Source organism: Polyergus mexicanus, unplaced genomic scaffold (genome assembly GCF_030449975.1).
Source record: "Polyergus mexicanus isolate NDT 795.1 unplaced genomic scaffold, iyPolMexi1.0 SCAF_10, whole genome shotgun sequence".
Lineage (NCBI taxonomy): Eukaryota > Metazoa > Arthropoda > Insecta > Hymenoptera > Formicidae > Polyergus > Polyergus mexicanus.
The window spans coordinates 4307380-4369780 of NW_027223330.1; the positions used below are offsets into that span (position 1 = coordinate 4307380).

Genomic DNA, 62401 nt, shown 5'->3' on the forward strand with positions numbered 1-62401 from the left:
CCATTGCTGGCTATACATTTTTCCCATCTCTCAATTGTGGACAATTTGTGGATGCTACGCCAAAAAAACTGTTGCTCCTTTGAGGCAAACCAGTCATCGAGCCATTTTCGTACATTTTCGTAAGAAGTGAAGTGCTGCTCAGCAAGTGCGTGTCCCATCGATGCAAATAAGTAGTAATCGGATGGAGCTAAGTCTGGTGAGTAAGCCGCATGCGAAAGTATTTCCCAACTAAACGCCTCAATCGTTTCCTTGACCGGTTTTGCTGTGTGTGATGGTGCATTATCATGAAGCAAATCACTTTGTGTTGCCTTTTTTGATATTCTGGTCGTTTTTCACGCAAAGCTTGATTCAAATCGATCATTTGTTGTCGGTAGCGTCATCCTCATCCAACAGTGTTTGCAATTCGCTATCTTCAAACTTTTTCGGTGGTCTTCCACGTTCTTCGTTTCTCACGTCAAAATCGCCACTTTTGAATTTTTTAAACCACTCAAAGCACTGTGATTTACCAAGAGCATGCTCACCGTAAGCTTCGACAAGTATTCGATGCGATTCTGCAGCAGTTTTCTTCAAATTATAACAGAAAATCAATGCTGTCCGCAAATCGTAGTTTCCAGGCACAAAATTCGACATGTTCAACGCTATTAAAAACTATGCTGTTGTATGAAACTTGTATTGTTGTGAGTTGAAAATCTTTATCAGATGTCAAAACAAGAAAATGGCGCCAATGATGCGGTTTGACGGTAACTACATTGACAGCTAAGACCATCTATGGGTAAATTCCGGTTTCATATTTATATACCTGATAAAGATCGAGAATTTATTTCTCAGATTGGTAACCTTGAAGCCGCAGTATCGCATTGTCACTGCGCAAGGTCTCCAATATCAATTCGGAGTTTGGTCATCATTTCTGCCGACCTTTAATCCCTTTATCACTTTTCCTCTTGCATTACACTCCACGCGTATTCTTATAAAACATAAACATTATTATCTCACACGTATGTATATGCATCCACATATGATTTTGTTTCTTAAAACATCCTGCCCACTCAATCGAATAATCATACATGAGCGATATGAACGTCGTTTGAGATACAAAATCGCTGTGCATGTGTGCGTGCAAATATACGTACGTGAGCATCTGAAACTGAAAAATGTCACAATTCTGATATTCTATACGATTATCATATCCCAGGATTGACTGCACCAATCTTATTCAAACTAGTCGTAATCGAAAGCTTGCATCCGTATTGTATGAAAAAAATGCCGTTAAATTTTTGATTACATAGTTCCTGAGATATTTTAATCAAAAATTTATTAGTAAAACTTCGGATAAGCTACTTGGTAGCACCGCGACCCTTGTACGTAGACGAAACTGTTGACGAGACCATAAATATTTTTTTATGTATTTGGCGTTGCGACGCTACCGCATCGCTTTATACATATAATTATATAAGAACCTTTTATATAATTGTATGTAATTATAAACACACACACACACACACACACACACACACACACACACACACACACACACACACACAAAACACACACACACACACACACACACACACACACACACACACACACACACACACACACACACACACACACATATATATATATATATATATACAGGATGTATATAATTCTACAATATATATTCTATATAATTATATGTATATATTTATACATATAATTATATAGAATATTGTAGAATCTAATTTTTTAGAAAATTATTCTAATTATTTGTCAATTATTTTTATTATATAAATATAAACAGACAGAGTATATAGAAGAAAAAGTAAATACAGGGATATATTTTATATCTCTAATTATATACATATACAGGGTGTTAAAAAAAAACCATTCAATATTTATATGGTAGATAAGACACACCATACTGAGTAACAAAATCTTAGTAAACATAAGTCGAAAGCGTTTCTGAAATATAAACATTTTTGTATATTAGCATCATGATCGACTTACTGACTTCTACGTGTCGTATGTGATGTTTACCTCTGTCTGGAAAATGAGATGCAGAATTTAAGCCGCACGCCAGTCGTCTGCTATCGACTCTCGATTCGTTCCTTGCATTATGGAGAGGTGCTAACGCTACGTGTTTTTCCTTTCTCCTCTCTTCTTCCGCTTTCTTCCCCACTCCCCACTTGGCTTTGTTCGGTCATTACGTGATAGAACCTCAAAGAGTCAAGAGGTCTACATCACGTGTTGAGTTATATCTTGAATTCTAATTAGATTATCTTGAGTTTCAGTTCTAAATTGGATATTTATAATCACTCTTCCCTCTATTAAAAGGAGAAATGAGATTTAACAGTCAAGGAGCGATAAATCAAGGATTTCTTTTCATTTCAAGGAATGCGCCTCTAATCAGATACGTTATCAATAGCATTCGATTTCCTTCTGAGGCGAGCATAAAGGTTTCTGATCAGTACCCTGGTTATTCTCTTTCTCAATTTACGTGAGTACATTCTATTTCTATGAGGCCCTGGTTATTATTCTAGCCCATGGAAACATTTTGAGAATAATATCAGAAGCATATCTCTCTGTCTTTGTCTATGAATAAAGATTTCTCATTAAAGAGCATCACATTCAGAGTTGTAAATCGTGGTACTAGTCTCATTCGGAGATTCTGGTAATTCTCTAACCTTCAGAATCGATTTGCAATTCTCTACTATTTTACTCTCTCTTTGTCGCTGTTCAATTTCGGTTTTCTTATTACTTTACATTCCATTCTCTTTACAGACTATCAATCTTAATTTGATAAAATCAGCTTCATAATAATTCCAATTTGTTACTTTATTTATTTTGGTCTTAGACGTTATTAAATTTATATGTTAATTAGTTGTCACTGACTTTATGTTTCATTTAATGTTTAACATCATCTCTTTATCATAAAAGTAACCTCTTCAGTATTTTTAAGCACTTCCCTTTTTCTTTATTATAGATTCATTTTAAGTGATCCTTTGTAATAGTTTAATTTTATTTAATTAGGATTTTTATTTAGTTTAAAATAAGATAAAATTATAAAGGATATTCATTCTTCTAGTTCTAGTGTTATTACATTTTCAAATCCAATTTTGAATCGTTTATTCTAACAATGAAAACAACTATCCTGCTTCTTTCTTTCCTGTCATACACCTTAATCCTCTTCTCAATAAAATCAAACTTGATTTTTAAACAACTTCAGTGTTTATAAATCGCATTCTGAATGTCCTCATTCAATTTCCATATATACTTCATAACCCTAATAACACACATGTGCGGACATGTGTGTTGTTAGGAAACAGAAGATTTCACCGGCAATCAGTCAGTTATTATCAACCGGCGATTGCGGATCTTTGCGATTTGGTAATTACACAGTTACAAAGTATCATACTGAAAATGTCAGCTTATTACTTTAATGAAGAAATAGCAGATATGCATTTTATGTGTGGTCGTCCTAATAGAAGTGCTTTAGCTGCACGATGTCTTTACGTGGAAAAATTTCCTAACCGAAGAATTCTTTCTTATACACTGTTTCAAAATCTTCATCATTATCTTTGTGAATCAGGTTCATTTAGAACACGTCATCGAGATTCTGGAGGCTAGATATAGGTAGATTTGTATCGACGCCAGAGAATCGCATTTTAAGGAAAAAGAAGAAAATTTCGGAATCAACGTAAAAAGGATATCCGATACCGTAGGAATCGATACTATTCTTATCTGAAGAACTTCATGAACAATTACTCTATCCATACCAACGAGTACAAGCACTCACTCCACCGAATTATCAAGCAAGAATAGAATTTTCACAGTGGTTATTCGTAAAATGTGCTTCGAATCCGAATTTCATATATTTTATATATTGATGAAGCTGCATTTACGCGAAATGGAATTACAAATTTCCATAATGATCACATATGGACAGTAGAAAATCTTCACGCATTTATTCAAACAAACCACCAACACCGATTTTTGTTAAATGTTTGGATGGGCATTATGGGAGATCATCTCGTCAACCCTATAATACTTCCAAATCGGCTATCAAGCGCTGCTTATCTCAATTTCTTGATGAATACATTACCTCAGTTCTTAGAGAATATGCCTTTGGCTAAAAGATAATCAATGTGATACATGCATGATGGGGCTTCAGCTCATTTTATACGTAATGTGAGAGAGTACTTAAACACGGTATTCGATCAAAGGTAGATTGGACGTAGTAGACCAGTTGCATTGCCCTTCGATCCCCTGATTTAAATCCCTTAGACTTTTTATATAGGGATATTTGAAAAGCATAATGTATTCTTCGCCGATAAATGACTTAAAAGAATTACGTGACCGAATCCAGCGTGCTTGTCAAATAGTTCGACAGATACCTGGTATTTTCGAAGGAGTTTGCGATTTTGTAAGAAGATGCCAAGTGTGTTTGAAAATGGAAGGACATGTGGAACACCTTCTGTAAATATCGAGATAAAGATTTAGACAGATTATCTTCTTCTCACGTCGCATGCGACATACCAGAAGCTAATAAGTCAATCATGATGCTAACACAAAAATGTTTATATCTCAGAAATGGTTAAGCTTTCGACTTATGTTTACTAAGATTTTTTTTACTCATGTCAGTATGACGTGTCTTATTTACCATGTAAATATTGAATGATTTTTTTTAACACCCTGTATATACAAAGTGTCCCATTTTAACCTTCACACTGTAATATCTCGAAACCTGTAAGTTTCGAAGAAAACTTTTTAGACAAAAGTTGTTTGATTTTGAGGGGGAAAGAAGATAGTAATATTAGTTAGACCTTGGATGGCGTCGTTAAGATCATATCAAGGTCACATTGAATAATGTATTTTTTCATTAAGTATTTTTTGAGTTATTTTATATCTTAATCTGACATATTTTGATATAAAAAATAAAATATCTCATAAAATATTTAGTTTTCTATAATCATACTGCGATACTTTTATGTACAGAATAATGAGATAAATTAATCGGTATAAAAAACATAAATAATTATTTAAAAAAATACCTTGTAAATAATTACATACTTTTTCCTAAAAATAATTATTTTTTTATATCAATTGATTTGTCTCATTATTCTGTACATAAAAGTTTTACGATAAGATTATTAAAAACTAAATATTTTACGAGATATTTTATTTTTTATATCAAAATGTGTCAGATTAAGATATAAAATAACTCGAAAAATATTTAATAAAAATATATTTTATTATAATGTTTTGAAAAAGTCTCGACAAGGGTCACAAGAATATGTAATAAAAAATAGAAGTTCCAATTTAAAAAATTCAATGTGATCTTAATACGACCTTAACTACAGCCACTCAACTAATATTCTTATCTTCTTTCCCCCTCAAAACTAAACAACTTTTATTTAAAAAGTTTCCTTCTAAAACTTACAGGTTTTCGAGATATTACGGTGTAAAAGTTAAAATGGGACATCCTATATATACAGATTTTCCCAGAATTAAAGACCGACAAATTTCAAGTGGTTATGAAGAACACCAGAACAAGTCAATTTTGTCAATAAACCTGTGTCTGCAAATGAACCGTTTTGGCATTAGAGAATCAAAGATTAACAAGGGAACCTTGTAGGGGAGGGGGAGGTAAATAGATTAAGATATGAATTTAGAAATTTCCAGTAGCAGCCCAAAAACGATTCTAAAGAGTGAAATCATATGTAGAGCGGCTTTCTGCTTTTCTCGATATATCTCGAAAATTATTCGGGTAATTGTTTCGAATAAGGCCTTTTCTGAATTTTGAGAAATATGATCGGATCTCTCGGAAAAACTCTTTGTTGTAACCCCACCAGTGATAATCAGTCGGGGGAGCCCGACTCCCATCAACCCCACCCCCCAAAATTAGGTAATTATGTACTACGTCCACTATGTATAAAGTCCACTCCACAACCAAACCAAATTTTAGTTTTAAATCAGAAATAAGTTTGGATTAGGTTATATCTTTCGGAAGTAGCCCCCCCATAGGGGGAGGGGGCGGGAACCCATTGCATCCACGCATACACTTTCTCATTCACACAACAATCGTGGGGTCGACCTCGCTTTGCTTTGTAAAGTATATGCGTGGACACAGTGGGTTCCGCCCCCCTCCCTACGGGGAGGGGGAAGGCTCCACTTCCGCAAGATTTAACCTAACACAAACCTATTGCTGATTTAAAACTAAAATTTAGTTTGATTGTGAAGTGGACTTTATAGTACATAATTACTTAATTTTCGGTAATTTTGGGGGTTTTTCGTTTTTTTGGAGAGTGGGGGTGATGGGGGTCGGGCTTCCCCGACTGATTATCACTGTTGGGGTCACAACAAAGAGTTTTACCGAGAGATCCGACCATATTTCTCAAAATTCAAAAAGGCCTTATTCGAAACAATTACCATTATTCGAAATATCAAAAAATCTTTTATACAAAAATTTGATCTCTATTTAACCACATTAATAAAATTTTGAAAAAATATTTTTTTTTCACTGATTTTTGCCCTTGTTGATTCTCTAGTGCCAAAACGGTTCATTTGCGGACACAAGTTTATTGAAAAAATTAGTTTGTGTTGATGTCCTTTATAAACATCTGAAGTTTGTCGGTCTAATTTTGGGACATTCTGTATATATAATCATCTTTTTCAAAACAAAAACAAAAAAAAATAAAAAAAGGCGCCAAGTCTACATGCCTGTTCAAAAAGTTGTTGTGCACAAAGATGTGCTGTTTTAATATACATATATTTTATTGTTTAAATGTGCTTTATCAAAAATGATATCAAAAAATTGCGTCAAATAATAAAAATAAATATTATACGCATTATAAAATTTAATTATTTAATTTAATTACCACAATTCTTTTATTATTATGTATTTTATTCGAGTATTTATAAATAATAATACATATGTATAATACTATAATATATTCGAGTATGTACTTTTTTATTATAATTTTGAAAAAAAAACTAAAAATATATATAAATTTTTTTGATAAGAAATTTCTAAAATGTATCAATGAGAGTGACAAAGCTATTTAAAAGAAAAAAAAATTTAATGCAAGAAAAATATGGTGCTGCTATGGCAATTCAATCTAACATTTTGACTGCATAAAGAAGGTAATAAAAAAATAAAAATTTAATGAAAGGAAACTTGGCAGTACTACGATGCAATCAAAACTTAATGTTTTGACTATCATAATAAATATAGTAACGCCAAGTTTTTTTTATTAAACTTTGTTTACTTTTTATTAACCTTATCACTCTTATTGATACATATATGCATATTTTACAAACGTATATTTTTTATAAATATTTTTTCGTCGCGCGGCTAGTGACTGCATATTTGAGCTGTCTCTTTTCACCACGTGTTTATAGTTTATACTCGTACGAATTGATTGATCTGCTTTAATTAATTTTTCAATAATTATTACAGAAATCACAAAATAGTAAAGGACTTTTCTGCTTGATTTCACTTGCTCTATCTGCGATCTCACGAAAGATAATACGGTTATTACCATGTTGTATATGCAAGTACTCGAATAAAATACATAAATCACAGATAAAAGACATATATTGCATTTTATTAAAGATAACAATTTTAATACTGAAACGTATATATATGTATATATATATATATATATATATGTGTGTGTGTGTGTGTGTGTGTGTGTGTGTGTGTGTGTGTGTGTGTGTGTGTGTGTGTGCGTGCGCGCGCATAAATACAATAAAAAGATTAAAGTAATTACGTTAAACAATTAATTTTTATAATACATATAAAATTCGCCCTCATTATTTGGCTTTATTATTTAATATATTTAAATAGGAAAACGAATTTTTAAACAATAAAATATATATTAAAGCAACACTTCTTTGTATACCTTTTGGATTTGGCATCTCCTTTTTACCTTTTTGAAAAAGATATCTAATCAAAACCATAATCAACATTTTGTTCATCAAATTGTTTTTAAAGATTGAAGGTCTTAATAACATACTTAATTTTATCAAATTTCTTCATATGCCACGTCAATATATCATATAACACAACTGTAATACAATAAAATATGTAAAAATAGCTTTTTGTTTTAACTACAAATTTCTCAAAATTGCACGTGAAGATGAGAATCATATGTATATAAAAAATACAAAAATTATAATATAAAAAAATTGTTGGAATTGATTACTCTTTCTTTTCCCTTTTTTTTTGTTGAACTATGTGATTATCATTCGTGATGCTAAAGCATTTAATTTATCAATAATATAATATAGTAATGTATGTGTACATGTGAAAAATTATATATATTTTATAACAAGTTGCATATCACAAAAGAAATATATAACAGTATGTAACTGTGAGAGTAAACCTCTGTGAAATTGGCATCCCATCTTTCAAAAAACTAAATTTTTTTTCTAAGTGCACCCCAAAGTGTTCTAAAATTCCTTATTAATTTTAAAAATAATTCTGGCGAATTAAGCTAAAAAAATCTTTGATGAATCCTAGGGGTGCTAACTTCACAAAATGAAATGACTAAATCAGCGATAACATTTTAAATACTAAAAATAATTAATTTTGCCATTAGGATTTCTTTTAGAACTCTTGAGGTGCTATCCAGAACTTCCAACAGAACTGCTAGAATTTATAAAAATTTTTATTTTTCATTCAAAATATGAAAAATCGCGAAAACTTTTTATATATCGGCCTTAACGCTTCGAGCATTAAGAGTTATTGGTAGAACTCGTGAGGTGCTATCCAGAACTGTCAACAGAACTGCCAGAACTTTTAAAAAATTTTTTAATTTTTCATTCAATATACGAAAAATCGCGCGAAAACTTTTTATATATAGATCTTAACGCTTCGAGCATTTGGTAGAACTCGTGAGGTGCTATTCAGAACTCTTAACAAAACTGTCAGAACTTTTAAAATATTTTTTGGTCGCATTCAATATATGAAAAATTGCAAAAAAAATTTTTTCAGAATGTCGGCAATTTTATCAAAGTTCTGAATAGCACTTCACAAATTCTACCAATAACTATTAATGCTCGGAACGCTAAGACTGATATATAAAAAGTTCTCGCGATTTTTCGTATGTTGAAAAAAAATTTTTTTTTTTAATTTTTTTTAATTTTGACAATTCGGTTGGGAATTCTGGGTAACACCACAAGAGTTCTTAAAGAAATTTTAATGGCAAAATTAATTATTTTTAGTAGTTATACTGCTTTCGCTGATTTAATTATTTTATTTTGTGAAGTTAGCATTCCTAAGATTTATCAATAGTTTTTTTAACTTAATTCGCCAGAACTATTTTTAAAATTAATAAGGAATTTTAGAACTCTTCGGTGTTCACTCAGAATTCTAAAAGAACTTTAGTTTTTTAAAAGATAGGGTGCCAACTTCATAGAGGTTGAGAGTATCTAATCGTGAAAATTGAGATTTCTTGTCTAAATAAATTATCTTAGACTGGATCGAATAAATTTTTCCTTACCTCGTTCATGAATTGCTAAATATAAATGCTCAAACATTACTTGTGATTAAGTCATATGTTTCCGTTTACGATGATCAATCAATGAATATGTTCTATAAATTAGCCAGTTCTCTTCTCAAATCTGGTAATGGTTTATTGCGCGTTGCAAGAATCCGATGTCGCGTCCCGAATGCTCCAACACACCAGCAGTAGTCTCGCAATATTTCTTAATAAAGTAAATGAATTATCATCTGAATCTATCCTCTCTGTCTACTTCTCTGATATATACGTACATACATACATACATATATACATACATGGTCGAACAATTAAGTTTCGAGACTTGCTTGGCAATTCCGAACGTTTAATCCGTTTGTGCTGCCATTTTAGGGGGTTACCCAACTCAACATGTGGTGCAAATTTTAAATTATTTGGTTCAATAATTAATGAGATACAGACACGCAAAGTTTTGTTACAAAATTTTGTTTAAAAATCGGTGTAATGGAAGAAACGCGCCAACATTAAATTCTGCGTTAAATTAGAAAAGTCTCCAGAAACATTACGAATGATTCAACAAGCCTATAGAGAGTCAGCTATGCTAAAGAGTAACGTTTCGAAGATACGGATGACAAAAAAAAACGTGAATCAAATTTTGAAAGAGCTTGCTTCAGAAGACTAGGTTCGCTGAATCACTTGTAACGTTTTTGTGTTGGAGACTTCACTAATTTAATGCAGAATTTAATGTTGGCGCATTATCAAGCAATCCTTCTATTACACCGATTTTTAAACAAAATTTTGTAACACAAAACTTTGCGTAACTGTATCTCATTAACTATTGAACCAAATACTTTAAAACTTGCACCATGTGTTGAGTATTGAGTTAAATAATCCCCTAAAATGGCAGCACAAACGGAACAAACGTTCGGAAATGCCAAACAATTATTGAAACTTAAATGTTCGACCGTGTACGTACGTACGTACGTACATACGTACATACGTACATACATACATACATACGTACATACATACATACATGTGTGTGTGTGCCATGCATGCATGCATGCATGCATGCGCGCGCGTGTGTACTCCCCATTATCTTGCCCTGATTTTTCGCAAACCCGCCTTGAACGAACCATCGGATCACTCGATTATCGAAGCGTACCGGACCGGACCGCATCGCACCGCACCGCATCGCACCGCACCGCACCGCACCGCACCGCACCGCACCGCATCGCACCGCATCGCACCGCATCACCAACACCGCTCTCTCTTTCTCGCTACTGCAAACTGCTTACAGCCCCCTGCTACTCGGCTTACTGCTTACTCTCAGCTACCCCATCATCGGCTACACCCGCGCCACGCCACTCCTTTCCACCGCCTGTGGCACCATAAAATAACAACTTAATTATCATGAAATATATGCGTCGCATCCGTGTATGAGAGTAGTGGTAGTTTCTTTTTTATAGGATTGTAAGGATTATAAGGAAACAAGTCAGAATAAACAGATTGGAATATGAAGGACATATTACAATCAAAATATCGAATTAATAAGTGAAATATATGTAGATTTGATTGTAGTGTAACAGATAATTAGATTGATTTCGCTATCAAGATTCTATATCAAGAGCATAATACGGAATATATTGCATATACACAGCAATGATACAAAATATTAATTTATGAAACACAAACATTTCGCGCACGCTTGTGTGTATGTATGTGATCTTATTCTAATTAAATCCACAATACTTTTCATACAAAAAAATCTATATGAATTATATTTTTATATTATATAAATTCTAAATATTTTTTTATATTTAAAAACATTTGCATAATCATTATATATATTGCTGTGTTGTATATCATAAAATAGTTAATTGTACACACAGATTTTGATTACACAGTTATAAAAGTTACACGCGGTTAAGTCTTTCGCGAAATACTAATTCAATACCTCACAACAAACCACCCTTGAATCCAAGGATGCATAAGCTCCTGTTTCCTAGATTTCCCAAAACTTTCAAGAACTAGCTAATCGTTAGCAAATAGATAGTTTGAACATAATATATAATATATACTGTATAATATATACTGTAATATATACTGTATATATAATATATAATATATACAGTACATATATATTTAATCTTTCTGTATACATCTATATACGCACGCATACACACTCGTACAAGTATATGTATGATATATGTGTGTATGTGTATACATGCGTATATATTAAGCAAAGCATATCGAAATTTCTTTAAGTGACCTTATAAACATTATTTTTTGCTTACATACTGTTTGTACAAAAAAAGTAAAGTTAGTATTGTACATACTGAATAAAAAAAATATATATATATATTTTTGTGTACTTGTACATCAGCTAAAAAATTTATTCCTAGCACCAAAAAAAATTTCTATTATTTTTTGTTTTAGCCAAACATATTTGGTAACTGACCTAAAATAAGAATTTTTGTAATTATTTTTCTCACTAGTACAGCTGAATAAATATTTACACAACTATAATTTGAAAATATTTGAAAAAGATTTACATTCTAGTAAAAACTATTTTGTGATACACATTGTATGATTTAGCATTTATATACAGAAATTTTCTTGATGAATAATAACCTAGATGGATCAAGTATATTACACATTATAATTCATAAAGGAAAAGCAAGAAATACGTAGACATATATGTTTTCTGCAATCCATTGCGCTTTATTACAAATGAATCTACGATATGCAGATTTACATGAACGATTGCCTATCAACGCAAAACTTACTTCTAGAAATATATTGTCGTGCGTGAGAATAAACCTAAAAATTTGAATTGATTCTCAAGTATTAAAATGTTTCCCTTGAATTTAGTGTGCACACCTAAAGACATTGTTGACAAAAACATTCTTAAGCAATGAGAACATTATAAAGCATATTTTTCTTAGACTTTATAAATTGTTGCAATATTCAAGTTTTAAAAACTATATTATGTGCATTGTTTGTTTTATATATCTGTCTCTTTGAGTATATATAGACTATCCTCTTATCCATTATTTTCAATAATATTATTTATTTCATCAATAAAAAAAAGTAAAAGGGCACAAATTTCATAAATTATATACTGAATATTATCATATTTTGAAACTAATTGATTATCCAATAAAACAAGATGGTAATTCAATAGTTTAGACGATATTAAATTAATATATCTCTAAAATACCATCATTAATTTGATTTAAAATTAATATCTATGTAATAGTTTTATTCACCACTTTCCAAACTTTAAATTTCACTCAAAAGGAGATTTGTTTATAAGATACAATAGTTACAATACATATCTGAAGAGTTTTCAAGTGAACTTTATTTGCAATGTTTGTCAACATTGTTTAGAAGTGTGTACCAGGCTTTACTAGCAAAACGCTATATAATAGAGAATATTTGAGATTTAGAAAATAGAAGAATAGATCATAATAAAGATTGTTTCCATTTTGCAATATTAATCTCTGTCGATGAAAAATAAACGTAAATGCTACATGTAGCTTTGTAGGTTTCACGACAAACGTAGCACATAAATTTAACATCATAAAATTTATCAATTAAAATTTGTTGAATTACAGAATACGATCCAAAATTAAATCATCACCCGCATGAGTCAACTTGATTAAGTGAGTTTATGATAGTTGCGTAACAAAAACTTCATAACGCGAATAAGAGGAAAGCATGTGAGAAAAAAAATACACGTGTTATAGGACAGAAACTAAACGCGTCTCCACAAAAACCAAGGAAATATGCAATATTAATTGAAATATATATATACACACATATATATATATATAATATATATATGTATATAACATGTATGTATTTAAATGATAGAAGAACATGAAGCGTGCGAGTGTTGCTATAATAGGTGATAGAATACCTTTTGCAATCTCAACACAGATTATTCGGCTCTCGTTGGATGCGCGCGCACTCATTGTTATCCTCTTATATGCTCTTGGACAAGCTCAGTCCCTGGAAATAAATAAAAATTGTTCAATCATAACGAATAATCCCATAGTTTATTGCTGTTCGAAAATTTCATCATTTCTCATTTTAAAAACAATATTTATCGAGTAATTCTTACCTAGATTTGGAACGACTGTCCTTTTGCCTGTCCTGCGACTTGCTACGTGAGCGTGATTTTCCGCGCGAGCTTTTACTATCAGAACGAGAACGACTGCGACTGCGACTATAGGAGCGCCTGCGATCTCTATCGCGACTACGCGATCTACTGCGGGATCGAGATCGAGAACGTCTACGATCCCTACTTCTGCTACGTGATCTACAAAAGTATTCAAATATTAGAACTTGTCTATATACAAGAAAATAGCTGTATATTAGAATTTATAATTATATAATTTGTATAATTTGTTCTGTCTCTATCTGTATTAGCTTAATATTAATAAAATGACAAAAAAATGAGAACATTATTATAAAGTACATTTTTCATCTTTATAATTTGTTACAATAAGCTTTCAAAAAATTGTGTTGTGTGGCGGTGTCTTTGTATGTATATTTGTTTTATTTATCTGTCTTTTAACTTATATAAAGACTATCTTCTTACCCATCATTATCAATAATATTGTTTTTTTATAATATTAAATGATATAATTTTTTTATCAATAAAAAAGTAAAAGTTTCAAAAATTTTATAAATTAAGACTGAATATTATTCATTTAAAATTAATTGATTATCCAATAAGATATTATTATCCGATAAGATTTAATCAATATTGATATTTTATATATCTCTAAAATAAAATCATTAATTTGACTCAAAACTGATATCTATGTAATACAGTTTTATCCATCATTTTCTAAACTTCAAATCTCACTCAGAAAGAGTTTTGTTTATGAGATGCGATAGTTATAGTATGTATGTAAAATAGAGTGTCTACTTAAATTTTGTAAAAAAATCCCTTGAAAATTCTCAGATTATCTAGTTTTGTTCAAAATTCCAAGTAAAGAAAATATTTCAAAGATTTTTTTAGTGCAATTTCCTAAAATAAGTTTATTATTGTATTATTGTGTTTTCCAAAGCTTTTTACTCATACGGAAAAAAAAACACAAAACCATTTAAGTTTCAAGTGCTAAATTTATAAATGTACTAAAAAAAGGCCGAATAGTTTTCTAACAATTTTTAACTTGCATAACATTTTCTTTTTTTATCACAAAAAATTAAAATAAAGAACATATACTACATATTCAATATTTTGTTAAGACATTGAATATATAAACAGAGATAGAAATATATTTATAATATATTTTAAACACATAATTCACAATTTGACTTATTGGTGGATTGCAAAATTGCTTACAGTATAAGAACAAAATTATTAAAGAAAAAAATTTTTTGAAAATTCCTTTAGTCCCAATAAAAATCCGTAACAATTTTCTAATTTCTCGAGGTACAAAACAATTCCTTGGAAATTCTAGGTTTTCCATGCTTTTCCAGGGAGCAGATACCCTGTTATAATGTGTATTTAAAATGACTTATGACGTATGATGTATAACTTACCTTCCACGACGGCGACTTCCGCGGCTTCGATGAGGAGACGTCGGACGTCCATAACGCGCCATTTGAACTCGGAGTTCCCTACCATCCAACAGCCTTCCATCCATAGCATCTAGTGCATCTTCCGCATCACGCTTATCGTAGAATCTATCAAAAGATATATTTAAAGCATATGTGAGATTCATGTTTTTTAAACATTTTTAGAATTTCTTCTTCTAATATAACTAAATCCGTTGGTACAGTTCCTGGTGAAAAAATTTTACAATCTCTATAAAAAATTAAAATTTTCAATAACAAATCACAATCTTCTACAAATTTATTAAAATTATAGAAAATCATAGTAAGTTGTAGTAAGATGTAGTGAATTGTAAAATATATTTACAAATTTTTACAGGTTTTCACAACTTTTTACGAATACTTTTATGAGCAATGTAAAAAGTTATAGAAGTTGTAAGTGCGCTTTTTATTATTAAGTCACTATTATCGCTACTTTATGTTAATAAATATAATTTAATTATAATAAAATTTGCGCACAAATTACCATGTTGACCCTTAATCACCTTTCCTCACCTTTGTATGATTCATAACAGTCTTTATTGTTTGATTTTAATTTTAAAAATTGTAAGAGTTGTAGATATAATAACTAAACTATATATAATATAATTGTAGAAAATCACAACTTTCTATGTAAATTTATGAAGAAATACAAACATGGCCCAAATCATCTAATTGGGCGAAAAAATTACGTAGAAATAATTTAAAGTTATAGTTACATAATAAAAAATTATAGTTTTTTCGTGTAAAAAGTTATAAAATTATTTCTATCGGGATTTGTTTAATTTCAAACACCTTATTTTAACTGTTATGTGATCTCTGTAACGGAGCGACCAAATTCTAAAGTCACACAGTATAGTGGGAACTGCTGTGCTCTCATGTCATGACGTCAGCATAATTATCAACCGCGTTCGTATATTTAAGATCCTAGCGACTGTTAAATATATATTCGACATATATGATATATTTACGGTGTATCAATCATTGTAACATCTAAGCTCACCTGACAAATGCGAAGCCGCGACTTTCGCGCGTGAAGCGATCGCGGGGGATGTAAATATCGCCGACTTCACCACAACGCTCAAACACGCGCCTAAGATCTTCCGGCGTTGTCCTGTATGTAAGATTGTCGACTTTCAGAGAGACCATCCCATCGATGCGGGGTGGCGGTCTTCCATAACTCATCTTCCTTTCACGAATTTACTCCTCGTGATCAGATAGACAAGATTTTCGATTGACGAATTTATTACGAATCAATTTTGTTCTATCCGAACGACGATGCTCCAAAGACCAGCAACAAGAAGATGGCGACTTCTTCGGTTACTCTTGAGCTGCGTTCCCAGTTCCGAGTTCCGATATTACTGAAAACATATAGTTTACGTCACGTATACTATAGATTTTCAATACTGGCAATGAATATCGGAACGAAATCTTTGGTCGCGTTCGGCAAAGAAAACCGTTCAGTAGCAATCGAATGATTGGCTCTTATTTTTAGGCCGATATTATATTTGTCGTACGACGAACTTTTTAAACATATTGATTGGCTGCAAAATAGAAACTTTCTAGAGACTCCAGAAAGTTTCTATTTTGCAGCCAATCAATGCGCTTAAAAAGTTCGTCGTACGACAAATGTAATACCGGCCTTAGAACCAACCACTGAACTCTATACATATAGAAATACGTTTACGCTAGGTTTAAATCATTGCGCAGGAATCTGAACGAGATAGATTCCGGGGGCGATGCGTGGCGCCGGGCGTAGAGTCGCAGGCTGGTAATCGAAAAATTCCAGGTTCGATTCCGCTCGGGTCCCATCCTTCCATATGACCCAAAAAGAGGTTTTCACACATTATCCTATATAATGCCTATATTGGTTTATCATATATTATCCTATCCAATACCTATATTAGTTTATTATATATTAATCTATTTAATACCTATTTGTTTCCTACCTACGCTTGAATAACATTTCGATTTGTCTCGACGAATTGGAGTCTTGCTTTGACGCGCATGCGCAGTGTTCTCGTTCTCGTAAACTAAGTTGAGATGGCTCTCTGGCAGCATGAACGGAGATGTACTCTGTTCCTTGCCAAAAAATAGAAGAAGAAGAAGAAGAAGAGATGATGAGTGATGACATGAATTCGATCGAGATAAAAAAAAATATGTTCTGATATACATTATTAATACTGAAAATTGATATTTATTTACATTATATACAATAGATATTATTATTATTATTATTATTAAACAAAATATATAAAAAACATCATTATATTATCCTCTAGCAGAATATTAGAATCCAATCAAAGATTAAGGGATATAATTTCCATAATTTTTTTTCTGCATGTTTATAACATATTGCTCCTTTAAATCATTTCCTATTTTTAACAATAGTTTTTCTAACTGTCATTTTGTCATTTGTAAATCCCTTTTTGTGTCTTATTTATTTGAATATTTTAACCATCCAAAATCTCTTGCTGTATTTCTATTTTAATTTTATTTTAATTTACACTGCCAGAATAGTAATGTTTTATAATATATTTTTGATTAATAATAATAATAATAATAACACACAAACACACCTATTATATAATAAAATTAATGAAATAAATAATACTTAATACTAATTAAGGCCGGGTTCACACTTTTAAAAAAACAGAATATACTACTTATTTTCAGCGCGAGTTCTGATTGGCTTCTGCTTTTCTGCTAAGGTGTAAATTTTTCCTAAAAATCTACAATAAGTATAGTAAGTCTTTAGTCTTAAGAAATTGACAATGCGGCGTCTACAATAGAGATTTTAAGCTCTAAGCCTTATGAAATTGACCAATCACAGTCAACTATGAGAAGAATATACTCGATTGTGATTGGTCAATTTCTTATAGCTTAGGGTTTAAAATCTCTATTGTAGACGCCGCTTTAGTCAATTGCTTAAGGCTTAGGGCTTACTACACCAATTATAAATCCAGACTAAACGCTCGACGCTTGATGCTGCCAGAGAGAAGCCTTCTCTCTGATGCTGCCATGTAAGGCACCTTTATATGAAAGAGCCAACGATATATGTACATAGACCTAGAGTCCTATATAATCAGAAAGGTAACAATAGCGTCTCGCTTGTTGATTGGCTGACCGTCATGGGCATGTTCCACTTAACGACCGCAACGCTCTTGGTATTATTTCATCTTTGTTGTTCACCAAAAATTAAACAAAGATACATGATGCTCGCGAGCGTTGCGATCGTTAAGGCCATATTACACTACAAGTTGCATGCTCAGTTAAGCGGGGAGCACACATTTTTACATAGGCGCGTAATCATAAGCATAAGGAATTTGATTGGTCAATTTCTTTGCATAAGGAAATGGACCAATTAATTTCCTTATGTTTATGATTATGCGCTTATGTAAAAGTGTATACTCCGCGCTTAAGTCAGGAGCATCCCGAAACCCATAATGCATTGCAAAGAATCGACGTGTACGCAGTCGCTATTGAAAAGAGATGCTAAATATTGAAAAGAACAAACAAATAAGATAGACTTATTATTGGCTCTCGCGGCCTTTTGCAATGCATCAAGAGTTTTTGGATGACATACACAATTTCAACGGTATGACATAGGCCGGTATTCATAGTCGGGTTTTTATTTCAAGACCGTCTTAAATAATGTCTTAAGATGCTAATATGGCTCTGTAATTGGTTTAAAATATTTTGTCCCTATCCATATAGAAAATCACCAATGAGATGCCAGGAAAAGAGACAAACATAAGCCTCTCATTTAGTACCTCTCTTTCTACAGCAGGCGCATATTTGTCTATCTCGCAATGCTCTTTCCAATCTATATATCTATGGTAGAAAACTATTAGAATATCCTTAGGACTAGAGCAGAATAGCTGACTTGACAATGTTTTATGACTTTAATACTGTAGTACAGTATTGTGCGTTACTTCAAGACAAAGACTTAAGTCATAAAACATTGTCAAGTCAGTTATTCTGCTCAAGCCCTTATTATTTATATACAGATGTTTTGTTGTATACCTGTGTTTTTCATGCTGTCCGTAAACAATTAAAAATTGTACTGTATTCTTTCGCACTTAAAATTTCACGTACATGTCACGGCATTGTCATACAAAATACTCAAAACGACTCCCCCCTCCCTTGCCATTCCATTAGGGTGCATTAGTTGTTTTTTTTTCAAGGCAAATATGAGCCAACAAACGTTTTAATTAGTTTTTCCGTGACCAACAAACGATTGCGCATCGATAGAACTAAGTTTGAAACAAAAATAATATCTTTCCGGTTAACTTCTCATACAAAATTTTGTTTTCGTATTTTAAAAAAAAATATTAACCAACAAACGTTGTAATTAGGGCAACAATCACCAATAAACGATTCGTAAAAAAAAATTATAGAAGTGAATGTTGACCGGCCAACTTTATGACCGCCGTAGAGTTAGCAGAGAAATTAAATATTTTCTAATTATTTTATATTATATAATTTAGGAATCGTTTGGGGAAGTTTAGGAAAATCATTTTAACATTTAGGAAACAATATTTTTTTTGTAATAATAAAAATTTATCGAGCGTCAAGTTAGCAGATCTTAATTATGTTTAATAAATATTATGAATGGAATCGATTAGAAATCATTTGGGAATAACATATTCATTAATATTTTTATTTGGGAAAGTCGCATTTTTGTAATTTAAATAAATTTGTATTCAAAAAAATGCATTATGCGTTATGCACGCGGCATAAAGGATTCAACCAATCAGAGTCTTTTATTTCTAAAATGAAAGACTTAATAAAATATTTTCATGTGCGCTGGTCCTTAAGAGCAAGCAAAATACTTAGAATAATAGAGCTATAATGTTTTTTTTCTATGTGTGCGTGTACGTGTGAACATTTGTTTAAATAAAAATCTTTATTGTGCATAATGGAAGAAAATAAAATCATTTAAAGAACAAAGATGTATATCGTGCACTTACTATCCTCAGCATGTCTTACATTCTTATTTTCCGTAATTCTCAATGTTCCACTGCCTTGTCTAATTTTTCGATTCATTGCAACTTAGATTTCAAACACGTAGCACGTGGTCCTGAAATTTATTCTTAATTTATTATAAATTCTGTTTTCTATTAAAATGTTACAAAAATATGTATTTGAAATTTCTTACCAATGTTACAGGCATGAAGCCATTAAGTATTATAGGTATGTTTATAAAAAAATTATAAAAATTCAGTAAAATAATAAAATCTACGTCGTCAATTCCGAGAACGTCATATGTAATATAATGTTATAGAGTTGAATCTTGTTCATTTTGCTCGCTCTTAAGGACCAGCGCACATGAAAATATTTTATTGAGACTTTCATTTTAGAAATAAAAGACTCTGATTGGTTGAATCCTTTATGCCGCGTGCATAACGCATAATGCATTTTTTTGAATACACAAATTTATTTAAATTACAAAAATGCAACTTTCCCAAATAAAAATATTAATGAATATGTTATTCCCAAATGATTTCTAATCGATCCCGTTCATAATATTTATTAAACATAATTAAGATCTGCTAACTTGACGCTCGATAAATTTTTGTTATTACAAAAAAAATATTGTTTCCTAAATGTTAAAATGATTTTCCTAAACTTCCCCAAACAATTCCTAAATTATATAATATAAAATAATTAGAAAATATTTAATTCCTCTGCTAACTTTACGGCGGTACTTTATGGAGCTATCATCGAGACTGAGAATTCATTCCTCAGTGTAAGGGCTCGTTCCCACTGAGCGCGTCACGCGTCGCGTTACAAGATAGCCAATCAGAACGTCTGTTTTATTGCATCATCTCCGACGCGACCTTCTTGCGCGACGCGTCGATTTGGTTCGTTTGGTTGCTCGACATTCTCGCGTTTGCCATTGTTGGTCACCATGTCCACCGACACAGAACTGACATTTGTGAGTGATATGATAATGATATGCAACAGCATAGTGCTTGGCATAGAAAATAATTGTTTTTCGGATTCTCATTCACTGTGGGCTTCCATAATTCTACAAATACAAACCCAACAAATGACATACAAATAAAAATAAACAACAGATTGACTTGCTGTGATATAATTAGTAATGGAGAAAAAGTAACTTTAAAAATTTTGATAATAACATAATTTCATACATACATACTATACTCACTCTGTTTCAATCGTATGTCTCCGATATTTAATACACTGTTTTAGGTCATATATACTGTTTTACAGAAAACAGATAATCAGATTTGTACTATATTTTAATTTAAAGGTTATGTTCACATTTATTGCAACCAATAACCTGGCGAACTAGTACATTCTGCGCATGCGTTGACTTGCCGCGACGCGTTTAGTGTGAATAACAAAAAACGCCATGTCTTGAACTGCCGTCGCGTCGCGTCGTGACGCGACGCGAGACGCGCTCAGTGGGAACGAGCCCTAATCCTGAAATCTGAGTTTCACATTTTCACCGCGCGAGGTCTCCAATGTCAATTCGGAGTTTGCCTGTCATTTTTGTCGGCCCTTAAAAAGTGGGTAAAGATGCACGTAAAAAAGGACATACTCTATGCCCCTTGCGTTCTCTCTTGCTCGCACAGAGCATAGCGCTCTCTTTCGTCATGCTACGTGCGAGCGAGTGAGAACCCAAGGGGCACGAAACAGAGTATGTCCTTTTCTACGTGCACCTCGGCTCTCACTCCTCAACCTCGGTCTAGATATACTATGGCTGCGGTCGAGAAGACGCTAGAAATGCTTCGAAGCATTTGATTGAATCAGGACACAAAGAATAAAGATTTCTTTATTTTTATTGGTTAATCCAATGCTGCGAAGCATTTCTAGTGTCTTCCCGACCGCAACCTATGCCTATGTATAGGACTCTAGTCATAACTGATTCTCCACCAAATAATCTAAAATAATTCAAAGAAGCTAGTAGATTATGGAGCGTATCACATGTATTTATTGCATGAAATAAGACTTTTGTTAAAGTGTTAGAGAATTGATTATGGAGAATCAATTGTTAAATCCACTCGAAAAGCCGCCGCCGTATTCCATCGCAACGGCTCCGGCAGGTGTGTTTTCATTTTTAGGTTAGATTGCCTCTTACAAAAATATTTTTCTTTTTATTGCATCTTGAGAAGACACAGCTTTCCGTAGTAATATACAAATAATTATTAATCTTATTTTTTTGAGTTATTTTTGGAAAGTTATGATTGAAAATGCTACATAACATATAATAAATGACTGGGGCTAACTATAAATAAGTCAAAAAAAAGATTGTTACAAACATGTAAGCTCTTTCTGAAATTATAAAAAGTAATATTTATTTAAGGAAGAAAAAGAGTAATATGAAAGCATGTTTATTTGCAAAGCATTATTATTAAGTTTATTTCACATATAGTTTATTATCAATTTTTATTATTAGTGAATGTACCATATCAACCACCCCCTGGATACTATCCTAATAATACTGATACTGGCTGTCAAGAAAATTACATCCCATCATATGGTTCTGTGCATTCTATGGCAATCATTGTTCCAGAAATTATTCTAGTTGGCGGCTGCCCTGCATGCAGAGTATGCATTGATTTTTTATTATTTGAATGTTATTATATTTGTCTACACTTGCTATCAAGCCAAAAAATTGATATTCAACTGACATAACAGGTAGGTGTGATGGAAGACGATTATACATGTTTTGGCCTACTATGTGCGATTCTCTTTTTTCCTTTTGGAATTATTTGCTGTATGCTACTAAAGACAAAACGCTGCTCGAATTGTGGAGCTTATTTTGGTTGACTAAAAATAAAGGAAAATGTATACTTGTATACAAAGAATAATTTCATCTCAAGTACATTTAAAGCAAACAGGAGATGTTTAAAAAACAATTAATATTGAGTGATAAATATTTAATGTTAAAATAGAATAGATTTTTAGGTTTGTAGTAAAATTAATATATTTGTGTAAGAGATATTTTAAATGAATAAAAAAGTTAAAAATAATTCAATTTTATGAACATTAATGATTATGTGAAACAGCGATTTCCAAATATTTTTCGTTTTAAATACTAGTTTTATATGAACAAAATTTTGGATATTATATGTATCTTGTTAGGTATGTACTTATTATTTAGTCTTGATTTACTAATTATTTATTTTTATTCTATATAACAATATACTTTTTTATTAAATTGAAAAACTGAATTGGAATAATATAGTCATATCTATGTATGCATATAGATATATCAATATGTAAATAGAAAAAGTTTCAGTAATATTATGAAATAAATAGCTTTGTAAAACTAACATTTATATATAATTTTACAAGCACATATACATATGTGTTAATTCGTAATTTTTAATAATTTAATTATTACCTGCATATTCCCTAATAGAAAGATTTTACAAAAATCATAATAAAATTATACTGAAATAGTCCTGAATCACATGCTAAAATTTTAAATAATCGATCCTTTTTAATTGCCATTTTATTAACATTTCAATAAAAATGCAGAAAAATGTATTAAAAATTTTTTTCAACAAATGTCAATAAAATTGTATTTATTCAATAAAATAAAATAAAGTTAAAATTTTCACGCGTTTTATTGTTTTAATATCATTGATAAGGACCCGAAATGTGTCGCAAAAAACGTGTGATTATTTATTATATTATTATTATTATATAGGGTGTCCCATTTTAATGTCCCACCCCAAATAACTTTTTTATTTTTGATTGTAGAAAAAAATGTTTCAAACAAAAGTTGGATGATTTCGAGGGGGCCACATGATAAAAATATGGACTTGACCTTGAATGATCTTTTCAAGGTGAGATTAATGTGATCGATATTTTCTTAAATGGAACCCCTCATTTTTTATTGCACATTTATATTTTTATAGCTTATCTCGAGAGCTTTTCAAAACAATGTAATAAAGTATTTTTTCATTAAGTACTTTTTGAGTTATTTTATATCTTATCTGACATATTTTGATATAAAAAATAAAATATCTCATTAAATATTTAGTTTTCGATAATCTTACCATAATACTTTTATGTACAGAATAATGAGACAAATCAATTAGTGCAAAAAAAACAAATAATTATTTTAAAAAATACATTGTAAATAATTTTCTTAAAAACAATTATTTTTTTACACTAATTGATTTGTCTCATTATTCTGTACATAAAAGTATTACGGTAAGGTTATAATTAAATATTTTAAGAGATATTTTATTTTTTATATCAAAATATGTCAGATTAAGATAAAAATAACTAAAAAAATATTCAATGAAAAAATACTTTATTATAGTGTTTTGGAAAGCTCTCGAGATAAGCTACAAGAATGTGTAATGAAAAATAAGGGGTTCCATTTAAGAAATTAAAGGTGTCCTTGACTTGACCTTAATGATGCCATCCAAGGTCAAACCAATGACACCATCTTATGTTCCCCTCAAAACCATATAATTTTTGTTCAAAACGTTTTTCTCTAAAATGCTGTTTTTGAAAGAAAAGAGGTGTACGGGTAGTCTAGGACACCCTGTACAAATATAAAATTCTCCAAAAATAGGCGCCCGTTAGTCTTGTTGCATTACTGTTTTCTGCCACGAGAAGCCAGGAAGCATTTTCAGGTTGTATCTCGACCGTAAAGCGATACGTTAGAGGAACAAGGACAGCGCGCGATTATCGTTCCTTATCTAGATTTATCTCTCAACGATCGCATCCGTGTGCTCGACGTATCGGTGTGTGCTTCATGGATACTACACACATACGAGACAAAGCGGCGCCACATCTCTCTTTGTCAAGCAATCAGTGTACTACCACTATCGAAAAGATCGAAAAGTGGATGTAGCATGGATATGAACCAAATGACCGACAGTATCGAAAAGTGGATGTAGCACGGACATGAACCATATGGAGATTTGACCGACAGTACCGAAAAGTGGATGTGGGTACGTGTTTCCAATTCCTGAAAGTGAATGCACGGTGCTGCTCTACGGCCTAGAAAAAGCGTCCCACGAAAATCGCCGGCATTGCCTCTCTCAGGCTTCTCTCTGGTTTTACTCTTGAGCCTCCATCTCGCACACACACATATGCACGAAAATTTTATTTTGCAAAATATTTTTTACAAAGCTTCTAAACTCTCTTCTCTAATTTTACTTATACTCTTTGATGAAATGCCGAGTGCGGAGTACACTGATTAGGCACGCGTAAATAACAAATCTTTTATATTAAGTAAATGTTGATGGCACGGACCGATAACAAAATTGTAATTTTATAATTTTTTTTCACTTTTCATATAAAATGTTAAACCCCGCACTTTGTTATTATGTACACTTTAATTGTGGAAAAGGATTTGATATCTATAATCAACAAAAATATTTTGCATGACTAATATTCGCGTTTTTATCAGTAAAACAGACCTTTATGAATCTCCTTAACTTAAAGAATGTGAGAAGACAGGACAGAAAGAGAAGATAGAAAGTGTTAGAAGAGGATGGACAAAGACTGATAATACTAAGAATAGAAGAAGAAAACGGCAGAGGAAGGATATAGAAATGCTTATTTTTATATTTATTATTTTTATTATTATTTTATTGTCAATTTTATTTTATTTTATTTTAGCATGTGTGTCTATTTAGCTCCAGTTCTAGTTTCAGTTACAGTCTTAATGTAGTGTATATTTTATTTTATTTGTATTTTATTGCAGTTCAGATTCAGTTTCAATTTCAATTTGAATTTTGATTTTAGTTTTAGTTTTAATCGAGTTTCAGTTTCAGTTGTATTGTATTAAATTGAAATTTAGATTTAAATGTAAGATCAGAGTGGATGGGAAGTTCGTCCTAAGCCGAAAGGCAAGGACTAAATATATATATATATATATATACAGGGTTGAGAACGTTACTCTATAAAAGTAACGCGTTACCGATTTTAAAAAGTAACGCGTTACCGTTCCCGTTACTTAAAAAGTAACGATTCGTTACTTTTTAAGAACCAAAAAGTAACGGATAATTCGTAATCGTTACTGTAAAAATGTAACGACGTTACCGTTACCGTTACAAACAGAAAAAAGTAACAATCGTTACCGAAAAAAAGTAACGGTAACGACGTTACAAGTAACGCGTTACTTCCCAACCCTATATATATATATATATATATATAGCAGAGCATTTTTTCCCCCCTCTCTATATGTATTAATTATAAAAAGTATAATACTATCTTCGCCTATGGTAAAAAAAAAGTTTAAGCAATATTACTTTTTTACAAAAAAATTTTTTTTATTTTTCTGTAAGAAAGTTCATTCTTATATACTTTATCTTTTATATATATATATTTTCTTTTTATCTGAATTTATTTAATTTCTTATCACTTTTATTTTATTCTACTTCAGATCCATTGATACGACATATGCTGGATTTCAAGCCCTATAAATAAAAATGCACAATATATTTGACATTAATGTATGATTAAAAAATAATATGTATATATATTTTATATTTACGCAGTCCCAAGCATAAAAATGCACAGATGTAAGCTTTTCTAATGGATCAGTCATGTGAACATTTAAACATTGCGATTGATCGACAAAAGGTCCACGAGAGGCAGCCATATCAAAAATAATTTTTTGTGGCATTTCCCAAGCTGTTTTATAAAGGAGTTTTAATTCGTCTGGTATACCTTCGATATCCTATGGACAGATATGAGAGAAGTTTATTTTCCAATATATCGATTTTTTTAAAGACATTTATATAGCTTAGGATTATTTTGTGTGCAAGATAATTAAATTAAATAATAGCTATTTACTTGTATAGATCCATCATTATTAATGATTTTGTTACACATATTTTGATCCAAAAGATTTTTTTCAATTAGATCTCGCAACAAACGTGGTTTCACAATTCGGAATTGTTTAGATAATGCATGTATCATATATATATTACTTTTATATGGCTCAACTGATATATTATTTTCTAACATTTGTGCCATAAAGGCATCTGACATTTGTGCTATTAATAAAGAATTGCGCACACCATGTACTTCAATCTTTTTTTTTAATGTGCTCCAGTCCCATAAATTTGTTGGTTGTACAGTCCACATATCGTACTGCAATATCTATGAAAAAAATAAAATTGCATGATTTATATTTCAATAACCTTCATATGTAAAGTTAGTAACTGAAGAAACAATATTTTTATTGATTGAATACTTACACCTTGACTAACCGGACTAAGTTCATATGATTCATATGGACCTTTCTCAACTTCTATTTCACAACTAGCTTCTAGAGCACCATAATAGAGGGTCTCAAAAATTTGAATATTAAGTTCATGAGCTTCTTTGCTTTGAAATGGGTATCTCATTAAGATAAATGCATCTGCTAATCCTTGTATACCAATACCTGTTTTAAAAACAAATTTTTGAAAAATCATATACATAATATGTAAATTATACACGAATATTTACCAATAGATCTATGTCTCTCACAAGACAATTTTATTTCCGGAAGAGGATACAAATTAGCATCAATCATTTTATCCAAATTGTAAGTGACGATTTTCACAATTTCTTTAAGCTTATTAAAATCAAAAGTTTTCTTAATAGAATCTACAAACATATTGACAGCGATTGAAGCTGTATTACACATAGCTATCTCATTAGAACTTGAATACTGAATAATCTCAGTGGAGAAACTACTACATTTAATGGTACCCAGATTCTCATGATTTGTTTTACGATTACAATGATCTTTATAAACTATATATGGTGTGCCTGTTTCAAATTGTGTCTGAATGATGAGATTCCACAAAACTCTAGCTTTGATCTGTTTCCGAAAGCGTCTTTCTCGTTCATATCTATAAATATACATTTCATAAATCATAAACATTATATAATTTAATTTTAAGTACTATTCAGAATATTATATATAATTATTTACTCTGTATATAACATTTCAAATTCATCACCATATTCTTCAATTAAGGCAGGACATTCATGTGGACACATCAAACTCCAAACTTCATTATTAAAAACACGTTCCATGAATAAATCTGGAATCCACAATGCATAAAGCATATCTTTAGCCCTCAATTTTTCTTCACCTATAATAATTATTTAAAACATATTTATATTATATATATATAAGTATACATATATGTGTGTGCATGTGTCAAGAAAGTATACTAAGAGAAAACAACAAAAAATAATAACCAATACTCCTTTTGAGATCCAAAAACTCAAAGATATCGGCATGCCATGGTTCTAAATATACAGTAATTTGTTCTGTATTTTTGCTACTCCTAGAAACAGTTGCAATAGATGTATTGTATGCTTTCAACATAGGTACCAATCCATTTGACACACCTCCTGTGCCTCTGATAGGTGTATTTTTTGCCCGAATGCAATTTACATTAAATCCTATTTCACCATTATAATAACAAAGAAGAGCAGATCTTTCCAATGTATCCAATATTCCATCTATACTATCCCCAGACATTGTCAATAGAAATGAGCTATAAGAATATCATATTCATTAACATACATTACATATTTAATATACCTGCTTCTTAAAAAAAAAAAAAAAAAAAAAAAAAAAAAAAAAAAAAAAAAAAAAAAATCACCTAGCCATTTGTTGCTTAATGGTACATGCAGTATCTAATGTCTGTGCAGGATATACAAAATATTGTTCTGATAAAAAATTATATGTTTCAATAGCCTTATCAATATCTTCAACATGAATAGCTACAGCAATTCGCATCAGCATATGCTGCGGTCTTTCAACAACCTTTCCATTCAGTTTTAATAAGTGATTAGTTTCCAACATTTTAAATGTAGTATAACTATAATTGAAATCTCTGTCATATATTATTGCAGAATTCAATTTGTCTGCATTGCTTTCAATAATTTTATAATATTTTTTACTGATTATAGGTAAACATTTGTTTGTGGAGATTTTTGCATAGTATAAATCAGCTATCACTTCTGCATAATATAACAAATATTAATAAGTTATATAGCAGCAAACAATATATGCAGTATCAATGTATTTCTTACCACTAAAAATTTGTTTTGTCTCTTTATGCAGATTCGATATGGCAATTCTAGCTGCTAACATTGCATAATCTGGATGTTGATTAATCATACTTGCTGCAATTTCAGATGCTAAATTGTCCAATTCAACTGTTGTTACTCCAGAATACAAATCAGTTATAACACGAAGTGCAATCGCAGACTGTAAATAATATAAAAATTATAATAAATTTTTTAGATTGATTTAGCATATATTATAATAAAGTTATCAATCCTACAAACTCTGTTTCAAGAAAATATTACATTAATATAATAAATAAACAAAAGTTATATCAGATTTTCTTATTTTATTTGTAACATAAATAAATACTTACTGGATCCACATAATTCATATCCAAATCGTAACATAATGCCTCGATTCTTGCAGTTATTTCATCGAAATGAACAGGTTCTTTACGTCCATCTAATAATAAATAAAAGAAATGTTTAAAGGCAGAAAATCAGTGAATGACAAGAATTCGTTATATCATAATGTGTACAAATGTATTTTTAAATTACCGCGTTTTAATACATGCATGTTTCTTTTTTACTTTCAAAACAACTTTTGTCAGTACTTTGACACAATTCTCGCTCAATTCTACGTAATTCGACACAGATATCAACTGATCGTTATGAAAATTTTACCCGCGAAATGGAAGTGGAGAGCACGTTCTTAGGATCTTAAGGTATCTTTACATGACGGTGTCAAGAGCATATATGTAATAAAGGTTCGTTCCCACTGAGCGCGTTACGCGTCGCGTCATAACGCGACGCGACGGCAGTTCAAGAGATGGAGTTTTTTGTTATTCACACTTGCGCAACGCGTTGCGGCAAATCGATGAATGCGCAGAATGTACTAGTTCGTCACGTTATTGGTTGCAAACATAGAGCTATATTAAGCCCGTATCAGACTACGCATTGAAGATTGAGATTGAAGATTGAAGTTTGACCAATCAGGACAAAGAAATTTTGTTCTAATTAGTCAAATTCCAATCTTTAATTTCAATCTTCAATTTTCAATGCGTAGTCTGATACGGGCTTTACACGGCACTCTTAATCGGGTTTAATACATCCGTAGTTGTGAAACTGATCAATCACAGCTATTCCTCTGAAGAATGGAATACCTATGATTGGTCAACCTTAGAATTACGGATGTTATTAGTCCAGTTCTCATACAGCATCAAAAGACTGCAGAAATGTTGCATAGACCTTACATTGTAATATTGCATAGAAGTTGCGAAATGTTTCTGCAATATTACTGCAAGCCTGCGGCAATGTTGAAATGTCCGCCCTTGGAAATATCACAATGTAAGATTACAGTAATGTTACGGCGCAATATATTTGTAATAATGAAATGCGTTGTTACAAATATGCAGAACGCTTCAAATTTAATACATAAACTTTGAGAATATACAGGATGTCCCCAATTTAAATGGCAAAACTTCAGGAGCGTGTAGGGGACCGAAAAGCTAAGACAGAAAGTCCTTTAGAGGTTTCGCTCGTTTTTGCTCCATTCTGGAGAAAATCACAAAAAAAGAAACAAAACAAGTTCTCGTTTTTTTACTTATTTATTTACATTGTATTTATGTTATCATCTATTTAATGCAGATATATATTGTTCAAAATGTTGCCCTCTTGCAGCAATGCAAGCATTATCTCATTATTAATTGCAGCTAGACATTGTTCTAGTGATATTTGGTACACTGTATCTATGATTCGGTTTCTTAATTGCTCTCTTGGATTGATTGGCACCGTAAAGGATAACATATCAAGTGTTTACATATGTAAGGAACCTTGAAGCAGAAAGTTTATTCGGTGCCAATCAACTCAAGAGAGCAACTGACAATAAGAGATTGAATTTTTGCGATTTTCTCTAAAATAGAGCAAAAACGAGCAAAGCTTTAAAGAACTTTTTGTCTTAGTTTTTTGGTTTCTTATACGCTCTTGAAGTTTTGCCATTTAAATTGGGGACACCCTGTATAATATATCTATTAGCGTTTTCGAATGAACGGATTAATCCAATCCGGATCAATTAATCACTATATTTTACTATGATTTCAAGTATTTTATTGGCAGAAACGATGCAATGACGTCATTAATCGTTCTCGGATGTCCGGTTTCACCTCCCGATAGCTATCCTCCAGATAAAAATGTCCGTCGGATGATCCGATTCGTCGATTCTGGGAGATAAGCTGCCGGATAAAGTTATCAAGAGGTGAAGAAACCGAGCAGGAATGATTAAACCTGTTACATTTGAAAACGCCATATAAGGCAAACGCTCGGTCTAGATATACTATGTCTATGGCCTATACTCTAGTACTTTCTACAATATTTTCCATGAGACTCACCATCTTTGTATCACGTGATACACGACAATGCGTGTACTGTGCCGCTGACAATGAACCGCAGCGGTGACTGTGATAAGTGATTCGCGTAAACCCATTCTTAGATCGCTCGATCCGAGTATATAGTGGCAGTGGAGAAAGATAGCACATTGGCCGCTGATAGAAGGAGCATCTCTTGATGATTCGCGCTTTACGTGAGCCTCAGGCAAGCCGGAGTAGCTCGCAATTATGTTCGATGTACCGCAGAAGTTCTATGAGCTGTGTCGCCTTTGTTTATCCCCGGACGGTGTCAAATGTTCCATATTCGAGGAGGAGGGCATTCAGCGAAGTTTCGCCGAAAAGATATTAGCGTGCTTGTCAATCACGGTAAGTGTCACAATTGACAATTGTTAAACTTTTCTTGGGACGGGAGGGAGGAGGGAGAGACTCGTCATTCGTGATGCGTCTCTCTGTCTGCGTCTTTTCCATCGTCGATGTGCTCGCTCTTTCTTTCTCACACACTCTCGTGCGCTCTACTCTGTGTCTACTCCTTTCTATTTCTCTTTAGCCCGCACGTTTTCGCGCTCGCGATCCCACTCACACCCGTGATCATGTCAATGCGGATACGCGTGTATGTGTGCACGGTACATGCGTGCGTGCGCGTGCCACGGGAGAAAGTTTGGCAAGAGATGTATTCGCGAGATAAGCCGACAAGCGGAGAGCAACGGTATTTAAAATGGCAGTGATAAGCCCTGTGCGCGAATGAGAAGTGGAACTCGCTCGTCGGAGTCGTTGAGAGGGGGAGACAGTGGCACCTTATTTGGGTGTCCTGTTATCATGTTTCACACGCGAATTTCGTTGTCACATCGCTGTGTCTATCCGTGCTACTCATATTTAACATTTTTCTCATTTATTAGAGATATCAATTCATCAAGGCAAATTAGAAGAAGCACATGGCACAAAAGTTTTATTATGTATATATATGTGTATATATATACATATATATAAATTATATTGTGTATTTATTTATTTATATATATATATATATATATATATATATATATATAGTATATGCTGCAATGTTGCAATATTGCCGTAATGTTCTGTACTATGTGAAATATATATTGATTATGTATATTATTATATACTATAATATATTGTGTTCTATATTATTATGCATTATATCTCACATAGCACAAAACATTGTAGCAATATTGCTGTAATGTTCTGTACTATGTAAGATATTATATATTGTGTATATATATATATATATATATATATATATATATATATATATATATATCTTATATATAAATGATATCGTACATATATATTTATGAGAAAGATTCAATATTATTACATAAGCAAATGGTCTCTCTCTCTCTCTCTCTCTCTCTCTCTCTCTGAAAAAATTCACTCTATATTGAAAATATACTTTCTATCCGATATTTTATTTAGTAGAACATATAAGATTTCAAAGATTTGTGCATCAATCAGATTCCTTTATCATGTTCTATATAATTGTCATTAACAGATTTTTATTTAACTATAAAATAACTATAAATAGTTTTATTATAAAATTTTATTATAGAATTATATATATATATATATATATATATATATATATATATATATATATATGTTATTTGACTTATATATAATATTGACTAATTTAACATATAATATATTTTTGATAAGGTAAAAGATGGCGATACCTTACCGTCAATTATCTGCCATCGGTGTGTATATAAATTGGATGTACTGCACAACTTTCGAGAAGTGTCGCAAAAGTCTGACATTATACTTAAACAGTACCTGGATTATGCCAAGCAATTGTCATCTTCTGATGAGCAGGTATCTGGAAATAAATAACAAATTATACATTTTTTAAATAAATTGAAACTATATTAAGAGAAAAACAAAAAGGATGGTAGTTAATGTTTGTATTTTATTTTTTTTGCCTAGAAAGAGACTCTCTCCACTGCCAAAATAATAGGCGAAAGCCCTCTACAATCGTTCCTCGAGTTAAATAGGACATTATTCAATGAGGAGTCTAATTCTGAGCCGGCCAGCATTAATCAAAACATAATACCTCAAACTTTAACGCATCATCTACAGTTGCAAAACAGTGATATGCCAGAACATGAAAATATTAAGTGCGAACCAGAGGATGACACATGTTCTAACAGCTCTGATCCTGAACGACTAGAAATTGAGGATCGTGATGAGCAGGAAATTGAAAGCGAAGAAAATGGTTATGACATGACTGTTAATAAGAGAATTAAAATTGAGGACAATTATGATGGCTCCGAACCCAACACAGCAAATTGTAGTCCAGTTAATAGAATGGATACCCCAGAGAGCAATTGTTCCGATAGTAACATTGACCATGAAACGACGAAGCTGTGGCAAGCTTTAGCTAGGTAAGTAAACCAAATTTGTTTGTTTAGCAAATGTTTGCTTAATATCTATAGCTAACTGAATTCTACGATATATTATGTACAATTTTATAAATAAAATAGGATACTATATATTTAATCTTCAGAATTTTAATAGAAAAAAATTATGTTATAACTATAAATAATTAAGATATGAATAATATTCTTAATATATTGCATTATCATAATTTCACATTCTTATATTAGTATTATATGCGAAATAACGAAATAAATTATTTGAGAATGTTAAACTATTAAAAAATTTAATTTTAGCAGTTTTTACCAAAATTGGATATATGACTATTACTATTTTTTGTGTTATCAAATTTACTTTTGTTTATTTCAATTTATTTCAATAGTTATAATTTATTTTATATTAATTCAATTATTCAGATTTTTAATCCAATTATTGTTTAATTGCAAATTATAAATTATTAGTTAATGATAGGTGTCGTAATTTATGCAATAAGTAAATGGCAAAGTTACATAATTATATGTATTATTTGTCTATTTATATTTGTTAATGTAGTAATAGAAGTTTGGAAATCACACGAACAAATGGTGATAAGTTAAATAATGGATTTACCGGCGAAGCCACAAATCTGCTACGTTCTTTGATTAACAATAGGCAGATTGGTATTACCGCTATTGATTCAGATAAAATATCTCCGCAAATCAAATTCTATAGGGATACGCAGGGTACAACTATTGAACATACGCTAACCGATTTCCCTGTGCTTGGTAATCGTACGAATATAGCAACTTTAGAAAATAAGGTAAGTGAGATTTGGTCTAAAAAACTTTTTAGAAAATTTTATAAGATTATAAGTAAGGAAATTCGCAAATTTCTGGATTCGTTTGTGCGTGCTTATCTTCTAAACAGACAAAACTTTTTTTCGATATACTTTGCGAAATACGAACATCTGTCTGTCTATTAAATAGAGAGAAAAAACCGGCAGGTATGAGACGGGATGACCTCGGGCCATTGGATGGACCATTGATCAATCCAGAATATCTTTTAGGATTTTCTCTCTATTCAAAACATTTATTTTCAGGTAGAATTCCGTGAAGATAATAGATAAACCGGGAATTTCTTTAGGATTTTTTCTCTATTAATCGAAATGCAATATATGTAGGCAAGATATAATATAAGATAAATATATGTTATATATGTATGTTTAAATTTCTTTATATACTTTTAATATTATTATAGGTTTTTTTTTTAAATAATTACGTTGGATATAATAATAAAACAAGCTCTTTTTTCAAAAAACCAAACTTATAAAAAAATATCTCTAAAAATATTATGTTAATATTATTAAAAGTAAAAATATAGGAAAGGAATACTCTTTCTAATTAATTTATAAATTATTAAATTTTGATATTTTAATAATATACTTTTGAAATGTTTTACAAAATATATTTTTATTTTGAAATGGATCTGCAATGGAAATTGTTAATTGTGCATTTTTTTTTTTTTTTAAATATTTCTTTGTCTTGATAACAGGTGATAAAATGTAAATATGAGAAATATACCTATATATTTTAAAAAAATGACGGTTTTTGTCAACAAAAAGGCACCTTCAAATCATCATTTACTGAAGTGTTTGCTTCCTCTTAAAATATTTTTACAATTTAAAAACAGTTGTTTTTTATTTAAATCTTATTAATGATGCCTTTATAGATTTTAATTAAATATTTCTTCATTATATCTTTACATTTTTATGCCAATTTTTATTAATTTGATATTTGAAAACTTAAGAAACATCATTTTTGGTCGCCATTATATATAGAATTTTAAATAATTAATTAAATCAGGGTGCATACTTCTCGAAAAAACATGGAAAACTTGGAATTTTCAGGGATTTTCTTGTACCTGGAAAAATTAGGGAATTTTTATGGAATTTTATTAAAATTCAGGGAATTAAAAAAGATTCTCTCTTTAATAATTTAGCTTTCATATTGTAAGTAGTTAGCAAGTCATGTCTGTGTAAATTATGTACTTAAAATATATTATAAATATATATCTATCTCTATTTATATATTTAATGTCTTGACAAAATATTGAATATATATTACATATTCTTTATTATAATTTTTAATGATAAAAAAAAATGAAAATGTTATGTAAGCGAAAAATGTTTATCTTACAAAAGCTATTCAACTTTTTGCAGTACATTTACATATCTAGCTCTTGAAACTTATGTGATTCTGTGTTTTTCCTTTGTATGAGTGAAAAACATGGAAAAACCAAACAATAAAAAAATTTATTTTAGAAAAATGCACATCAAAAAATTTAAAATATTTTCTTTACTTGGAATTTTGAACAAAAATATCGGGAAGATCAGGGAATTTTTTTACAAAATTGAAGTGGACACTCTGTAATTATAAATTGTTAATAAAACATTATTGCACAAAAACGTGCATTCTATTACTAGCAGACTTATATAGGAATTGAATAAATTGGTAATATCGGTGCTATTGAATCTCGTTATATTTCCTATTACTAATTTATGCAGTCTTGGAGCAGTCTTCCTATTTTATAGAGTACTTTTTTACATCCAATATATATGTATATAAACAATATTTCTTAAATAATAAAAAATAAATAAATAAATATTTATACTAATCTTATTTAATAAGTTACATTGGGTCTAAATTTAATACTATTAAAATATTAATCTCGGAATTTAATATTATTTCTAATATAGAAAATATACCATAAAACTGGCCTTATTTGCAAAAAAATGTATATTGATTCTTTTGGAATATTATCTTATTAATTATGATCAATTATAAAAGTTACTTGTAAACATTTGAAACGCATATTTTGAAAAAATTTAGAAGTAAAAAAACGTAAATGACATCCAGTTTCTCTGTATAGAGTGCCTCAATAGATAGTAACCCATCTAGCCCTGCCAGTATCGGTCGTAAGGAAATGACGATAGCGACGAAAGGTCGGAGAAAGCAAAGTTATCCCAGTAAGGCTCCAGCGAGTCCGGATATTGTCGCCAATTACCAACATGAACCCAACAATGAAGAGCAGGCTCATGATTTTACTACATGGTCGAACAAGATAAAAGGAAAGGTATCTCTTCGTACATAAATGCTGTTTATAATGTGTATAATATGTTAGTAAATTACGCCTGATGAAATATCACTAAATCAATATTTTAGATGGATGATCAAAAACAATTCGATCAGCAAAGTGGCAACATTGCAAAGAAGGTCGACATGTCTTGCACAAATTGTGGCACTATGACAACAACCATCTGGAGAAGGAACATGAAGGGCGAGATGGTGTGCAATGCTTGCGGACTGTATTACAAACTTCATGGTGTTAATCGCCCAGTTACTATGCGAAGAGATACTATACATACGCGCAGACGTAGACCCAAAGGCGAGAAACCAACGAGACATAGAAGTAAGAGACTTAATGATCTATTTTTTTTTTTATTTTTATCTCCAGGGAATCTTTTAATGATGAAGATACTAACAGGCAACACTCTATTTATTGAAATATGTCTTATTGAAATAAATTTTTATTGTCTTTTAAGCTAACAATAAGTCATATTTAACGTAAAGAGATTAAAGATTAAAAAAGTAAATAAATATATCTTCTTAAAGAAACGTAACAATAAAGAGTTTACAAAAAAAGGTAAAAAAGTGTCAAGTCCACATTGTTTAAAAAGTTGATATAAAGCAATGTTTTTTTAAATATATATTTTCTTGTTTTAAATTTATTATTTAATTCCTTGATTATACAGGATGAGTTACCTAAGACCGGCTACCTGAATAACTCCTACAGTTTTGGAGATAGGAAAAAATGTTTGAAGTAAAAGTAGTGTGAGGCGAGGAGATGTTAGGAGATTTAAAGGTCATCTTCACATTTTTAAATAAGACCATGCATTTCCGAACACCTACGATTAAAGCCTTTTCCAAGACAGTTTCAATGGTTATAGATATGAAAAAAGTTGAAAAACGGACATTTATCGCGAACGTTTCCGAAACAGAATATTCGCGGTTTTATTAATTAAATCAAACCGAAATGTTATTATTTATGTTTGATGTATGACCTTGATCTGTGTTACTTCATTTAAGCTACAAAGGTTAGTCAATAACATGATCATTTAATGTAAATGTAAACAAACTTCGATGAAACGTTTTTCACTGTCACAATTTAGCACGGTAAGGAAGATTTTTTATCTGAAACTATGCGGATTGTTTTCATTGAATCCTAAATGTTCTACCGAAGTTTGTCTACATTTACATTAAATGATCTTGTTATTGACTAACTATTAGCTTAAATGAAATAACACAGCTTAAGATCACACATCAAATATAAATAATAACATTTCGGTTTAATTCAATTAATAAAACCGCGAATATTCTGTTTTGAAAACATTTTGATAAATTTTCAGTTTTCAATTTTTTTCATGTCCACAACCTTGAATATCTATGATTGAAATTGTTTTGGCAAAGGGTTCAATCGTAAGTGTTCAAAAATGCATAGTCCTACTTAAAAATATGAAGATCATCTTCAAATCTCCTAAACACTTCCACCTGGAAAAAAATGTTTACCTCCAAGATGTCCCCTTCGATACCACATAACTTTTACTTCGAACATTTCTTTCTATCTCCAAAACTGTGGGAGTTATTCAGGTGACCGATTTTAGGTAATTCACCCTGTATTATTTTCTATCAGTTCAGTATTAAAATTATTATTTTTAATAGATGCTTTTTTTTTTTTTGGCTAGAGAGTGCTTCCAACTTTTAGAGTTATCTCGCACACATTTACATCTAGACTTTTTCTTTTTTAATCTCTTTTTTATTTACTAGATTATTCTTCCTGTTTTCATAATAAAGTTATATACTATCTTTAAAGTTCTTAGTTCTTCTTTTTTTAGCCAATTCCAAATACAATCAGATCTGCTGGCTCCTATTTTATTTAATTCTTGGTTGAGGTTTAGGTTAATTCTTATATCGTCGTATAAGCTACACTGGAATACAAAATGGTTGATATCTTCTTTTTCGTAACCGCAGCTACATCTGGCGGATTCGATATATCCTTTTCTTGCGAGGGATTCATTCAAATTATAATGATTCGACCTTAATCTGTTAATCCATGTTATAAACTTTCTAGGCTCGTTTATTCCGTGAAACCATGGTTTATGTTCTTTCTCTTTAAAATAACTTGTAAAGTACTGTATACCATTGAATCTACCTTGTTCTTTAATTACTTTGATAGTATTCTTAAACATTTCTTCTCTATATCCTCTTCTAAAGTCCCCTATTGAAACTTCTAATTCTTCATGATGAGTATCCCTCGAAGCTTTCTTTGCAAATTCATCAGCTTTTTCGTTTCCTGTTATACCTTGGTGAGCAGGAATCCAACACAATATTATTTTTTTTCCTCCTCTACTGATTATGTCTTGTAATTCAAAATATCTTTGTCTGATTTCTAATACATACGTATTCATATACGCACTTATTTTATTATTTAATAATGATTTTAGAACACTTAAAGAGTCTGTATAAATTATAATGTCTTTCTTCCATTTATGGTTCTTCATAAATTGCAAGGCTTTTGCCACGGCACATGCTTCTGCTGTAAAGTTGGAGCATTCTTTGTTAAGACTCATCATATAGCCTATTTCTATCTCTGGAATATAAAAAGCATCACCTGTAGATAAGCTATCTTCTGATCTTGATCCATCTGTATATATTTCCGTTGTATTTTCTTCTAGTTTAAAGATTTTTTTAACTTCTTCCAAAAGTTATGCTTCATTTAGTCCATTATTATATCTCTTTCCAGTGTATATATCAATATATAAATCCTTGGTAATGACCCAGTAATCTATAAGAAAAACTTCATATTTTCTTCTACTCCTTATTTTTTCCTTGTCTTCTTTCACTCTATTCCATGCTTCTGTAATAATCATAGGTTTTTTTTTTGGAGTACGTACACTCTGTAATAGTTCTTCCTTGTTAAGTTTTTCAATATTGTCTTTCAAATCTTCATCTTCATATGCCATAGTTTTTATCATAAAATTTCTCGCTAAATGTGTTGCTCTGTCCTTAATTGACATCATTTTTGCCTCTCCCAACAGAACGTTGTTTGGCGTACTGTTTCTAAATCCTAGCGCCGTTCTTAACCCTAAAAACTGCGCTCTTTCAACTTTCAAACTATTATTAGCATTCTGAGGATAAAATATATACGAGCCATAATCTATTGTGGATCTTACCAGTCTTTTATACAGCATTACAGCTGTATTGACCTCCATCCTTTTAGTGATGCCATTACAATATCTAAGAAGCCCATTAACTTTCACAGCTTTTTCCTTTATATATTGACATTGTTTTTCAAATTTCAGTTTGTTATCCAACCATATTCCAAAGAATTTCGTTTTTTTCTGTAGGTATACGGAATTATCTAAAATATTTACTTCTATATCCTTAGGGATATGACTTTCTTTACTGAAATCCACAATTATAGTCTTTTTTGGTTGAAGTTCTAAACCAGGATATTTCAAGTTTGTTCCTAAACTTCTTATTGCCTCTTCAATTGCTTCTTTTCTTTTAATTCTCTTCTTATCTTGAACATAAATCGCAATATCATCTGCAAATTGAATTTGTTTTATGTTAGCTGATATATTTTGCATTATATTATTTGTATACAAATCCTATAATATAGGACTCATTACTGTTCCTTGAGGTAATCCCTTAAATACATCCCTTGTTTCAATTTTTTCCTTATCCAATATAAACTTTACTCTTCTGCTTGACATCCATGATTCAATATATTTAATTAATGCCACCGGACAATCTTCCTGAATTAGTTTGTATATCAGTGAATTGTATAAAACATTGTCATAAGCTGACGAGACATCCAGAAATGCTATCATAGTGTCAGTATCACTACATCTTCCAACTTTCACATCTGTAACTAGTTGTGCCAAATTTTCCATACAAAAAGGGGCAAATCGCCCCTTCGAAAACCATTCTGATAATTATTTATTTTTCCTCTGCTTTCAGCCCACCAATTTAAACTTTCAGTCACAATTCTTTCTAAAATTTTTCCCATACAGGACGATAGGGATATTGGTCTAACTTTTTCCTTACCAGGTTTATCTACAAAAATAACTTGATACTACCTCCATTGTTCAGGTAATACAGCTTTTTTAAAAATTTGATTAAACATATCCGTTATGATATTGATGTATCCTTTAGGAAGTTTCTTAAACATTTCATATTCAATTCCATCTAAACCAGGAGCTGAGTTTTTTTTGCAGCAGTTAATAGCTCGAATGACTTTTTCTTTTTTTATATCATCATTTAGACTCGCATTTTTGTCCGCTTCTCTCTCTTCAATGTAAATTCTTCTCTCTTGTACCCACGGAGGACTGAGCTCGTTCATTACTTTTATACATTCTTGATTTCTATCCTTTTTTTGCCATTTTGTCCATTCTACCGTTTTCGAAGATTTTTTTAAAACCCATTTTTTCCATACATACGATATACTATTATATTTGTTTATGCTTTCTATAAACCTTTTAAAATTTTCTCTTTTCTTCTGATTGATTGTCTTAGTTGCCATCGCTCCAGCTTTTTTAAATTCAATGTAATCTTGTAATTCCTTGCTTTCCTTGAATTTTCTTAATTTTTCCTTTCTAGCTTTAATTATTTCTTTGCAATCTTCATCGCACCATTCAACAGAATTTTTTCTCTTACTTTTCCTAACTTGCTGAGGTTTTTCTATGTTATTATTTCTTCCAGAAGCTTCTTCAACTGCTTTAATTATCACGTCTTTGAGCAGATTATATTTTTTAATATGATTTTTCAAATTATATTCTTTAGAAGAGAACATTTCCAGATTTTTTTCCATTAATACCTCAAACATTTTCCAGTCAGTTCTTTTGGTCGTTATTCTATTAGTGATTCTTTTATAGGTTTTTAATTCCTCATCAATTATATAAACTATGGGATGATGATCTGATCCCCATGTATCATTTTTTTGTTTATAGGAAATTCTATGTACTAAATCCTCTGTACAAAACATAAGATCTAAGTTCGACGGATTTCTCCCGCCTTCTCCTATTCTAGTTAGCGTGTCCGAGTTTATTAGGTATAAACCACATTCGTCACATTCCTCTGCGAGGATAGATCCATTTTTATCTGAGTTATAGCAGTTCCATGAGATATTATGAGCATTAAAATCACCCATAAAGATAATACTTTCATTGATGTATTTGTCTAAAAGTTTCTTCCAAGTATCTTTTTTTTCCGTATACCCTGGTTTTCTATATACCAGTATAATTTTAATATCCTTATCTGATCCGTGTATAGTTACTCCTATACAATCCATATTGACAGAGGTTTTTTGTAAGTCAATAATTTCTGAATGTGCTATTGTATTTTTCACACACAATGCAGCACCATCTGAACCACCTGTTCTTCCATATAATCCATCATTTCTGTAAACAGTATATCCTGAAAATTTTACATTATCCTTGTAACTAGCTTTAGTTTCAGTCAGACCAATTATGTCATATTTTTTAATCCTTTTACTTAATTCTGATCTTTTGCTTTTCCATCCTCTTACATTCCAGTTGATGATATTAATCTTCATTGTATCTAATTTCCTCCGTGTTACTTTCTCCGTTATCTTTATTTTTATTTTTCCTTCTATCTCTAAATTCCACTAGTCTTTTTAAAGCATATTGTTTAATTACAATTAGATTCTTTTCTATTTCTTTTGCAGACCATCCCTGGTCGTGAAGATTATCTAGGTATTCTATTAGCTGACTTATATTTGATCTTCTCTGTATATTTCTACCTTTTCTTTCTTCTATTACAGCTATTTCACTTTTGTCTTTAGTTATCTCTTCCTCATAATTGTTGAATTGCTTGTAATAAGATTTATTGTTACATACTGGTTTACTACAATTATCTCTACCTATTTTAAATTTATTACTTATCTCTGTTCCTTCCTGAAATACTTGTTTATTTTCCGTAAATTCTGCTTCTCTATTATATTTGATAACATTCCTGTTGATAACTGAGGTATTGTTCTTTTGATTTGCTTTTGGTAAATTCGGCCAGTTTTCCGGTTGAAACCACGGATTTTGATATGCTTTATTTCTACCTGCAATTATTTTCTTTGCCTCATAAATTGAAATACAATTCTTTGCACTGATATATTGAACGTTTCTATTGAATTCATATATAGGGCAACGTTTAAAGTTGGCTTTATGCTTCCTGCTCCAATTAACACAATTATATTCATTTTCACAGTTACCGTGAGATTCCTTACCACATACAACACATATCTTATACTCTTTCCTGCAAAATTGCTTAATATGCCCATATTTATAACACTTGTAGCATTGCTTAACCGTTGGGATGTATGGTCTTACTCTTATATAAGTCAGCCCTTCGTAAAGGCTTAATTGTTCTGGTGGTTCATTACCCTCAAAAGTCACGACTATATTCCTAGTATCTTTCCATTCATATACCTTTAACTCATTATTATATGCACGTTTTCTTATATTTTCCGCACAGATAATCTTATTTTTATCATCCAATGCTTCGCCAAATCTTTGTAGTGACATGTCCCAGTCTGAAATAACTCCTTTTCTTCTTACGATCCTTTCCATTATGTCAAACCATATATCTTGTTCATCGCGTGGAATACCTTTATAAAAATCCAAACATTTATTAGCATTCAGAATATTATCGTAATATAAATCTACTGCGTTAAAGCCTGATTTTACCACTTTTATTGGTCTCATTTTTGTTTCCATAACCTTATCTATAATACGTAGGAAATGCCTACCTCCCTTCGTAGAGCATTTCCTTGGATTAAGCTTAGCTGTAATGATTATATCTCCTCTATGACTTGATGCAAATCTGTTGACTTTTTCTATTTGTTCTAGACTCTTCTTTTCTGTTCCTTTTCCTTCTAACACTAATCTACCTTGAATTTTCACTAATCTGTTTACATGCCTAATAATCTTATCTTTATCAATTATGATATAATTATCACTATCATTCCCGTTATTTTTGATTGCATTAGACTCAATAATGGTTTCCTTAGCAGCATATTTGAAAATTGCTTCTTTTGTTTTTCTTCCTTCCGATAAACAAACCTCTGTCTCCATTTCGTCATTTTCTTCCTGATTTTTCTTCCTTAATACTAAATCTTTTTTAAAAGTATTTTGTTTTGCCGTTTTCTTACCCATTTTCTTTATTGCACCACTTCCTAATTCTTTATCTACTTTCCTTTTTCTTTCGTTACTGCAAACTAATGATTTTCTATAGATCTATAGTCTAACATGAATTTATCAAATTCTTGTTCCTTTATATCTATTAACTGATTTACTATAACATTATCTTTCAGATCCTTCGTATTTATTTCCTGGGACTTCTTATCTATTAGTATTCTTTGTGCTATCGTTCCAGTGTACTTACCATTTCTTTCCTCAACTATATTACCTCTAACCTCATATTCCTCTTCGGCTAATTGCACTCTCCGATCCACCTTTAATAGGAACGATTGCTCCTTTTCTTATCTCTCCCTTCTAAATAGCTCTTAAAAGAATAGTATGCAAATATCTTTAATATTTAAAAATATGTTAATTAGGAAGCACTCTCCTATGCCACCATCTATCGTCCGTCCCTCCTCTGTATTCTTTAATAGATGCAAAAAAAAAAATATAATTTTGTATTTTATTCAAATATTTGTTATTATAATATAATATAGAGAAATAAAGCGTTTTCGCATTCATATTTAAAAATTACAAAGTATATACATATATGTATACAGGGTGCTAAAAAATTAGACTGACGAACTTTTTGAAGGAAAATAGAAGACTTTGAAAGAAACATTTTTGTTAATAATATTTTTTTCTACGATGTTTTGTTTTAATATTACAGGGTATAAAACAGGAGTTTTGTGGCTTCAATAATAAACAAATGTATAAATGGAAAAAACAAATTATATTTTTATCTTGAATAAAAAATGGAACAAATACACGAAAGTGATTCACTTTAATATAAAAATGACATCGTCGAAATATTGATTACTCTGTGCTGTTCGTCCATTACAATTAACTGTTCTATAAAGAAGATGCATGTCAGTCAATTCTATCCGAGTGTATTGCTTTATAATGATAAACAAATTATATGGAACTTGTCAAAACACGCTGAAGACTTCTGCTCTATTGAAAAAGTTTGAATATAATATAAAACCAAAACGAAATGCCGCAGAGCGAAATATCATTAACAAAAAATGTTTATTTTGAAGTTCTCTATTTTTCTTCAAAGCGTGTCTAATTTTTTAATACCCTGTGTATATACATACATATATACAGGGTGTCCCATTTTAAAAATTCCACCCTCATAACTTTTCAGGATCAACGTTTGAAGGAAAACGATTCGGATAAAAGTTGTAGGGAGCAAAGGAGGTTATCTAATAGTGACCTTGGCATTAAAGGTCATTTTCAAGGTCATTTGAAGATCAACTTTCGTTTTTTAAATGGAACTCCCTATTTTTCATTACATATTCTTGTAACTTATTTCGAGAGCTTTCCAAAACACTGTAATAAAGTATTTTTTTATTAAGTACTTTTTAAGTTATTTTATATTTTAATCTGACATTTTAATATAAAAAATTAAATATCTCGTAAAATATTTAGTTTTCGATAATCTTACCGTAATACTTCTATGTACAGAATAACGAGACAAATAAATTAGTATAAAAAATAATTGTTTTTAAGAAAATTATTTACAATGTATTTTTTTAAATAATTATTTGTTTTTTTTTTGGCACTAATTAATTTGTCTCATTATTCTATACATAAAAGTATTACGGTAAGATGATCGAAAACTGAATATTTTACGAAATATTTTATTTTTTATATCAAAATATGTCAGATTAAAATATAAAATAACTCAAAAAGTACTTAATAAAAAAATACTTTATTATAGTGTTTTGGAAAGCTCTCGATGTCAGCTACAAGAATACTAAATAAAAAATGGGGATTTGCATTTAAGATTTTAAAGTTGACCTTCACATGACCTTCAAATGATTTTCCAAGATCAAACCAATGGTACCATCTTATGGCCCCCTCGAAACCAAACAACTTTTGTCTGAAACATTTTTCTCTTCCGGGCTTGGTTTTTGAGATATTTGCCTGAGGACATTAAAATAGGACATCCTGTATACACATACATATAAGGTATTATATACAGAGTGAGTCATTTTAATCAATACACGCAAATATTTCGTAAAGTAAGCAAGATGGAAAGACATGTTTTGTACAAAAATTGTAGGGTTCAGAGAGGGACACATGATGAAAATACGGATTTGACCTTGAGTGATCTTTTCAAGGCCAAGTCGATGTGATCGATGTTTTCTTAAACGGAATCCTCCATTTTTAATTGCACATTCTTGTAGCTTATCTCGAGAGCTTTTCAAAACACTATAATAAAGTATTTTTTCATTAAGTACTTTTTGAGTTATTTTATATTTTAATCTGACATATTTTGATATAAAAAATAAAATATCTTGTAAAATATTTAGTTTTCGATAGTCTTACCGTAATAAATCAATTAGTATAAAGAAAAGAACAATTAATTGTTTAAAAAAATATATTGTAAATAATAACATACTTTTTCTTAAAAACAATTATTTTTTTATGCCAATTGATTTGTTTCATTATTTTGTACATAAAAATATTACGGGCAGATTATCGAAAATTAAATATTTTACGAGATGTTTTATTTTTTGTATCAAAATATGTCAGATTAAGATATAAAGTAACTCGATAAATACTTAATGAAAAAATATTTTTGAAAAGCTCTCAAGATAAGCTACATGAATATGTAATAAAAAATGGGAGTTCCCTTTTAAAAAAATTGGCTTGGGTTCCACGGGGCCCAACATGGACCTTCGATCCAAAAAATAATAAGATCGTCTATTGGCCTCCTTTGAACTCTACAACTTTTATCTGGACATATTTTTAATTCGGCTTTATCCTGCGAAAATAAAAAGAGTGATAGATTAAAATGGGACACCTTACACACGCGCACACACAATATTAGGGTTGGGAAAGTTACTTTATAAAAGTAACTCGGGTAATTATTTACTATAACGGACCCAGCTCCAATCACGTTGACCTTGATATATGTTGTCAAGGACTTAATCCTGAATAACTTTTTCTTATAACTTAATCGACGGTCTCTTATAATTTTTGAGATATTTAAAGTTTAAGTTAGATTCGAAACGAAAATTTGGTTTAAGTTATACGACGTAATCCACACCAAATTTTTGTTTTAAATAAGAAATAGGTTTGGGTTAGGTTATATCTTCCGGAAGTGGAGCCCCCCGCAGAGGGGGCAGAACCCACTGTATCCATGCATATACTTTACAATGCAAAACGAGGTTCAGCCCAGAATTGTTGTGTGAATTGGAAAGTGTATGCGTGGATGTAGTGGGTTCCGTGTCCCCTGCGGGGGGACTCTACTTCCGGAAGATATAACCTAACCCAAACCTATTTCTTATTTAAAACTAAAATTTGATTTGGGTTAAGGGGGGACAGGGGGGGGGGGCGGAACGCATTGTATTCATGTATATACTTTACAATGCGAAACAAGGTTTAGTCCAGAATTGTTGTGAGAATGGGAAAGTTTATGCATGAACGTAGTGAGTCCCCCCTCCCCCCTCTATTGTTGTGTTTCGTCCTGTAAACAGAGAATGTGTTGAAATCGACCTTGTTTTACGTGGAAAGTCATCTAGTTTCACGAAACTATGTTGACAATAATAAAAATATAGTTTATATTTAAACGTAAATATCAATATTGTGAACGAATACGTAAATTTTTTGAAATAATGGCAACATTGTATCCCTTAGATGAAAACAGTACATTTGCAACTGTAGAATAAATAAAATTTTTGATTCCTATGTGTACTGATTTTTTCTAATATTATATTAATTATGTAAAGACCTTGTTTCACATTTAAATCAGGGTTCTGATGCAGATGGACCTCGTTTCTTGCGTGGAAATTACAAACTTATGTAAAAATTAATATTTTATTTTTCAAACTTTATTTGTTAATAACATTTTAATAAACAATGACCGCCGATTAAGTTATAAGGAAAAGTTACTCAGGATTATGTCCTTGACAACATATATCAAGGTCAACGTGATTGGAGCTGGGTCCGTTATAGTAAATAATTACCCTAACTTTACATACAATTTTTTTAAATACAAGCTCAAATTAAATACTAAAAATTTTTAAACATTGTCTTACAAAGAAACAAAATACCACAATGAGCTTCCAGTAGTTTTCATGTAATGCTGTTCCAACACTCTTATTATGTTCCTTTATATGAAAATTATATCGAATAAATTCGAAAAAAGTAACGATAAAAGTAACTGTTAAATTCGTTACTCATTACTGAAAAATGTAACGAAGTTACCTTTTCCGTTACAAATAAAATTTGTAACGCCGTTACCGTTATAATTACCAAAAAAAAGTAACTGTAACGGTAACGGCGTTACAAGTAACGCGTTACTTTCCACCCTGCACAATATACAGGGTGTCCCACAAAAAGTGATCATTCCCCTTTATCTTTTAATCTAACAAAGATAGACCATAACAAATATATGTCAAATTAAATGTTCAAACTGAACTTTATTACGAGCATGGTGCTTACAAAAACTCTATGTTAATGAGTGGAGAGGTATGCGTAATTTTTTTTATAATGTGGATATTTTGATATAATAAAAGTTGTAGCGCTGTTTGAAACGAATATAACAATGTGTGATATAATGTAAATATTTTACATATACGAGTTTTATCGGCTTGAAATATCGCGGGCGATGTGATATTTTATTTTTTCACTTTCGGCCTTGCGATATGGCCAACTTCTAACTCGTGCATTGGAGATTGACATATGTCATGTTGTCATTTGATCATAATATTCAATGTACGAAAATATAAATAGAAAATCTATGAATTAAGTTTGCGTTTGATAAACCAGTAGTTGTGTAAATAATACGATAATGCATAAATAATAATTTAATTAATAATAATATTTAGCATTTTAATTAAATTGTTATCATCAGAAAGTATTCCAAAGCTTTTACATTCTATTGTTTATTAAAGATCACATGTAGTAATCAGCAGTTGTAAGTAATATAATAAATTCTAAAGTAAAATAACTGCGGGTAAATATAGCAAAAAGGGGACCCAGAGCCCCAATGATCTTGACCTTGACATATGTTGTTAAGGTCATCGCCCTGAATAACTCTCAAAAGGTTTTAGCCGTCGCTCGTTGTTTATTAAAAAGTTATTAATAAAATAAGTTTAACAAATGGAATGTAATTCTTTGATACCGTGTACATGACATAAATTTTAGTTTTAAATCAGAAATAGGTTTGGGTTAGGTTATATCTTTCGGAAGTGGAGTCCCCCCGTAGGTGGGGGGGGGGGGCGGGGGGCGGAATCCACTGTGTTCACGCATATACTTTACAAAGCGAAGCGAAGTCCACCCTACAATTGTTGTGTAGATGGGAAAGTGTATGTGTGGATGCAGTGGGTTCTGCTCTCCTCGCTCCTACGGGGGTGTTTCACTTTCGGAAAATATAACTTAACCCAAATCTATTTTTAATTTAAAACTAAAATTTGGTTTTTGATTTAAAGAAAAGAAGAAAAATTTATTTTTGAACACCCTATATAAAAGCTTGTATGTTTATTTAAGTGTACGTGTGTAGTATACGTAGGACTATTTCTGTAAACTAAGTCCAATATCAAGTTTTTCATTGTCAAATTACGTACAAAAACCTTGATTTTTACAAATCTTTGTTTGATAACTTTTCAGTAAACAACGAGCGACGGCTAAAACCTTTTGAGAGTTACTCAGGGCGATGACCTTGACAACATATGTCAAGGTTAAGGTCATTGGGGCTGGGTCCTACATGCAAATGGTACTGTTGTGTTGTATTTTAGGAACACGAATGGTACAGAATATTATGTTTAGTGCAGGTATTAGGTTTAGTTTATGATGACATAAATGACGTACCATAATTTTGAGATGACATTTTTATTAAAATTCTTCTTAAAAATTTAATTTATTGTTAGAATATCTAACAATTAAAGATAAAGTTAAAACGCACGTGTGCAGGTAGAGCGGTTCAAATTAAACAGGAAAGTCCTCTTATAACCGAAGTCTCTATTAATCGTTTTGTTTTTAAACACTATAATATCTCTATTACATAATTATAATATATTTAAATAATGTGTATTATTAATTATTATACATATAAGAAAAAATACATTATCTTTCTTATAAAAAACCACCTTTTTATTATATTATTTAAATTTAAAAAGTTTAATTTAAAGTGTACAGTTCAAAGATGAATTATGTAAAAAACATAGTTTTGCATAATTAACTTTTAACTTTTTAATAAGTTAATAATTTTTTAACTTAACTTTAACTGAGTTAATTTTTGTTTAAGTAACTTTTAACCTAAACTTAGTTAATTTTTGGGACATTAACATTAAACTTAATTTAGTTAAAAAAATTAGCTTATCCCCAATCCTGTCAATTTCTAACGCATGAAATTGGCCATATCGCATGGCTGAAAATGAAAAGATAAACGTCGCCCATGATATTTCAAGTCAATAAAACTTGTATAATATGTAAAATATTTACATTAAATCATACATTTGTTGTAATTGTTTCAAACAATGTTACAACTTTTATTATATCGAAATATCTATATTATTATAAACAAATTATGCATTTTTTTCCGTTCCTTACATAGACAGCTTTTGTAAGCAACCATTCTCTTATGCTTACAATAGAATTCAGTTGGAACCATTTAATTTGATATATATAATTTGTTATGGTATATCTCTTTTAGTTTAGAAAATAAAGAGGGTGGCCATTTTTCGTGGGACACTGCATGCGTGAATGTATTTATATATATACAAATATATATTCGTGAGACACTCTGTGTATATGTATATACATACATACATACGGAGTATTCTACGAAAAGTGGTCACCCTCTTTGTCTTTTAAACTAAAAGAAATAGATCATAACAAATTATGTATATTACATAAATACATGTGCTTTTACAAATTTATCTTATATATAGAGTGTCCAAAAGCATCCTTGATAACGCTCGTGAGCAGGTAGAGCACAGTAAATTGAACAGAAAAGTCTTATACCATTTTGCAATTTTCGCAATAATTATTGAAATATTAATTAAAAAGGATTGGCGAATGAGTGCGCGTTTCGCGCGACTAGACTGTGAAATGTATGCTCTAGGCGTGCCAGCAGCGAACTTCGCAATGTCATACGGCAACAAAAAGTTTGATGGTCCCGCGAAGAGAGTCGGGGTACGGGCGAGCAACGAGCGGCCATTAATAACAATTACTAAATGATTTAGATAAGTAATGCTAACTAAATGCTTGCCTAACAATTACAAAAAAAATTAATTATTAAATAATAATAATAATAATAATAATAATAATAATAATAATAATAATAATAATATATAACGTTTTTCAAAAATATTATTTTATTAAAGTTCATACTTTATTTAGTTATTAAAATTTTTTTTGTTTGCTTCAAAATATTCAATTTGTATTATTTTTAAACTGTTTAAAATATCATAGTTTGAAATGCTACGAAAACGCGCCAATATAACGCTATAGCCGCGTGACGTCGCTTTGTTACTAAAAGTTTGATTTAGTATAGGGAACAAGGAGATTGTTTACGGTTTTACTTTTTTTAAAGAAAAATAGTCATTAATGAACGAAATCAAACGAAAGTAGGATATGTTAAAGCAAATTCGACAAACCTACCAAAAATTGATACGTTAATGGTGTGTCAATTTATAAAAGAAGACTGTTGCTTTAATGCTGCAGAAATGCGAGGAGTAAAAATATCTGCGTAAGTATATTACATAACAAAAAATTCATTAATTTATATTAAGACCCGATTGTTCTATTATATCTGCAGTTAAAATATATATCTACTTTTTAAGTAAGACTTATATGTGTTTTATGTATATTTTAAGCTTATTATATTAATTGTCTATTGGAACTACGTATCTAATAATAATTTTAAAATTCTTTTACAGGCGCGCATTTAGGGCTAGTTGTTCAAACACATATAATTAGATACGTAGTTCCAATAGACAATTAATATAATAACCTTAAAAAATATATATAAAACATATATATGTATAGGTCTTCGTACTTAAAAATACTCGTACTAAAAAATAATTGTTTTTAAGAAAAAGTATGTAATTATTTACAATATATTTCTTAAAATAATTATTTATTTATTTTTACACTAATTGATTTGTCTCATTATTCTGTAAATAAAAGTATTACGGTAAGATTATAGAAAATTAAATATTTTACGAGATATTTTATTTTTTATATCAAAATATGTCAGATTAAGATATAAAATAGCTCAAAAAATACTTAATGAAAAAATACTTTATTATAGTGTTTCGGAAAGCTTTCGAGGTAAGCTATAAGAATATGTAATGAGAAATTGGAGGTTCCATTTAAAAAGTTCAAAGTAATTTTTATGTGACTTTGACGGTGCTATTCAAGGTCATACTAATATTATTATACAATGCGCCACTTAGAGCTCTACAACTTTTGCATGAAACATTTTTCACGAAAATGTGTTGTTTCCTAAAAAAACTGTTGATATGGTCGCTCTGAAACACCCTGTATATTTTAACTGCAAATAGAACAATCGAATCTTAATATAAATTAATGAATTTCTTGTTATGTAATATACGCAGATGTTTTTAACCCTTACATTTCTGCAGCATTAAAGCGATAATCTTCTCTTACAAATTAACACATCATTAACGTATCAATTTTTGGTAGATTTGCTTCAAGATATCCTACTTCCATTTGACTTCGTTCATTAATGATTATTTTTCTTTAAAAAAAGTAAAACTGCAAACAATCTCTTTGTTCCCTATACTAAATCGAAGTTTTAGTAACGAAGTGACGTCACGCACGAACTAACCAATAACGAAGCGTTTTCAAGTCGCGTGAAAATTTTAAATTTTAATCATCTTTATATATTTATTTTCAAATTATTTATTGTTGGTGGAAAATCTTAAAAGTTTGGAAATAATGTTTTTATAATTTACTTTTAATTAAAAATAAAATTTATATAACATTTTTTTTATAATACCCTATTGTTATTAATGGCTGCTCGTTACTCGCCCCGATTCTCATCGCGGGGCCACCAAACTTTTCATTGCCGTGCGACACTGCGAAGCTCGTCGCTGGCACGCCTAGAGTGTACATTCCACAGTCTAGCTACGCAAAACCTGCGCTCATTTGACAATCTTTTTTAATTAATATTTCAATAACTATTGCAAAAATTGCAATTGCCGTTTCAGTGATATATTATTTAATTCCTTCTTGAAAGACGTATTTATTGTATTAAGATTAGCACATTTCCAAATCTTGAAAATTATATTAAATGATGCTCAAATACCAGCTAAATCTATTGCAATTACTATACCAATAAGTCGTTTTTATTCTATGCAAATTCCATTATCAGTGTCAAGAAATATAAACATTGATTGCAAATAGTTTTATGTTTAAATATTCACTCACTTAAATGTTTACTCAATGAAAAATTAGATCTTAATAATTTCCTTAAAATATATCGATCCATCTAATTACATTACAATATAAAATGAAAATTTATCCTAGAAAGATTAATAACCTTGTCAGAAAAAGGGGATGCAGTCTTAGCATCTCAATCGACAACGGAACAAATGGATGCCGAGAGTGCAGACATGTTGGCGGCTCTTCGACGACAAATTCAACCTCATCTGATGATGGCAGCATTGACGCCTGCACGAATATCCAGTGGTCATCCGCCTGCGCCTGCCAATTACTCAATACCTTTGCCTAGTTATATGATTCACGTAAGCTATCCTTTGTTTTTTATACTCGAATAGACAAATAAAAGATTTTTTGTACTCATATTTAAAACGTATCTAAAGAAAATTAGAAAGATTTATCAAACAGTGTAAAATTTTTAATTCGACTTTTGTTTCCATAATTTATCTTTTGTTTTTTTTTATTATTTATTTTATTTAATCCTTGTCTTGCAGCTTCGGATGGCTTCCACAGTATACATTATTCATTCATTACATTCATTAGACAATTAGACATTTAAACATTTAGAACATTTCGTAACTTTGTAACTTTAACTATAAAACATTGAAACATTGAATCTTGTAATTTTAAAACTATAAACTTTAAGCTTTAACAAATTTCAAATAATTGCGGGCTAGTAAGAGCCAGAACGCGGATGGTAGTGTATCAGTTTCCGATTCAGCGACTTCGCTCCGATATTTTTCTTGCCTTCGTCTCTCCAGGAGGGTAAAGAGGGATTATTATAAATCTCGAATTGAGATTAATTTTAGAAATCTTGGTATAGCACAGTAAATTTCGTGCCCTGTGCACATATTCAGTTTCATAGAAAACTTATTTTTCTATGAAACTGACGCATTACTATCCGCGTTCTGGCTCTTACTAGCCCGCGATTATTTGAAATTTGTGATTTTTTAAATCGTTTCAGCATTCCTTTTAATTCTTCCTCGCTTTTCGCCAAATATGTTTGCATACATCATTGTCTAAAATTTTTCTTTTCCTATTGTCATCCCTCCTATCTGTTCCTTCTTCATTTCATCCTCCACATCCGCTACATATATATTAAACAATGAAGGGCTCATTGGACAGCTCTGTCGCAATCCCTTCTATGTCAAAAAATCTTCTATCTTCTACCTGTCTGCTACTTCCACTATATTTATCATCTTCCTATATATTTCCACAATCCTTCTTCTTAAGTAACCCTTAATTCTTATTTTCTCCATTCTTTTATTTAACTTCTGTCTATCCATTTTGTCGAATACCGTCTTAAGATCCGCAAAAAAACACAAATATCTTTCCTCCTTTCTTCCTTAGTTCTTTATTTATTATATAGTTAAACATATACACTGCATCCATTGTTTTTTTTCCCGCTCTGAATCCAAATTGTGTTTTTTGTAATTTCTTCCATTGCTTTTATTAATTTCTCATTCAAAATACCTGCGTAAATTTTCTAAGTTGTATCTGTCAGTGTTACTCCTCCCGGTGTCTTACCTTCCGTTCGAGCCCTCCTTTTACATGACCTAAAGTTATATAAAAGAAGGTTAAGTCATGAGCTTTTCGCAACTCATAATGCAATGCAAAGAATCGATTGTGCGCAGTCGCTATTGAAAAGCGATACTAAATATCGAAAAGAGATGCTAAATATTGAAAAGAGATGCTAAATAAGGTAAACTATGTTATTGGCTCTCCCGGTCTTTCGCAATGCATCATGGGTTGCGCAAGTAAATGTATTAAATATAATATGACTTAACCTTTTTTTATATAACTTTAACACAATCTTCTCGCCATTGGTGTCATCTGTCTGCTCTTTTTCTCAACTACTGGTGTATTTCTCTTTCCTTTTTTACTCTTCTTCCTATCACGTCTTTGTTGTTACCTTTCGTTTCTTTTTTCTTGCTGAACTACTTAATTTCCAAAGCTCCTTCCTTTCCTATATTTTCAACTCGTTCACTTCTTTCCTCGTTTCTCTATCTTATCTTCTCTCAACAATAACCGCCCACTTTTCTAGTTATGTTTTACTAACTAACCATATGTGTACTCTCCGCTACTTCGTAACCGATTTATCTTTTGTTGTGAATTGCTATTAAATGCAATTTCCTTTAATTGTAGCAACATACAAAACCCGAGGAGCGTGTACAGCGACATCTATCTATGGATACTGAAGAAACGGATGAAGGTGACGAGGAAAACGTTTCTGATGTTCCTTTGAATTTGGTGGCAACTTCACTTTCAGAGGAGACGCACTAAAAAAGATCTTGGGTTTATCATCTAGGTATGCTAACGAAAACTTTCTAAGACAATGTAGCCGTTTTTCGATGACGTACGTTCGCTCCGAATGAACGTCCATATCTTGGCGAACTTTCCCAGTAATTTTCCTCGAAAAATTATTTATACCAGGGATTGTAACAACGTTCCGCGAAAAATAGTCGGCAAACTCACGCCGCGATACAGCGTGCATAATGAAACGAGATGATATTAATTATGCAGTATTAATTATTCAACATGTACACACACACACACACACACACACACACACACACACACACACACACACACACACAGAGAAAGAAAGAGAGAGAGAGAAACACACAAGTACACATACACACAAAGCACAGATAAGCACACGTAAAAACATTACATACAAGAAAATATTTTTATACAAAATTTTATATGCTCATAAACTTGTTGTATATATTATATATATATACATGTCGCGAATTCAACTGTGCCGCGAAATCAACTGTGCCGCTCAGAAGTGCTCGTCGTTGTCGTCGTTGTCGTCTTGTTTCATATTGTACATGAGTATTTTTTTCGATTAATATTCTTACTACAATGATGCCAACGGCAATATCGATATTTTCTCTAATGGCGTACCTGTAACGTCGTTATGGCTTTCGACATTTAATCATGTTATTCTAAATTAGAAAAAAAATTTTTTTGAAATTTTAGACATTGCGCGCGATAAATGTTAATATTTTTTAATTTTATCTTAACTGGATTAACAAGGCGAAATACTATTTACGTAGCATGTATATACATACTACGAACATCCCCCCCCCACACATACACACACACATACACACATACATACATACATACATACATACATACATACATACATACATACATACATACATACATACATACATACATACATACATACATACACATACACACATATACACACATACACATATATAGTTTTCAAATAATAAGTTTAGCAAACATATAATTCTTCATACTTTAAGATTTCTATTTACCTTCTCCTCTTCCTTCATTGCAACCATACCGAGTTGTAATGTTAAAAGCTAGGAATCATGTGCATTTTTTTTGTACTAAATTTCGAAATTAGTTTTTTTTTGTATGTCATCACCAGTATCTGCAAGAAAGCAAAGAGAGAGTTGAGTAAAATTCCGAAACTATTTTTATTATCTGTATTAATAAATACATATGTATTGATTTTGCATAATAAATGTAATTAAATCTAATCGTGTCTTGCATTTCTAATAAAAATAAAACTTATGACAGTTGATCAAGATTTATAACTATATTTAATTTACAAATCACGAAAATAGAATTTTTGAGTATTTTACCGGTCTATCGAACGCGAGTGACGACATTGAAAAAATATTAATTTATTATGAGGTAAAGTAAAAAAAAAAAACAAATTAACATGCATTCCTACTTTTGATATGACAATTTAGTTTAGCTGCAATAAGGAAACAGGATTATTGAAGAAACTTTTATATTTTCTTTAACGCACGCAATTTTATTACTAATAATAATAAATATTATTCAAACTAAATCACATCAATTTCAAAAATGTTTTAACAGAAGTCAAACGCGCGGAATTATTCCTAATTCCTTAGACAAAGTTTATTAATTAAGCTTAAGATTATTGCAATTAATGTACTTTTATTAATGAGATATATATATCCAGGATGATTCAAAACAACCTGATATCCTTGAAATGTCATATTCTTGAGAGAATTCTGAGACTTTCTTTTGTCTGAAGTTTAGTCTTTGAGTTATAATTGAAAATAGTTAGCTACTTACGAGTTCGGTACAACGGACAGATAAGGACGGTGCAACGCGTCACGAGACGCTTCACGCGTCGCTTCACAATTTCACAATAAATATCATTGGAAACATTACTGTTTTTATTGTAGTACTTTATTATAACTCGCAAATATCAATTTCCACATAAATTAAGGCATAAAATCCCATGATAAATGAGATTTATTGTAAAATTGTGAAATGAGTCTCATGACGCGTTGTGCCGTTCCTGGCTACCCGTTGTACCGGATTCGTAAGTAGCTAATTATTTTCAATTATAATATATTCAAAATACTATATATATATTTAAAAACTAAGCATCGGACAAAATTTTGTAAACGGAAAAATCATCGCAGAATTTGCTCAAGAATGTGACATTTCAAGGACAACAGGTTGTTTTAAATCACCCTATGTGTATATATATGTACATATACGAGGTGTGGCTATAAAGTAACTGGACGAAAGCTATATAAAATCAAAAAGCAATTGCACGGCAAAATTAATTTATTTTATTCTAAATATGTCTCTTTTCGACATCGAAGACAGTAGTATGTAAAATCATTGCGAATCGTGTTTTTAGATGCGTCCAAATTCTTCCGCTAACATTCTTACAGTTATGGTACATGTGCATCAATTTTCAATAATTCACATTTTTTCGACGAGATCTGTTGTTGAGTTGTTTTCGAATGCCTCGATCGCTCATTGTCTTCCATGTTTTTGCAATTGTCCCCAAATCTTCCAAACCACTCAAAAACTTATGTATGCGATAGATTGAAAAACTTCTTTCAAAATTTAGTACATTTGTCACTTTTTTCTCAAATTTTATACAAAACTTGATAGTCACTCTTTACTTTATTATGTTTTCGCACGACATCAAATTTTTACTTTACCTTTCATTCGACATTATTTTATGACGTCTGATAAGAATGAAATTTTTACAATTGATAGATCTAATTTTAAAGCTTTAAAACAGTGTTATTCGTTAATAGATGGCACTCACAAAAAAAAAGAAGAAAAAACCCGATTACTTTATATAAACACACCTTGTATTTAAATAGAAAATATTTCCAAAATATTTTTAAAATATTTCTTTGCTAGAAAAATAAGTATATGTGCCCTAGAAAAACTGTAAAAAAAAAAAGAAAGTCTTACGATTCATTAATACAAGTTCAGTAATTGTAATAGAACTTATATCGATTAGGAAAATCAAAATAAAATTAAGTCTTAACTGTTCAATGTGCGCGCACGTCTTATATGCCGCATTTTCTATAGATAATTCTATATACAGTGTATTCAAAAAGTTCGAGGACTGATTTTTTTCCGAACGTACCAACTGCACTATCTTTTGGCCTACACTGGATCTAGTTATTGCGATGTCTCTTGAATCTGCCATATTTTTTTTGCCGTCATTGAATCAATAGCCTAAAGTCTAAAGTTTGCGCGCGTTTAAAGTTTTTAAAATTTTTAATGTTGTTATCATTTTCAGAATGGAGCAGAGAATTTTTATTAAATTTTATTTTAAATGTGGAGGAATTGCATCAGAAACATATAAAATGATGCAAGATGGAAAAGATTGTCTAGTAAAGTGTTTGGTTGGCATCAGCCCATTCAACCAAATTCTGTGCCGCCGCAACGCGCTGCTCTCTTTGCTCCGGTGTCAAAAAGCGCTGGACAAACCTCGCACACACTGTTCTTTTGCCGAGCACGTCATGCATGATAACGTGAATACTTCCCATACTAATGTTCAATTTGTATGACATTTCGATTGCCAGTAGGCGATCTTGCGCGAGAAGCGCGCGCGCACATTCGTCATTCTCGTCCGTGTTGCTCGTGGAAGAGCGTCTTTCTGTCTCATGGCCACTCTCGAACTGTGCATATCACAAGAACATTTTATTAGACGATCTTTTCCATATGCATCTTGTATTTATGTGTTTCTGTTGCAGTTTTTCCACATTTAAAACATAACAAAATCACGATTCTCTGCTCCATTTTGAAAATCGTGACGACGTTAAAAATTTTAAAAACTTTAAACAAACTTTATTAAACTATTGACTCAATGATGATAAAAAAAATATAACAGACTCAAGAGGCATCATAGTAACTAGATCCAGTGTAGGGCAAGAAATGGTGCAGTTTAGTACATCCGGAAAAAAATCAGTCCCCAAACTTTTTGAATGCACTGTGTATTTTCATATATGAAAACTTGAGTAGCTTGATTTTAGATGACAAAATATAACAAACATTATTAACAAAATTAATTATTTTAATTGAATTTTATTTTAATGGGAATCCCGCATGCCACTTTTCGTCACTAGGAGTGCCAATGAGGAATGCACCTATTATGGCCGCCGGCTTTTCATATTTACATACACGGTCGCGTTTGTTTGTGTGTAAATTAGTAATTATATCGATGTGTTGTGTGTTCGGGTGCACGAAAAGAGAGGGACATCGTTTTCCCAATGATCCACAGCTTTGCAAAAAGTGGATTCAAGCCATTAAAAGGAAAAATTTCGAACTGAGCGTATGTGCTGCTATATGCCTCGATCACTTTAAATCGAACATTTAAGCTCGCGCACTATTCCTTAGGTGCGTTTTTCATTAGCGCTCTCTGCTCTGAGCTTGTTGTATTGGGATTCCCATCACATATAAACTTAAATATCTTGCATAAGTTGTATTGATCACATTGCAACTCTTTTTGATAGAACATATAAATTTTCATATAATAATGTTTTTATTTTGTAAGAAAAATGCGATAGAAGATTAAAAACTCTTCTCAGCGAAAGATCCTGCATTTCATACACGCAACATATTTTAACAGATTCGTCTAATGACGAAAAAATTAAACCATTGACAATAAAAATGATAAAAAAGATTGACACAGAGAACACTTCGGGGCCTGAATAAAAAGAAAAATGTATTTAAAGAAACTATGCCACAAAGACGTGCCTCCTCTCATCTTCGTTGTTGAGAGCATGCACAAGTGAAGCCTTAAATTAGAGACCTGTAGATGCGATCGAATTACTAGAGACTGCTGAGACTGCGCGAGAGAAGAGATTAATATATTTCTAAATTTCCATTCTCTCGCGTGAAAAAAAGCACCGTTGTACTTAATCTCGGATTGTACTCGCACGTAATTATCTTAAACTAAGATTTCGGAAGCAATAAGGAACACGGCGTGGCATATATATCGTCGCTGTCGTCATCGTTATTTATTATGAATACTCAGTTACACGCTCTCTCTTCTTCCTTCTTTATATCTCAATAATAAACAAGAAACATGAGAAATCTTAAGAAAGTAATACTTATTTAACGTTTATTTTGCCGAATATGTTAAAAGTGACGAATTCATGATATATTTTATGACTCCACTGCTGCTGCGTAGTCAGTTTAGAATCAGAATGGAAAGGCTTTGCTCTAATACAGTAATAGAAACTGATTTTACATCTACCTCCTGTATACATATTTACAAATCGTTTATAATAAGTATAAATTTATTTTTTGATATTAATAAATAATAAATAAATGGAATAAAATTCGATTTAATCTTTAATTATCAAAATATGTAAAATAAAAATAATTGCACAATATATAGAGGCTATGGTTTAAATAATTAAAGAAAATCGCGTTATATAGATACATCTCATATTTATCTCATATTTTTTTCGATATGTCATATATATATATATATATATATATATATATATATATATATATATATGTATATATATATATATAGATTTTAATTTCTCTTTTTACAATTTGAATCCGCGCTGCATAGTGAAATATGAAAGCATAGTATGAGCCAGGGTCTCCGCCGTTTTTTTCAGGATTGTACAGGATAACGTGTCAAAGAACAGATATTAAGCGATTTTACATAGCGCATAATACTATGGCCAGTGAATCTACTTATGCTATTGTAATATTTAACGTGTATACCTAAACAACATTGCCAAAAATAGATTTAGTCTACATAGGATAGTTAAATATGTACACAAAAATTTAGCAACTCTTTTTTTATTCTACCCCTTTTCTTTCCCCAATTTCTCTTATCCATCTTATCTTTTTACTTGTTCTGCATTTTTTTTCTCCGCCCTCTTCTGTATTTCTCGATCTTTCTTTTTTTCCAAAGTTATAGAATCATATGTATGCTTATTTATATTCTCTCGATTTTCACTCTTTTATTTGCGGAGACCCTTGGAACGTTATTTCGTAAGATTTCGAAAACAGCTCGCAGCAGCCCGCGGAGTACTTTAGCTTAGCTTTAGTCATTATCAACGGAGCCTTATATACAAATATTTTTTTTATTAGTAGCAACGCCGCTCTTCGTAACTAGATATACAAACTATACCTATCACGTATTCTATCTTTTGAATCTATTTTTGCTTAGTGGGAATATCGAGATAATAACTTAAGATTTATGAGCGATTCGTAGCAAAATATTTTACATGCCCGATTTTCAGATATATTTAATGCAAAAATTGAAAAAATATGTTCGAAAATATTATTAGATTAGAAATCTCTATTACAATATCTAATCTTAAGACTCTTGATCTCTTCCTCTGTAATCATATTGCATCATGATATTAGAAAACAGAAATTAAGATGAATATTTTTGCATTGTTAAAATAAATTACTTTAATGTTAAAATTAACTTTATTGTACATTATCTCTCTCAATCGTGTTCTATAATATAAGTTAGTAAAATATATATTCCCTTTCTT

At 30.9% G+C, this 62401-nt stretch overlaps 5 protein-coding genes across 11 annotated transcripts; 2 read left to right on the forward strand and 3 right to left on the reverse strand.

The window, feature by feature from the left end:
• Positions 1-9300: 9300 nt before the first annotated feature.
• On the reverse strand, positions 9301-16402 carry Sc35 (SR family splicing factor SC35). 2 transcript variants are annotated; one of them, XR_011447497.1, is made up of 5 exons: positions 16078-16402; positions 15024-15167; positions 13591-13788; positions 13387-13478; positions 9301-10842 (listed from the first exon to the last, which is right to left on the reverse strand). XR_011447497.1 is itself a non-coding variant. In XM_070303546.1 (4 exons), exons 1-4 carry the CDS (start codon positions 16257-16259, stop codon positions 13472-13474), a joined length of 531 nt encoding a protein of 176 aa, XP_070159647.1. In that variant the 5' UTR covers positions 16260-16402; the 3' UTR covers positions 12170-13471. The 2 variants fall into 2 exon arrangements, 1 of the variants encoding a protein (XP_070159647.1); XM_070303546.1 differs by lacking the exon at positions 9301-10842 and having other exon boundaries at positions 12170-13478.
• A 5499-nt stretch (positions 16403-21901) lies between these two features.
• On the forward strand, positions 21902-23216 carry LOC138937065 (membrane protein BRI3). Of its 2 annotated transcripts, none has more exons than XM_070302949.1 (3): positions 21902-22168; positions 22504-22655; positions 22746-23216. In XM_070302949.1, exons 1-3 carry the CDS (start codon positions 22084-22086, stop codon positions 22875-22877), a joined length of 369 nt encoding a protein of 122 aa, XP_070159050.1. In that variant the 5' UTR covers positions 21902-22083; the 3' UTR covers positions 22878-23216. The 2 variants fall into 2 exon arrangements, with proteins under 2 accessions (XP_070159050.1, XP_070159052.1); XM_070302951.1 differs by having other exon boundaries at positions 21917-22150; positions 22746-23188.
• Positions 23217-25705: 2489 nt separating this feature from the next.
• On the reverse strand, positions 25706-32198 carry LOC138937351 (ribonucleoside-diphosphate reductase large subunit-like). Of its 3 annotated transcripts, none has more exons than XM_070303539.1 (11): positions 31487-32198; positions 29474-29562; positions 29124-29301; positions 28691-29051; positions 28281-28582; positions 28009-28171; positions 27537-27925; positions 27284-27471; positions 26877-27185; positions 26575-26760; positions 25706-26497 (listed from the first exon to the last, which is right to left on the reverse strand). In XM_070303539.1, the coding sequence occupies exons 2-11, from the start codon at positions 29489-29491 to the stop codon at positions 26450-26452; spliced, it is 2142 nt and encodes a 713-aa protein (XP_070159640.1). In that variant the 5' UTR covers positions 29492-29562; positions 31487-32198; the 3' UTR covers positions 25706-26449. The 3 variants fall into 3 exon arrangements, with proteins under 3 accessions (XP_070159640.1, XP_070159641.1, XP_070159639.1); XM_070303540.1 differs by lacking the exon at positions 31487-32198 and adding an exon at positions 29784-29824; XM_070303538.1 differs by lacking the exon at positions 31487-32198 and adding an exon at positions 29658-29817.
• Positions 31443-57593, forward strand: LOC138937353 (uncharacterized). Of its 3 annotated transcripts, none has more exons than XM_070303541.1 (8): positions 31443-31849; positions 33161-33316; positions 33428-33885; positions 34430-34676; positions 36785-36988; positions 37078-37324; positions 53676-53893; positions 55734-57593. In XM_070303541.1, exons 1-8 carry the CDS (start codon positions 31712-31714, stop codon positions 55869-55871), a joined length of 1806 nt encoding a protein of 601 aa, XP_070159642.1. In that variant the 5' UTR covers positions 31443-31711; the 3' UTR covers positions 55872-57593. The 3 variants fall into 3 exon arrangements, with proteins under 3 accessions (XP_070159642.1, XP_070159644.1, XP_070159643.1); XM_070303543.1 differs by having other exon boundaries at positions 53703-53893; XM_070303542.1 differs by having other exon boundaries at positions 31445-31849; positions 53697-53893.
• LOC138936869 (uncharacterized) lies at positions 38421-40172 on the reverse strand. Its single transcript, XM_070302648.1, has 3 exons — positions 40146-40172; positions 39788-40064; positions 38421-39667 (listed from the first exon to the last, which is right to left on the reverse strand). Exons 1-3 carry the CDS (start codon positions 40161-40163, stop codon positions 38736-38738), a joined length of 1227 nt encoding a protein of 408 aa, XP_070158749.1. The 5' UTR covers positions 40164-40172; the 3' UTR covers positions 38421-38735.
• Positions 57594-62401: the final 4808 nt, after the last annotated feature.

Excerpts from the sequence above, each read along its gene's own strand:
- Sc35 (XM_070303546.1), bottom strand. The coding sequence starts at position 16,259 with ATGAGTTATGGAAGACCGCCACCCCGCATCGATGGGATGGTCTCTCTG. Across the intron at positions 15,168-16,077 it reads CGCGGCTTCGCATTTGTCAG|ATTCTACGATAAGCGTGATG; the intron begins GTGAGCTTAGAT and ends ATCTTTTGATAG. Across the intron at positions 13,789-15,023 it reads GGAAGTCGCCGTCGTGGAAG|ATCACGTAGCAGAAGTAGGG; the intron begins GTAAGTTATACA and ends ATACTTTTGTAG.
- LOC138937353 (XM_070303541.1), top strand. The coding sequence starts at position 31,712 with ATGTTCGATGTACCGCAGAAGTTCTATGAGCTGTGTCGCCTTTGTTTA. Across the intron at positions 33,317-33,427 it reads TGTCATCTTCTGATGAGCAG|AAAGAGACTCTCTCCACTGC; the intron begins GTATCTGGAAAT and ends TTTTTTGCCTAG. Across the intron at positions 37,325-53,675 it reads GAAACCAACGAGACATAGAA|AAAGATTAATAACCTTGTCA; the intron begins GTAAGAGACTTA and ends AATTTATCCTAG.
- LOC138937065 (XM_070302949.1), top strand. The coding sequence starts at position 22,084 with ATGGAGAATCAATTGTTAAATCCACTCGAAAAGCCGCCGCCGTATTCC. Across the intron at positions 22,169-22,503 it reads AGGTGTGTTTTCATTTTTAG|TGAATGTACCATATCAACCA; the intron begins GTTAGATTGCCT and ends TTTTATTATTAG. Across the intron at positions 22,656-22,745 it reads GCGGCTGCCCTGCATGCAGA|GTAGGTGTGATGGAAGACGA; the intron begins GTATGCATTGAT and ends CTGACATAACAG.
- LOC138936869 (XM_070302648.1), bottom strand. Across the intron at positions 39,668-39,787 it reads AGACAAGGAAAAAATAAGGA|AAGTTAAAAAAATCTTTAAA; the intron begins GTAGAAGAAAAT and ends AACTTTTGGAAG.
- LOC138937351 (XM_070303538.1), bottom strand. Across the intron at positions 29,052-29,123 it reads GACAAAACAAATTTTTAGTG|AAGTGATAGCTGATTTATAC; the intron begins GTAAGAAATACA and ends TATATTATGCAG. Across the intron at positions 27,472-27,536 it reads TGAGAGACATAGATCTATTG|GTATTGGTATACAAGGATTA; the intron begins GTAAATATTCGT and ends TTTTTAAAACAG.